Genomic DNA, 72,089 nt, shown 5'->3' on the forward strand with positions numbered 1-72,089 from the left:
TTCTTTGTATAATTGTTTTTGTTTCTACTTGGTTGATTTCAGCTTTGAGTTTATTTCCTGCCATTTACTCCTCTCAGGTGAATTTACTTCCTCTTGTTCTAGAGTTTTTAGGTGTTCTGCCAAGCTGCTAGTGTGTGTTCTCTCTAGTTTGTTTTTGGTGGCACTCAGAGCTATGAGTTTTCCTCTTAGGACTGCTTTCATTGTGTCCCATAAGATTGGATGTGTTTTGTCTTCATTTTCTTTCAACTCTAAAAAGTCTTTAATTTCTTTATTTCTTCCTTGACCAAGTTATCATTGAGTAGAGTGTTGATCAGCTTCCACATCAATGCTGGCTTTCTATTATTTATGTTGTTATTGAAAATTAGCCTTAGTCTGTGGTGTTCTGATAGGAGGCATGGGATAATTTCAATATTTTTGTATCTGTTGAGGCCTGTTTTTTTTTATTATTATATGGTCAATTTTGGAGAAGGTACCATGAGGTGCTTAGAAGAAGGTATAGCCTTTTGTTTCAAGGTAAAATGTTCTGTAGATATCTGTTAAAACCATTTGTCTCATAACTTCTGTTAGTTTCACTGTGTCTCTGTTTAGGTTCTGTTTCCAGCATCTGTCCATTGATGAGAGTAGGGTATCGAAGTCTCCTACTATTATTGTGTGCAGTGCAATGTGTGCTTTGAGCTTTACTAAAGTTTCTTTAATGAATGTGGATGCCCTTGCATTTGGAGCATAGATATTCAGAATTGAGAGTTCCTCTTGGAAGATGTTTACCTTTGATGAGTATGAAGTGCCACTCCTTGTCTTTTTTGATAACTTTGGGTTGGAAGTCGATTTTATTCGATATTACAATGGCTACTCCAGCTTCTTTCTTGGGACCATTTGCTTGGAGAATTGTTTTCCAGTGTTTTACTCTGAGGTAGTGTCTGTCTTTGTCCCTGACATAGGTTTCCTGTATGCAGCAAAATGTTGGGTCCTGTTTATGTAGCCAGTCTGTTAGTCTATGTCTTTTTATTGGGGAATTGAGTCCTTCGGACATGGTAGAACATCTTTTGGGTATTTTCCTAGGATCAGTATAGCTGGATCTTCAGGTAGCACTATTTCTGAGTTTTTGGTCCTGTCTAAAGAAATGATGGGTGAAAGATAGAGCAGAGACTAAAGGAATGAGTAAGCAGTGACCAGTCCATTTTGAGACCCATCCCATGTGCAGTCACCAATCCCTCACACTATTTCTGATGCTATGTTGTGCTTGCAGAGAGGACTTTAGCAAAACAGCCCTCTGATAGCATCTACCTAGCAGTTGCAGTTTACTGAGACAGACGTAGATAACCAAAGACAAACATTTGAATAAAGTTGTCAACCCCTATGGAAGAGTTAAGAGAAGGATCAAAGACCCTCAAAGAGATGGGAATGACACAGAAAGACCAACAGTGTTAACTCTTACCCTGGACCTTTGGAAGTTCCCAGAGAATGAGCCAATAATCAAAGAGCATGAACAGGCTTGTTCAACGCTCCCAGCACATATGTAGGGCTGCAATGCCTTCTCTCAGTGTGAGAGGATGCACCTAATCCTGCAGAGTCTTGATGCACAAGGGTAGGGCCATAAAAAGGGGGTGGAAGTGTGAGGGACTAGGAAGAGGCATTTGGCATATAAATAAATAAATCTTGTAAAAGAGTCTAAACAAGACATCAAACAATCCAATTAATAAATGGATTAATGAAATACACAAGAACTCATATAAATACATAAATAACTCAATTTGAAAATAGGATCTGGCCGGGCGTGGTGGCACACGCCTTTAATCCCAGCACTGGGGAGGCAGAGGCAGGCGGATTTCTGAGTTCGAGGCCAGCCTGGTCTACAAAGTGAGTGCCAGGACAGCCAGGGCTATACAGAGAAACCCTGTCTCGAAAAACCAAAAAAAAAAAAAAAAAAAAAAAATAGGATCTGAATAAGGTTTTTTTTTTCCAGTAATACAAATTGCCAAACAAAGTGTGAAAACATGAATAGTATTACTCAATATCATGTAAGGGTATGTGTAACAATATGTAATATCACCTCTCATATATTAAAATGACTTTTATCAACATCTCAGCATATAGCAAAGGACAGATGGGAAGCAAAATGAATACTTGTTCAGTTTTGGTGAAAGGTTAGATTGGTGCAGGGACTGTGTGAAATACTATTGTGGTTACTCACAAAGATTCTAAGTAAAATCATAAAATTCAAACCATGATTCCAGTTTTGTAAATTTAATATAGGACATTAAAGTGATGTCCCAAAGGTATAATTGCATTCTATATTTAATTCAGTACTATTCAGAAGAGCCAAGATATGAAAAAATGTCAATTGTTATATTATGCATGGTAAATTAAAATTATATCTATATTATGTATAAATTGTTTCTAACATAAATTATTACATATAACTCCAATTATCTTTGGTAGAATTATAGGTAAATGTTGCGGCCTGCCCACAGTCCACAACACGAACGGTTCAACTGAGAATGGCAGTTCGAGCTGAAAAGAGAGGAATCTAGACGGGGCAGAAGAAAGAATGGGGCTAAGACGATTTCATGTTCAAAGCCCGCCTTTTTAATTCCAACATTCAGTTATAAAGGAAGGGGGAGGGAACCCAATTTCCCGCCAAGTAACTCGGGATCCAGTAGCAGGACGAACACGTGTGTGCCTCCAAGCAGCTAAGCCAACAGGGTCCAGCAGTGGGCGTGGCAGAACGAATGAGCGGGAAACTCCACCCTTGAGCAAGCAGGTTCAAGCAGGTGGGGGAAGGGAGGCCACATCTCCTCCCATTAGTTAACAAAAAAGAAAGGGCTGGCCTGAGGCAGAAAAATTATCTATGCTAAATAGTTCTGCCTGAGTTCTTAGGGCTAAAGAAAAACCTGTTTTCGTGGGATTCCCTATCTTTTCTAATGGTAAACTGTATCTGGCTAAGACTGTCTTTAAAGCACTAATGGAATAGCAGCGCTGAGCTGTAGGCTCTGACTTTATAATGCTAATTAGTGCTGAATAGGTAACTACCTGGTTGCATTTTAAGTAGGGTGTTGGAACCCTGGCTAAGTTTGACCGAACAAATTTAGAATAACACTGAGTTGATATTCCTCAGCAATTTTGGATGACAGGCGGGGAAACAAGGAGAAGGGGCAAGACTGGCTGGCTCCTAGTACAAGGTTATTTTATTTGGGTGGGAGACAGTGAAGGGCTTGCCCTTACGACAGTAAGGTCTCCAACCTCTCTCCCCCCTATTAATTAAGTTTAAATAGGCAATGCTTAACAGAGGTGATCAAATGATTTTCTCATCCGTAGATGAGTGGGCCTTTAACCTTGGCTTGGGTGGACATTGACCCGATTCCTCCCGTGGGTGTTATAACAACCCACATCTGTGGCTCTTGGTATCTTTTGGGGAGGGGAGGCAGAGCCTTAGGTATTTTTGGTTTTTAGCTGGAATCAGATACCAACCTCTTTCAAATCAGGTGTGCCACACAGGGAACTCAGAAACAGTCAAGCTGGACCTTCCCTCCGCAGTAATCTCCTGCGCCAAGCGGTACCCATACTGTATTCGTCTGATCACGAATCAGTAGCGCAGGTCTGAGTCCTGCGTGGTCTCTAGTGGAGACTTGTCAACCTCAGATTTAGCAAGGCCTAGACAAGAATTATGTCAGTATTAACACCATGAATTGTGGTTAAAATAGGAGCTGGAAGTCTTTTCTCCTCATCCCTGTTATTCCCTAGCCTGAGGAACTAAGGACACCTTGCAGTAACAGCAAGGGCGAAAAGCCAGAGGCCAGCTAAGGGACTAAGCCCATCTCTATTAAAATAAGAACTAATGTCTGTAAATATATGAAATTTCTACTTCCCTAGCTCTCTTGGTAAATCTAAATCCTATCTCAGACTGAAAGCCACGTGCTGGAATGTCCTTGGAAGGGAGATTAGCAGTACCACCTGTTTGCTCTTAGGGGAGGAGAAGGCACGCCTGCAGGTCCGGTGGGAGAATGTAGATTGACCTACTTGAAAAAAGAAAGAAATCTAGACAATGAAAGAGTAGCAATGCAAATTTTCTTTTTGGAGAAATCCAGGTACTTATTCAGATGCAAATTGTAAAACTAAGGCTAGTCTACGGCCTCCTGTAGGGGATTTGGCTCAGAGGAAAACAGCGTTTCTGGGAGCTTCCATTCCCAGCTGAATTCTAAGCACAAGAGGAATTTTAGTATTTAGAATGATTCTTACGAGAAGAGACAGAATCTGTGTTTACCTGACAAATTAATCTCTCTGGTAGCCACCGTGCTCCATCTTCATCTCGTGAAAAAACACAAACCGAGCCTCTTCCCCAGATTAGAACCGGATCCGGACCCTTCCATTCATTAGTCAGGGTGTCCTTCCATTTTACCAATGCATAAGAATTAGAAGTAACTGGATGCCAATGGCGGTCTGCTGCAGACTGACCTTTAATGTCAGTTTGCAAAAAGTTTAGGATAAATAAGGTGAAGGCAAGATGAGCCTTTGGTGACCTTGGGGAATATAGATGCCCCTCTTTTGTATTAAAAAGCCAATTCTTTAAGGTGCTATGAGCACGTTCAACTATTCCTTGTCCCATGGGGTTGTAAGGAATTCCAGTTTTATGTTTGATACCGAATTCTTTACAGAATGCAATAAAGTTTTTACTAGAATAAGATGGCCCATTATCTGTCTTAATAAGCTTAGGCAACCCCATGGTATTAAAGGCTTGTAGGCAAAGATCAATTACGTTTTTTGAAGCCTCCCCTGTATGCAGAGAAGCAAAGAGAAATCCTGAACAGGTATCAATGCAAACATGTATATATTTTAGTTTTCCAAATTCTGCATAATGGGTTATATCCATTTGCCAAATATGATTAGGCATAAGGCCTCTAGGATTGACTCCTAGATGTGGCACTGGAGATAATGTAATACATTTAGGACATTGTTTTACAATCATTCTTGCTTGCTCCTTAGTGATCTTATGTCGGAGCCTTAGGGTATGGCTAGAGAGGTGAAACCTTTCATGATCACGTTGGGCCAGAGCAACAGGATCCGAAACTAAAGATTCTCCTATTAGAGCTCTGTCAATGCGATCATTACCCTCGGCCAGAGGCCCAGGAAGACCAGAGTGAGACCGTATATGGCCAATATAAAACGGATTTTTCCGGGCAAGAATGATGTTTTGCAATTCTGAAAATAAGGATCCTGATGGCATATTGAAGTTAAACGTACCACAGGTTTCTAATAAGGGTACTGACTGAGCAACATATAAACTGTTAGTAAAGATATTAAAAGCCTCATGTACAGACTGAAAGACCTTTAGTACTGCTGTTAATTCGGCTAGCTGAGCCGAGAGACCAGGAGTCTCTACGATAACCTGTTGATCATTAATAAGATATCCAGCTCGCCCTTTAGAGGAGCTATCAGTAAAAATCAATAGAGCATTATTTAAAGGCTGTAAAGAAGTCATCTTAGGAAATATCATATCATGTACATTTAAAAATTTTATTAACCTATCTTGAGGGTAGTGGTTGTCTATAGTTCCATTAAACCCTATTTGTGCAAGCAACCAATCTGTACTATGCTGTTTCAGCCAAGTGTCTTGACTTACGCTGTAAGGCTGAACAATGATATCTGGCTCTTTTCCGAAATAAGTCAATGCCTGCCTTCTTCCAGTGATAATCATCTGAGCCACTGCTTCGTGATATGGCAAGATATTACGTTTGGGAGAAATCCTCGAATGTATCCACATTATAGGAAATTTTTGCCATAGCAGTCCCGTAGGCACATGAGTCGTATTAAAAATTAACAGGTGCAGCGGCAAGGAGTAATCTATATAGGTAACGAATTGCTCTTCAATAGACTTTTCCACTAGCTGTAAGGCCAGCAATCCTTCTAAGGTTAGGGATCTAGGGGAAGTGGGATCGGAACTCCCTTTAAGAATATCAAATAAAGGTTTCAACTCCCCTGTAGTAAGCTTTAAATAGGGGCGAAGCCAGTTAATATCACCTAACAATTTTTGAAAATCATTTAAGGTCCTTAAGTTATCTCTACGAATAACGATCTTCTGGGGAAAAACAGCTTGATCAGTGAGTCTAAAACCCAAATAATTATAAGGATCCTGAGTTTGTACCTTTTCAGAAGCAATTTGCAATCCCCTATCAGCTAGGGCTTTTTGTAAACCTTTATAACACAAAAGCAATTCTTGGGGGTCCTTTTCCACCATCAAGACATCATCTGTGAAATGAACGATGTAAATATTTGGCCATTGTTGTCTAACAGGCTGAATTGCTTTCACCACAAACCTTTGACATAATGTGGGACTATTAGCCATCCCCTGCGGGAGGACTGTCCATTGATATCTTTTCATGGGTTCCTTGAAATTTACAGAAGGAACACTAAAAGCAAATCTCTCACAATCCTTTGGATGCAAAGGGATGGTAAAGAAACAATCTTTCAAATCTATAACAATCTTATAATATCCCTTAGGAATGGCTACTGGGGAGGGGAGCCCCGGTTGTAAGGTTCCCATAAGTACCATGGTTTCATTAACCTTTCTTAAATCTTGTAACAGTCTCCATTTTCCAGATTTCTTCCTGATAATGAAAATGGGTGTATTCCAGGGAGAATGAGACTCCACCAAATGTCCTGCTTCTAACTGCTCCTGCACTAGCAAAGAAGCGGCCTCTATTTTCTCTTTAGGTAAAGACCACTGATCCACGCACACCGGAATATCATTACGCCATTGAATTTTTTCCGCGTGGGATGCAGGCAAGATAGTGGTCGCTATTGAAAATACTTTAAACCTCTCATGTTAGAGTGGGGTTTAAGATCCTCAAAGGTCTTAATTCCCTGTCCTTTCTTTACTAGTTCACGACCAGGCAAGGGTTCCTGCCTGAATGTCTGCTCAGTCACCATCTCCTTAGAACTGCCCAGAATAACACCCATCTGTGACAACAGATCTCTTCCCCACAGGGTCACAGGCAAATTTGACATAACATACGGCTGAATCTTTCCTGATTTCCCTTTCTCATCTCTCCAGGTTAGCAATTTGGAACTACGTTTTGGGTTACTGGCGTACCCAATTCCTTGAAGGTGAGTCAAGGAAACAGTCAAGGGCCAGTTTGAGGGCCAGTCCTGCCCTCTTATAATTGTTACATCGGCCCCGGTATCTATTAATCCTTCAAAGCCTTTTCCATCAAGAGTCAATTTAAGGTTAGGTCTCTGATTTGTGATAGATTTCACCCAATTTACGCCCAAGGAGTCAAAATTATTCTGTCCTTCCTCATTTTCAAAGAATCTATACAGTGACTGGCATAAAGGGATCAAAGTAAGTTGAGCAATTTTCTGATTAGCAGGTATAGTTATAACACCACGAGGGCAAGCGGCTATGATTTTAAGTTCTCCCTCATAATCATTATTTATAACACCTGGATAAATATGCAGGCCTTCTACAATAGAACTGCTTCGTCCCAAGAGAAAGCCACAGGTTTCTACGGGCAGTGGTCCAAAGACTGGTAGGCAGAGTTTGGACTCCCACTTCTGGGGTTAATACTGAGTGGACAGTGGAGCAGAGGTCCAGTCTTGCATTTCCTGGGTTTGACCTGACAAGCTCAAGAACTGATCTTGTTGGCTGGGCAGCAGATTTATAGCCCCATAAGCTGTCTTCTTTGAGTAACTCGGGGCCTGGGGCTGACCCCTTTCCTCGTTTCCCGGCACCGGGCGGCTCAAAACCCTTGGTTTATGCTTACAATCTTTTGCCCAGTGGCGGCTCTTCCCACACTGGGGACATATTCCTGGGGTACGGCCTGTTTGTCTACTCTTGGCGCCCTTGTTCTTAGGACAATTACTTCTAAAATGATCCAAACTTCCACAATTAAAGCATGCATTATTCCCTCATTTCCTCGAGAACATTGCTTGCGCGTGGGTTCCCTGCGAGAACTCGCAGGAAGGCCCGATGTCTGCGCAAAGACGGACATATCCCGCCAAATCTGTCTGTCCCTTATGCGGTTGAATTGCAGCTCGGCAAGTTGCGTTAGCATTCTCATAAGCCAGTTGCATAACGAAGGGACAACCCGTGTCTGGACTTCCAAGGATTCTACTAGCTGAAATCAACAGCCTGTCCACAAAGTCCTGATATGGTTCATCAGAACCCTGCTGAATGTTAGCTAAACTTCCACTAGTATCTCCTTTAACTGGCAACCTTCCCCAAGCGCGGCGTGCGGCTGTTGCAATTTGCGCGTACACTGCAACGGGAAAATCAATCTGATTTGTCTGTCCCTCATATGGACCCTCTCCTAAAAGCATGTTGCTATCCCAGTCTGAGTTACCAGCCTGAGCATTAAAAGCAGCAGTTTTCTTACTGGCGTCTCGCCATTCAGAATCCCAAAGCAAAAAATCTCCTCCTGACAGGGTAGCCTTGGAAAGAGTCTTCCAATCTGAGGGGGTTAAGTGCGACTCCACAACTGTGTCCAGTAATGCTTGAGTGAATGGGGCTGAAGGACCATATTGCACAACAGCCGCCTTTAACTCTTTTATCAACTTGAAATCCAAGGTCTGGTAATGTTTGGCCCTAGTATCTTGCTGATCAACTACCTCGACCACAGGAAAGGCCAGCGTATTAGACGAATTCTGTCCTTCCCCACGAGCCTGACTCACAACTCTTTCTAGTGGCACCTGGTGAACCACAGAAGAGTTACTCTTCTCCGCTTCTGAGATCTTTTTTAGTTCCCGAAGCTCATTAGTCAGCCTCTGAAGCTTAATCTCAAACTCTAACTCGCTTAGCCGTGTGTCCCTATGAGTAGCACCTCCCGAAGTGGTGACTATAGGTGAAGCAGGAGATTCGCAAGAGGACCAATTCTCATTAAGGTAATGGGCAATTCCTCTATCTGAGTGATTTTTGTTAAAATTCAGTCCATCATCAGAGTTTCCACATTTATCAATTTTTGAGTTAAGAAGATCTTTTTCTGAGGAGGCCTTCTCTGATAGGCACTCCTCCTGAGATACCACAAGCTCCGCCTGAGGGCAATTTAGCCCTGGAGAAGTTGCATCTTTTATAGCATCATTTACAAGCGCCCAGAGGCCTAGGGTAAAATTATCTGTCTGAGCGATATTCAAGGCCTCACCAACTTTCTCCCAGGTTCCACAATCTATCATTTCTTCTTCCTTGAACCATGGACAACAGCTATCTATCTTATCTAAAAAATTTCTTACTAATTGCACTTCAAGCCTTACTCCTCTGGCCTGAAACAACTCCTGAAAACTAAAAACAACCGCCTGATCCATGACTTTAAACCCTTCCTTCTTCCACCTAAGCAGCTTTCTAAAAAGCTGCGGCACACCACCTGTTTCTGTATCTAGTTCCGATTAACGAGCTGCTGACCCAAGCAGAAACAGTGTTGGGTTAGCACTGATTCAAACTTGATTCGTATCCTACCGCATCCTCAGCAACACTTTACAAAACTGAAATTTTAAGCTAGCGCTAGCACGTGTACCTGTCCGTTGCTCCGATGCTCCAATACGAAGATCCTTTCCTTTCTTGTGGAGCTCCACACAGCAGCCGTTTCTCTTAGCATCCCTCTGCCATTCTTCAGGTCCCTGTTCGGGCGCCAACTGTTGCGGCCTGCCCGCAGTCCACAACACGAACGGTTCAACTGAGAATGGCAGTTCGAGCTGAAAAGAGAGGACTCTAGACGGGGCGGAAGAAAGAATGGGGCTAAGACGATTTCATGTTCAAAGCCCGCCTTTTTAATTCCAACATTCAGTTATAAAGGAAGGGGGAGGGAACCCAATTTCCCGCCAAGTAACTCGGGATCCAGTAGCAGGACGAACACGTGTGTGCCTCCAAGCAGCTAAGCCAACAGGGTCCAGCAGTGGGCGTGGCAGAACGAATGAGCGGGAAACTCCACCCTTGAGCAAGCAGGTTCAAGCAGGTGGGGGAAGGGAGGCCACAGGTAAATCTTGATATTATCTGAAATAAAGACTCTAGATACAGAAAGACAAGTTCTGTATATTGGCTTTTAAGGTTAAACATGTGTGCCAAGAGATATAATGGCTATTAAGAGATTAAGGCAGGAGAGACAAAAGGAAGAAAATATATTGGTAAGTATTTAAATTGTTCCCTACAATGTAATTAATTATGGGAGTTCAGCATATATACTATTGTTGAGATAAACATTAAAAATTGAATATTGTTTAGAATTTAGTCATGTGACTTTACCACATAAAGAATTAACTGAGGGAGAAGGGAAGGATGTGATCAATATGCATCATTTTTCATAAAAAGTATGCAAAACACAACATAAATTCTGGAACTAACTGTTGTAATGAACCAAATGAATATAACATATATTTACACACAATTTTATCCAACAACCAAAGAATATAACTTCTCAATCACTGGAACACCTTTCTTGAAAATTCACTGCATGCATATGCACAAAGTATGTTTCAACAGAAATATGAAAATTGAAATAACAATATGAGTACTATCTGAATACCACAGATTAAGCTACACATCAACAGCAGAAAGCTTTCAAACTCATTGAAACTGAAAAACTCACTGCAGAGTGAAAAATGGATCAAGATGGAAATTATTACAGAAATTAAAAGCATTCTAGAATTGAATGATAATAAAAACACAATACACAATATCCCTAAATCAAGGAAACACAATGTAAAGGGTTCATAGCAGCTTTATTCATAATAGTTATAAGCTGGAGGAAATGTAGATTTCCCTCAACTGAGGAATGGATAAAGAAAATGTGAAACATCTATACAGTGTAATACTACACACTATTAAAATCAAAGACTTGATAAAATTTGCAGGCAAATGGATAGAACTCAAGAATATCATCCTGAGAGATAACCCAGACTCAAAGAGACATGCATGGTATGTATTCACGAATAAATGGATACTAGTCATAAAATACAAGACACCCACACTCCACTCCACAGACCCAAAGAAGCTAAATGAGAAAAAAGGCCCAAGCAAGGCTGTTTAAATCTTACTCAGGACAGGTAATAAAATAGTCACAGGAGTAAGATGAAGGCAGAGAACTGGGTAGAAGAGGGAGGTAAATGGAGGTGGGGGTTGAAGATCATGTATGGGGAGAGATAGAAAAGGGGGCCAGATAGCCTTAAGAATGAATGAAATCTGCAGCTGGCAGGGGAATGTAAGTTTAGGGGGCATCTTGAGGATGGACCAGAGATGAGGGACAGGGGAGGCTCTCAAAATCAATGTGGATGACCTAAAGTAAGATTCACAACAATGGGAATATGAAACCTGAAGGGGTCACTGCCTGTAGTCCATCAGGAACCCCAGAAGAGCAATGGGGGCACCAAACCATCCATAAAACTTTTGACTGAAAAATTATCCTTTCTACAAGAAATGCAAGGCTGGAGCAGAGACTGGGGGAATGGCAAAGAAACAACCAGCCTATATAGAGATCCATCCCATGGGCAAGCATCAGTCCCTGACACTATTAATTGTACTTTGTTATGGTCAAGGACAGGAGCATGTTGTCCTCTGAGAGGTCCCACCAAACAGCTGACTCAGACAGATACAGACACCCACAGCCAAACATTGAATGGAGATTGGGGACTCTTATGGAAGAGTTGGGGGAAGGATTGTGGCCGCTGAAGAAGATAAGAACTCCACAGGAAGATGAACAAAGGTCAATAACATGGACCTTTGTAGGTTCTTAGAGATTGAACCAACAACCAAGGAACATACATGGGCTGGACCTAGACTTCCTGCACCTATGTAGTAGATTTGCAGCTGGTCTTCATATGGGGTCTAAACAACTGAAGCAGGAGTATTCCTAAAGCTGTTGCCTGTCTGTGGAATACATTCTTTTAGCTATGATGCCTTGTCTGGCCTCAGTGATAAAGGGTGCTCCTATCCTGCAGAGTCTTGATGTACCAAGGTGGGGAAATATCCAGGAGAGGAAGCATCCACCCACTCAAAGGAGAAAAGAAGGGGAAATGAGGAGAATGACTATTGTAGAGGAAACTGGGAGGGGACAGTGATTGGGATGTAAAGTGAATAAAGAAAAATAAACAAAATTAAAATAATCAACAAATAATAAATAAATAAATAATTTAAAATGAAGCTAAATATTAACAACAGAAAGCATTTAAATTCATGAAAACTGAACAACTCCTTACAGAATGAAAAATGGGTCAATAGAGAAATTATTACAGAAATTAAAGACTGTCTAGAATTGAATGAAAATAATATCAAATCATACCCAATCCTAGGAGACACAATGAAAAGGGTTCTAAGAGGCAAGTACAAAGCATTAAGTACCTACAACAAATATTGAAGAGATTTCACTTTAGTTACCTAGCAACATTCCTGGAAGCTCTAATATAAAACAGTGAAATCTCACCTAAAGGAGTAGATGGTAATATGTAATTAAACTCTAATTTAAATTAATTAGATTGGAAAAAACTACAAAAAAAAAAAACCCAAACAAACAATGAAACAGAAAGTTGGCTCCTTGGGAAAATCAATAATATTGATAAACACTTAGCCAGAGAGAGAGAGAGAGAGAGAGAGAGAGAGAGAGAGAGAGAGAGAGAGAGAGAGAGAGAGAGAGAGAGAGAGAGAGAGAGAAGAGTTAAGCAGTGTGTGTGCAATAGAAGTGGACACTTGATCTCTGTGTTAGGTGTTAGAGAAGGTTGCCATGGATGAAGCAACAAGTTGTTACCCAGTACAGTTGGAAGTATGCTGTGTAGCAGCCTAGAACTTGAGTGGACTCAACCAAGATCAAGCTACCCAGCCATACAGACTCCCTGGGCCTGAACATCAATAGTGTTTCTGAGATGAAGAATGGTCCATTTATTGGACTGAACCTCAGCAGAAGACCTCTGTGGTCCATAATTTTCCCAGAGGCCATGATGGCTTGTAGCTCAGATTTTGGCAGACAGCAATACTGATTCTCCCTGACCATATTATCACCAGAGACCAAGCAGAGGTCCTTAGCCCTTGCTGATGCTGGAAACTATGTGGATGTTCATGTACTTGCTGTTGGCAGAAAACTTGTAGACGCCGAGGACACATGCTCATGCTGACTGTAAAGGAGAAGTGAGCTAGACTTGCACAGTTATTGATGACTCTTGATGCACAGTTGAGAAAGAGTAACATACTATGCTTTTGCAACAACACCTACATCCACAAAAAACCCTCCAAAATTAACAGCCTAAAAAAGAAGACATCAAAGAGATTTCTTTAAAATTTTGATAATAGCACTGAAATGTAGCTCTACACAATTTATGGTGTCTGGCAGGGATGCAGGTGGAGAAGGACTCAACTTTCTTTAGTTGGCTGTTCAATAGTAGTTTGACCATGCTCAAGTGATTATATGGACAATAAAACTGAACTTGAACATTTTTCCTATCGTATTCATTTTATCTTTCTGAGAATGCAGGGGAGGCTACAACCATGGGGTAGCAGACGTGAGAGGACTGAGAAGTGAGTGTGATCATGGGGAATAATGTAAAATTCCTAAAAAATATATATAATAAAATATTAAGTTGAAGAAGTTTTTAAAAGAAAGAATTCAAGAAATAGATGCAATTTGCAAAAAATTATCTGCAAATTTATAAGATCCAAGAACATATTAAAAAGCTCATCTGCCATGACCAAGTAGACTTCATTCCAGAGTTTCAGGGGAGTTCAACATAAATAAACTGATAATATGATACACCCTACAAATGGACTGAAAAAGAAAAAAAATGATTACCTCATCAAGTGCAGAAAAGGTGTTTGTCAAATACAAAACCTCTGTATAAAAAATGTTCTGAGTAGAATAGGGGATACATGGAAAATACCTAAACACAATATAGGCAATTTATAGCAAGCCAATTTCCAACATCAAGTTAAATAGAGAGAAACTTAGAGCAAGTCAGCTAACATCAGATAGAACAGAGGGATGTACATTCTTGCCATACCTATTCAATATAAGCAGTTTTTAAGTCTTAATGGATCCATAAGACAACAGAAGGAGATAAAGAGGTAACAAATAAGGAAGGAGTCAAATAATCTATATTTTCAGGTGAATGGCTATTCCTGGTTTTCACCTTGATTACATCTACTAATAAGTAAAACTCAGGTAACTGGACACACATGTGCATGACATTTTCTTAAATGATTCATTTCAAATAGGAAGACCCATGTCTAATCTGGGTCTTTAAAATGGGAAGGTCTACCTTTGTTCTGAACCACACCTTATACTGGCAGATTCTTTAAAGAATATGGTGAGACAAAGGAAGCTTTCATTCTCTTACCTGCTTGTTCTTATTCATGCTAGCAAGTACATTACTTACTGGCACTAGAGCCCACTTCTTCAGGAATCTGGCATATACAGAAGAGCATATATGACATCCAACCTCATGAGGTAAAAAATTACTGGATTAATTTGAAATGAAAGGGTTAGGGACCCATAAGTAAGAGTTTTTGCTATCCTAGGTTTGTTGTTATTCCAGATGAATTTGCAGATTGCTCTTTCTAATTCCTTGAAGAATTGAGTTGGAATTTTGATGGGGATTGTGTTGAATCTATGATTGCTTTTGGCAAGATAGCCAGTTTTACAATGTTGATCCTGCCAATCCATGAGCATGGGAGATCTTTCCATCTTCTGAGATCTTCTATAATTTCTTTCTTCAGAGACTTGAAGTTTTTATTATACAGATCTTTCACTTCCTTAGTTAGAGTCACAACAAGATATTTTATATTATTTGTGACTATTGAGAAGGGTGTTGTTTCCCTAATTTCTTTCTCAGCCTGTTTATTCTTTGTATAGAGAAAGGCCATTTTCTTGTTTGAGTTAATTTTATATCCAGCTACTTCACCAAAGCTGTTTATCAGGTTTAGGAGTTCTCTGGTGGAATTTTTAGGGTCACTTATATATACTATCATATCATCTGCAAAAAGTGATATTTTGACTTCATCTTTTCCAATTTGTATCACCTTGATCTCCTTTTGTTGTCAAATTGCTCTGGCTAGGATTTCAATGTTGAATAGGTAGGGAGAAAGTGGTCAGCCTTGCCTAGTCCCTGATTTTAGTGGGATTGCTTCAAGCTTCTCACCGTTTACTTTGATGTTGGCTACTGGTTTGCTGTAGATTGCTTTTATCATGTTTAGATATGGGCCTTGAATTCCTGATCTTTCCAAGACTTTTATCATGAATGGGTGTTGGATCCTGTTGAATGCTTTTTCTGCATCTAACAAGATGATCATGTGGTTTTTGTCTTTGCGTTTGTTTATATAGTGGATTATGTTGATGGATTTCCGTATATTAAACCATCCCTGCATCCCTAGAATGAAACCTACTTGGTCAGGATGGATGATTGCTTTAATGTGTTCTTGGATTCAGTTAGCGAGAATTTTATTGAGTATTTTTGCATCGATATTCATAAGGGAATTTGGTCTGAAGTTCTCTCTTTGTTGGATCTTTCTGTGGTTTAGATATCAGAGTAATTGTGGCTTCATAGAATGGGTTGGGAAGAGTTTCTTCTACTTCTATTTTGTGGAATAGATTGTGTAGAACTGGAATTAGATCTTCTTTGAAGGTATGATAGAACTCTGCACTAAGCCCATCCGGTCCTGGGCTTCTTTTGGCTGGGAGACTATTAATGACTGCTTCGATTTCTTTAGGGGATATGGGACTGTTTAGATCTTTAACTTGATCCTGATTTAACTTTGGTACCTGGTATCTGTCTAGAAATTTGTCCATTTCGTCCAGGTTTTCCAGTTTTGTTGAGTATAGCCTTTTGTAGAAGGATCTGATGGTGTTTTGGATTTCTTCAGGATATGTTGTTATGTCTCCCATTTCATTTTTGATTTTGTTAATTAGGATGGTTTCCCTGTGCCCTCTAGTGAGTCTGGCTAAGGGTTTATCTATCTTGTTGATTTTCTCAAAGAACCAACTCCGAGTTTGGTTAATTCTTTGAATAGTTCTTCTTGTTTCCATTTGGTTGAGTTCACCCCTGAGTTTGATTATTTCCTGCCATCTACTCCTCTTGGGTGAATTTTATTGCGTTTTTTTTTCTAGCGCTTTTGGATGTGTTGTCAAGCTGCTAGTGTGTGCTCTCTCCAGTTTCTTTTTGGAGGCACTCAGAGCTATGAGTTTCCCTCTTACAAATGCTTTCATTGTGTCCTGTATGTTTGGGTATGATGTGGCTTCATTTTCATTAAATCTAAAAAGTCTTTAATTTCTTTCTTTATTCCTTCCTTGACCAAGGTATCATTGAGAAGATTGTTGTTCAGTTTGCATGTGAATGTTGGCTTTCCATTATTTATGTTGTTATTGAAGGTCAGCCTTAGTCCATGGTGGTCTGATATGATGCAGGGGACGATTTCAATATTTTTGTATCTGTTGAGGCCTGTTTTGTGACCAATTATATGGTCAATTTTGGAGAAGGTCCCGTGAGGTGCTGAGAAGAAGGTATATGCTTTTGTTTTATGATAAAATGTTCTGTAGATATCTGTTAAGTCCATTTGTTTCATCACTTCTGTTAGTTTCACTGTGTCCCTGTTTAGTTTCTGTTTCCACGATCTGTCCATTGATGATAGTGGTGTGTTGAAGTCTCCCACTATTATTGTATGAGGTGCAATGCGTGCTTTGAGCTTTACTAAAGTGTCTTTAATGAATGTGGCTGCCCTTGCATTTGGAGCATAGATATTCAGAATTGAGAGTTCCTCTTGGAGGATTTTACCTTTGATGAGTATGAAGTGTCCCTCCTTGTCTTTTTTGATTACTTTGGGTTGGAAGTCGATTTTATTCGATATTAGAATGGCTACTCCAGCTTATTTCTTCAGACCATTTGCTTGGAAAATTGTTTTCCAACCTTTCACTCTGAGGTAGTGTCTGTCTTTTTCCCTGAGATGGGTTTCCTGTAAGCAGCACAATGTTGGGTCCTGTTTGTGTAGCCAGTCTGTTAGTCTATGTCTTTTTATTGGAGAATTGAGTCCATTGATATTAAGAGATATTAAAGAAAAGTAATTGTTGCTTCCTTTTATTTTTGTTGTTAGAGTTGGCATTCTGTTTTGTGGCTGTCTTCTTTTTGGTTTGTTGAGGGATTAATTTCTTGCTTTTTCTAGGGCCTGATTTCTGTCCTTGTATTGGTTTTTTTTCTGTTATTATCCTTTGAAGGGCTGGATTCGTGGAAAGATAATGTGTGAATTTGGTTTTGTCGTGAAATACTTTGGTTTCTCCATCTATGGTAATTGAGAATTTGTTCAGGTATAGTAGCCTGGGCTGGCACTTGTGTTCTCTTAGTGTCTGTATAATATCTGTCCAGGCTCTTCTGGCTTTCATAGTCTCTGGTGAAAAGTCTGTTGTAATTCTGATAGGCCTGCCTTTATATATTACTTGATCTTTCTCCCTTACTGTTTTTAATATTCTCTCTTTATTTAGTGCATTTGTTGTTCTGGTTATTATGTGTCGGGAGGAATTTCTTTTCTGGTCTAGTCTATTTGGATTTCTGTAGGCTTCTTGTATTTTCATGGGCATGTCATTCTTTAGGTTTGGGAAGTTTTCTTCTATAATATTGTTGAAGATATTTGCTGTCCATTTAAGTTGAAAATCTTCGTTCTCATCAACTCCTATTATTTGTAGGTTTGGTTGTCTCATTGTGTCCTGTATTTCCTGGATGTTTTGAGTTAGGATTCTTTTGCGTTTTGTATTTTCTTTGATTGTTGTGCAGATATTCTCTATGGAATCTTCTGCACCTGAGATTCTCTCTTCCATCTCTTGTATTCTGTTGCTAATGCTCGCATCTATGGTTCCAGATTTCTTTCCTAGGGTTTCTATCTCCAGCTCCTGCGTTGCCTCACTTTGGGTTTTCTTTATTGTGTGTACTTCCCTTTTTAGGTTTTGATTGGTTTTATTCAATTCCAACACCTGTTTGGTCGTGTTTTCCTGCAATTCTTTCAGGGATTTTTGTGTTTCTTCTTTAAGGTCTTCTACCTGTTTAGCTGTGTTCTCCTGCATTTCTTTAAGTGAGTTATTAAAGTCCTTCTTGATGTCCTCTACCATCATCATGAGATATGCTTTTAAATCCAGGTTTAGTTTTCCAGTGTGTTGGGGTGCCCAGGAATAGGTGGGGTGGGAGTGCTGCGTTCTGATGATGGTGAGTGGTCTTGATTTCTGTTAGTAGGATTCTTATGTTTGCCTTTTGCCATCTGGTAATCTCTTGTGCTAGTTGTTATAGTTGTCTCTGGTTAGAGCTTGTTCCTCAGGTGATTATGTTAGCTTCTATCAGCAGACCTGGGAGACTAGCTCTCTCCTTAGTTTCAGTGGTCAGAGTACTCTCTGTAGGCAAGCTCTCTTCTTGGATGGAAGGTGCCCAGATATCTGGTGTTCGAACCTGCCTCCCGGCAGAAGTTGTGTTCCACTCATCAGAGGTCTTAAGATTCTGTGGAGGGTCCTGTGAGGATCTTGGGGGTGTCCAGAAACTCCTCGTGCAAGGAACCCCGGTGCTGGAGTAGACAGGAAGGGACTTGTGCCCCTGATCAGGCTGGGTTATCTGCTTCCCTGGTTAATGCAGTCTCAGGTCCTGCATGATTGGATTGGAGCAGACGCTGTTTTCCACTCACCAGAAATCTTAGGATCCCGTGGAGGATCCTGTGTGGGTCCTTGCGGGTGTCCAGAGACTCAGCAGGCAAGATAACCCGGTGCTGCAGTGGACCGGAAGGGACTTGTGCCCCTGATCCATATACCCTTTTGTTTTAGGATAAACTGTTTTGTAGATATCTGTTAAGTACATTTGTTTCATAACTTCTGTTAGTTTCAGCAAGCCTATTCTTTTTATAATTCCAGTTTATTCAGGATACCTCAGAGTCCAGCTTTCTCTGTGATCCTTTGATTGTGGGCTCCTTTCCCTGATATTCTTGTTGTGTCAGAGTTCTTGGTAGTCAAGTTTCCTCTGAGACCCTGAAATACTGGTGTGACCCAGCTCCTGTTATTCTGGGATCCTGCTATCCTAAGATCCTGGGCATGTTACAATGCCTGGAAGTGGTGTCTCCTTTGAGGACCATAGAGCTGTCTGGTCTGTTTGAAACCAAGGTAAAGTATTACTGATCAAAAGGAACCTGAGCCTCTGGTCAGGAAGGGCTCTGGTGTCCTTATTCCTGCTGTCACAGGCCCGTAACAATTGGATTGGAACTGATATTATGTTCCACTAACCAGTGATCCTAACCAGTCTTCTGAGGACTGTCGGGGTGTCCGCTGATTCTGCGCCCAAGGTGACCCTGACCTGGTACTGATGCTGACCGGAAGGGACTTGTGCCCCTTGTCAGGCTGGGTTTTCTGCTTCCCACTGCTGTCTCAGGTCCCGCGCAATAGGATTGGAACAGATGTTGTGTTCTGCTCAACAGTGATCCTAAGATCATGTGGAGAGTCCTCTAGGGACCATGGCGGTGTCCGCTGACTCTTCGCCCTAGGTGACCCGGTACTGGTGAGGACCAGAAGGCTATTAGTCTCTTTCTAACAGAAACCAGGAAAAAGAAAGAAAGAAAGAAAGAAAGAAAGAAAGAAAGAAAGAAAGAAAGAAAGAAAGAAAGAAAGAAAGAAGCCAAGGGATGGCACCACCCACCTTATGCTGGGCCCTTCCTAATTAAGAGGTAATTGAGAAAATGCCTGACTCACTAGTTTGGATCTCAGAGAGGCAATTTTTCAACTAAGGATCCTTTTTCTTTGACGAATCTAGTGTCTGTAAATTTGACAGAAAATCAACCAGTACAGGGATAATATCTAAAATTTATAAAGAACTCCAAAACTTTGACATTAAGAACACTAACCCAATTTAAAAGTGGTGTAAGCACAAAACCAGAGAATTTTTCAGAAGAGGAAACTCAAAGAACTATTAAATATTCCTTTTTTAAAAATATTTTATTAGGTATTTTCCTCATTTACATTTCCAATGCTATCCCAAAAGTCCCCCATACCCTCCCCCCCCCACATTCCTATTCACCCCTGTAATGCAAATTAAAGCCAGCTGGGCTTGGAGGTGCACACCTTTAATCCCAGCACTAGGGAGGCAGAGGCAGGCAGATTTCTAAGTTTGCGGCCAGCCTGGTCTACATCTACAGAGTGAGTTCCAGGACAGCCAGAGCTATACAGAGAAACCCTGTCTGGGAAAACAAAACAAATAAACAAACAAAAAAATTAAAGCTACTTTGAGACATAGCCTTATACCAGACAGAATGGCCAAGATGAATAACACTAATTATACTTCATTACATTCATGCTGGTAAGGATGTAGAGTAAGGAGAACACTTATGCATTGCTGTTGAGAGCACACATTTCTATATCCACTATGGAAATCACTGTGGTGGTTCCTCAGGAAGTTGGGAACAGATCTACTTCAAGTATAGCTATACAACTTTTAAATACATACCCAAAGGACACATCCATACTACAGAATCCTAAACAGTGTCCTACTAAAGAGACACTGTTTATTCATAATATACAGAATTTGAAAACATTCTCAATCTATCTATTAATAAATGAATAACAAAAATGTGGTTCATTTACACAATAAGACAATACTCAGCTGTTAAAAATAATGGAATTTGCAGATCAAAGAGTAAATCTAGAAAAAGTAATTCTGAATGACATAAAAGAACCAAGAACGAGTGTTTGTTTAGATGTGGATTTTAGTTATTAAGTCTCTGATTAGCAAGCTATAACCCATATAGCCACAGGACTTAGTCATAGCATTCGGGAATAAGGGGAATGTTGGTTCTCCCTAAGAAAAGAAAACACACTAGACAGGTATGGATGGATGAGGGGAACTGAAATGAGAGTGTGAACCAGAACGGGGAAGATGGTACAGAAAGTGAAAGTGGGAAGGGGCAGCTAATAATAAGGAACATTCTGAATGGTGTGAGGTGACCCACAAAGTATACATGAACATACTTCCTTTGTCTGTGCACATACATATAAGCATACACATATTCACAAAAACACATTCTACATAGGTGTCTTAGTCAGAGTTTCTATTCCTGCACAACATCATGACCAAGAAGCAAGTTGGGGAGGAAAGGGTTTATTCGGCTTACACTTCCATGCTGCTGTTCATCACCAAAGGAAGTCAGGACTGGAACTCGGACAGGTCAGGGAGCAGGAGCTGATACAGAGGCCATGGAGGGATGTTCTTTACTGGCTTGCCTCCCCTGGCTTGCTCAGCCTACTCTCTTATAGAACCCAAGACTACCAGCCCAGGGAATGGTCCCACCCACAAGGGGCCTTTCCCCCTTGATCACTAATTGAGAAAATGCCTTACAGTTGGATCTCATGGAGGCATTTCCTCAACTGAAGCTCCTTTCTCTGTGATAACTCCAGCTGTGTCAAGTTGACACAAAAATAGCCAGTACAATAGGTTTCTGTATATAAATAATTTTTATTTACCAATATTATTTCAATAAATATGGATAAAATGAAGTGCAAATAAGTAAGCAGATATAAGAAAGTTTCATATGATATTAACTACATAACTGTGTTAACAAATGGAAAACATAAATTCACATTAACTTTTTGAACCAGAGAAAGTTGAATAAATAAACAGAATTAAAGCTACAATTATAAATAAATGTTACCAATGAGTGTATATTAAAATGGTTTCAAAGAAAAGGCTTGCAAATAACTAACAGAGAGGAAATTCTTTTGAATAACCTCAGTATCAAGGACACTTTTATGATAAAGTGAAAGTAAGAAAAAAGAGAATTCATGTGGAAAGAGAAATGTATGCTGTACAACGAACTTAAGTTTATAGGACTTGGCATCAGTAATGTCAAAAGAATATATGTATGTAATACCACACACTTTATTTGAATCATATGAAGAATGTCACTTTGTTACTTGAACAATTGAAGTTAAAGAAGAATTTGTAATTTAGAAAAAGCATAATTATTTGGACTATACCAGCACAGCACCTACATTCATTTGAAACTGCAGTTCTAAGAGAAAAAATGATCTCTTCAGACCTTTGAACTTCAGGAATGCACACATGCATACATACTAGTACGACACTAGTACATATAAATAAAAATACGTGAATAATATTTAGAGGAAGAGAAGAAATCATTTTTTAGAAAATCTACTGGCACTTGGAGTGAATTTTTTTAGTATATGGATTATTCTCTTATCAGAACTGATCTGTACCAAAGGAGTAATTGTGGGATAGGCATACATCACAAATTTCTGAACAGTCAGGACGACTGGGTCATACATCCATAACAGGGTTGAAGTGAATGAGATGATGAAGTCCAACCAGTACATAACCACAAAGAAAACCACCAGTAGTAAGATGGTCTGGGTGGCCCTTTTCTCAGGGGATGCTCTCAGATGACTGTTGCTATGAAGATGCTTGCATTGCCTCTGATGTCTGAACAAGATAATCACCATGTATGTACTTGTGATCAGCATGACTCCTACAAGACATATATCTCTGGACATTGTCACTGTTAAAACTAATCCCCTGATGATGTAGTTCATGGGAAAGAGTGAGCAGGATTTAGTGACCTTCATCTGGTGGTTTTCACTCACATTGGTAAAACCAGCAACATAGAAGATCCACCTACTACTGAATGACAAATTGAAAGACCAGAGATAGAAAAAAGCATAGATGATGTGTTTTTTTACTTTACTCTTAAATTTTGCCAACAAGGAGGTACTGGGACTGATTGTGATAGCCTGGGATACACTCAAGAGGCAGGTGATGCAGATAGAGAGGCCTCTCATCACTCTGTTTATGTAAAAAGTTGTCTTACATTTAATGCCATTCCCAAATTTTAGTGACTCTAATATGTTTGCAAGCAAGTTATCCCCTTCACTGAGGATCATCATTATGTGAATGAAGGTCAGTTGACAGGAGATCAAGTCCATGGGTTTAGATCTGTTACCTAGGATTATGAAATTATAGAAAAAAAGGAGAAACATATTTGGTAGGAGTCCAAGTCCAGCTTGGATATAAAGGACATTCTCAAATGAGGACATAAGTGGAGAGTGTATTCACCCTAAGACCATAGTAGAACTGTAGTTCATATATCTGAAAAAAAATGTATACAAGAAATGTGTGATTCATTGGACAGTGTGTCTATGTAATTATTCTATTTTTTCTACTAATTCTTCATTAACCTGTTGCTTCAAGTTTTGATATTCCACAATGTAAATCACAGCCTACATCTCTATATACCACCCATGTATTTGCTGGGTATAAATATTGTAGATAACAAATGCCTTCACAGGCATATTTGTACAGAATGAACACTGTCTCATACACCTTAGTCTGATGCCTTAGAAATCCAGTTGTATTGATTTCAGTTGTCTCATTGTATAGGAAATGCCTAAAACAGTAGTGATTAGTAGAGAATATTAATCACATTCATGAAACTGAACATAATGTACAGTGGTTTGAAAAAAATATCACAAAAGTAATCCAAAATACCAGGAAAGTCTGTCTCATAATCCATAATTTTACTATGTTCTATTCATATTTTGACTCATAATTTTGATTAAATCACAGAAAGAATTTATGATTATTTTAATATTTTAATCACCAAAAGGTCTATCTCAGTCTTTTTTTAAATGTATTTTTCCTCCATGAAAGTTCACATCCTCAGAATCTAGAATTGAAGGCACAGACAGGTACATTGGAAGACCAGTAGAGTACTTTCCACATCCTGTTAATTATGTAAGTGTTACAGTTATAAATGGTCCTAGATGGATTCCAGTTCACTTCTCATCACATTAAAACCTTTTGTGAACTCCAATTAATTAAAGAACTACTCCCAGCTGTCAAGACAAGTAAATCATGAACAATATGTTTCCTCGTGGCTTTTTCTAGCCATCCGTGTTGTTATTTTACCTAACTATTCTCTTCTTTGTGTTTATCTCTCACATCTTTACCTTAGAACCCATCCATTTTCCCATTTTTGTATTTGGCAAATTGTGTCCTGTTATTCCTCCTTACCTTCTTCTCCACTTTTTCTGTATGTATCTGCCTCCTCCCTACTAAGTAGCAGTGTCTTTCCCATTTCCTTGATCAGATACTTGTATCCTGGAATTCTGCTTTCTATTGCTCAAAACTCACCCCTATCTGACAATGGTTCAGTTTTGCTTTCCTTGTTTACATCGTTTCTAAAGATGACATAATCATACCTGATGATGGGGAGCCAGGAGCCTCCAAGAAGAGAGAACATGTGACATTATGAAAACACTATTTCCCACACATTATGACGGACATGTATTGCTGAAGATGACCACATGATGATTCTGTTTAGGAATTCCTGTATGAGATTCCTTCCCATCCAGTCAAAAACAAGGTTGCAAGTATTATCATATATCATCAGGACCCAGAAATTTTTACAGTTTCACTCAACAGTCTTAACTTTGATACTTATGTAAATTGTTTGCTCTAGTTACCAGGATCAATTTACTATCTAATGGATTTAATTCAGTATTTTAGTATCAGATTTGTAAAAAAGAAATAGAAAATTCTACACTGGTCAGAATCTTGTGAGAAAAAGAGGGCCTATTTGTCAAGTGCACTTTATATTCCACATATAGATATACATGCATGCATGTATAGAAATAGTACAGATGTTAGTGGAAGAGGCCTTCCTATAATGTCCTCATAAAGATGACAGACATGATAAAATCGCACATTTTATATTTGTATGATTTTCTTGTCCTAAAATGCTTAATCTAGTAAAGGAATGGATTCATCTCAATTTCCAGAGCCAATCATGTAATTCTCTCACCAACATACATTTACAGTAGCTGCACACTGATAGTCTATGTCAGAAAGCTTTGTCATTAAGGCTGCAGAGATGGAATAGTGGTTAAGAGCACTTTTAACTGGCCTTGACTTGAAGAAGGGAGGGGGGGTGACTCAGCTGACAGATGGACTTGGGTGCACCCTGTCTTTGGTTTGCATAAAACTCATCCACAAACTGTAAAAAAAAAAAAAAAAAAAAAAAAGAGCACTTTTAACTCTTGCAAAAAATAAGGGTTAGATTCTCAGCTTTGACATGATGGCTCATAACCATCTGTGACTCTAGCTTTGGGGAATCCATTGCCTGTAACATGGAATGTTGGTGGTACACATAAATGCATAAATAGTAAAATATTCACATATGAAAACAACAATAAATGATTCTTTAAAAAATCATATAAAAACACAAGAATAATATTTAACTCTAGCGCTGCTCTCCAAATTTAAAGAGCAGTAGCTATATACGAATTTAAAAATTGCAAATATATATATGTGTGTGTGTGAGTGTGTGTGTGTATAATTTTGTATTACTTTTGTGTATACAATTTATTAATATAGCACATGTCATAGGAATAATCTAAAAAGATAGTGTAAATTAAAAGATAGTAAACTGAAGGTTTTTTTCCCCTTTCATAAAGATATGTTCTTCAAAGACTCTCTTCACTTCCATTGCTTTGTAAACGTTTATCTGATAAAGAAAATGACACATCTTCTAGCTGATCAAGTGGCATCTTTCTTTGGGGTCCACTGAAGCTGAGAAAGGACCAGAAAGACCATAGCTGCCATGACTACAGAATTGTTAACATATGCAACCACTGAGAAAATTCACTTGTTTCATTTGAAAAACAGTTGCAGTCCTGGGGGCCTTCACGATAATTTAAATTGTAATATTTAGGTGTAAGTACTAAATTCCAAAGTGTGTCCATAAACATTCATAAGAGTAGAAAAGCCATCACTACTGAATTGACACAGAACGAAAAACAAAGCAGTGTGCACAGAACTATCTGAAGAGATATTCAATAAAAGACCAAGAGCTGCTTTCTACTTAGCTCTACATTTTAAAAGAAAGATCACCTTACCTCCTCTTTCTCACAGTATTTTATTTTGAAACAGTTTTGTTTTATGAATTTATGATGGTAATTGCCTTCTGCTTTGTGCAGATTTATTAATCTAAGGGGCATACAAACATAATAGATGACAAATATCAATTTTATTTTATGCTTCACCACAATTAGTGAGTAATGGCCTAAAATCTGTGTAGCTGCTCAGAGAGCACCTAAAGTGAGTACATGACTTTCTGGTGACAAGTGAAATTGTTGGCTGATGTACTGTCCACTGTCACCAACAAGAATCAGTCTTCAGGAATCTCAGGAAATGAAGAGCTTAAATACCCAAGCTAGTTCTTGGGTATTTTGAAATAGATAATGACAGCAAAAATAAACACTGGTCACTTATTATGACAGTATTAATTCATAGTAATTACCTGATATTCTTAAATATCAAAAATGGGTGAATTGTTCATTGGAAATTGAGTTTACTGCAGTTAAGCTTACACACACTGACTAGAATATTACAACATCACACTTATGATCTAGTATCCCCGAGATGAAGCAACAAAAGCAGAGGTGTCACTGTAGAGACTTTGTGGAAGCAGTCATACTCAGAACTTCATCACAAGTTGCTTGGCATAATTTTGGAAAAGATATGAAAATATTCACAGGGAATTTGTGTGTGTATGTGCGCGCGCACGTGTGTGCATATGTCGTTTGTGTGTGTGTATGCGCGTGTGCATATGTGAAATTATTGAACTACTGAAACAAAGAATAGAGCAATGATACAGTGTGGGCCAGGGCTTCTAACATGAATGCCTTTATATCAACTGTTTGAAAAACTGAGACATATAAAATATGTTTGTGAAATAAAATAAACTGTAAGGGAAATGGACTATGTATTCTCTGTTTCCAATTGACTGGACCAAATGCATCAGCCCTGTCTACTGTACATCTGTAGATATTTAATATGAATTACTGAAAATAAACAAAAAACTGTAACAATTGTAAACATATTCTCAAGAAATATCACTTGGTTATTTTAGTATTGGTATTATGTGTCCAGTGACATAATGACATTAACTGGCAATATTTTGTTCTATACAAGTGTACAATAGCAACTGTATTTTATAATTATTAGAGGAAACATTGGGAGATTTGACATTAAATAATGTTATAATGTCTGAGAATTGCAAATATGTTCCCAGTGCTATTGAAGACATTATTCAAAAACATATCAGTAGCAATGTTAAAAAAATTTAATTTACTAAACTTAAAATATTAAAACTGAATTCATTTTCATTGAAACACTCAATTATCTACTGAAGCTTATACAGTTCACCTGTTTGTAAGGTTAACTTTTCATGGATTTAATAGATAAGTGACATGAGATTTTCAGATACTTTTGAAATACATAGAAAAGATTTCCTTTATTAGAAATATTTGCAACAGAATAAACAAATCTCTCAAAAATTTTAAAGAAATTATTATATAAAGTGAAAATGTCTTCTAATTTCTTAGGCCTTGAATTGAAACTTGCCTAATTATTCCCAAGTATATGAAACTTATCAAACTAGAAATTATTGATTAACACTAAAGTAGTTAATATTTCTTGTCTATCCCTAGCTTTAGTTTCATTGTAGTAAATGCATGCAGTCAGATATATGGATAAAGAAGTAAAATGAAAAAATTACAAAGTACAATTTAAATGTAACTGAAAACTATGAATGTACTCCTGCACACCAATAAATGAGTGTTCTTTGTTTTTACCCTCTAAGGTATTTCAGTGTTTTGTTAAAGGAATTAAAAACTAACAGAGTTGGCAATTGGAATTCATAGAGTACACACTCAGGAGAATACTGTGCCAGATTTGATCTCTAAAATATTGCATCTGGAATAACTTTTTATAGGCATATTCATTGTAAAAATAATTTGTTTCATGGTATGTTCATTCAAAATATAATAACAATTGATGAACTTCACCCTTCATCCTTTAACCTTCTCTCTCTCTCTCAATCATTCTGCTACACCCATGTACTCTCTTTCCAAAAGCCCCATTCTAGTGCCAAATATATAAATAGAGATCACATTGAGTGAAACCTATGTTGTTTGATAGCTGATACCTTCATGTCTACAAGCATCTGTTGAAGGCTTACTATACAGTATGGCGCAAAAGTAATATTCTAAATAGAGACTTCTCTAATCCTTTAGACAGAATGTCCTGCTTCCTTCTCCCACCTACTTACAGCTATTACGATAATGAAGAGGAAAAAGAAACACTCACCAGGCTTGGCCTTTGACAAACATCCTTGTAGAATGTGGCCCTTGGAAGTAGTTATATGGAAGAAATGTCATCAGTTAATCTCCCTGTAGTCTCATAATTATCATGTCACCTGGAGAAGGAAGTTCTGACCTTGAGGTTGTTATAAAGTGGTACCACCAAATAGAAAAGTGAACTTCCCTAATAATAATTTTTTAAAAAAATGGTATGGGAACAGGTGAGCTCTAGGTTTCCCATGTGTGAGCTACTCTCTACAGGCCATATGTGTCTGTGTGAAATAACTGATCCCAGTACTTGGGAACACAACAAAGTAACAACATTATTTTATGTAAAAGAAGTAGAAAACATTTTGATTCCCCAAGGTATCCTTCCTGTTTTTTTCTTCCACTTGACAGTGCCTTCATTGGCTCCATAGAAATGAGCAGTTCTTGTGATAAAGTAAATGTCACCTCCTTCAAACACACTTAAGAAAAGTAATCTTTCTTACACAGCACACAGAAGTGAGGTAGTATAACTGTATCATCAGGAGAAACTGTGCTGTGTGTGTAGCTCAGTGAGAGAGCTTGCCTAAAAAGTTTTGTTTATGTGGGAGACCATGACATAAGTCAAACCTTCAAGTTATAGGCACAAGCGAGGGAAAATAATCCCAAGTCAATGGCAAACACAAAAGCTTCAATAAAATCATAAAGATTTCTACCAGTGTAAGATATGACCATGTAATGTTTTGTTTAAGAGTAAATTTGATACACTATCTCTATTTTTCTATTTCTCTAATTTCTATGACATTTCCCATATCTCTCCTTTTCTCTTCCACCCCTTCTATTTTTACCTAAGAAGGAAAGATAGAGAAGAGGAAAGGAAAGGAAGAAATCCCTGAGTTTAAGCTCTCTAGTTCCCACCCTGTCCACAGCTTGAACATTTGTAAAGTATCCCTTAAAATGACAACATATCTTTAATTCATAAAAGCAGAACCATCCACACCAACATCCGGGACTGGGAAGACGGTTTTTTGTTTGTTTGCTTGTTTTGTTTTTTTCTGCTTACAGTTGAATTGGGGCAAAAAAAAAAAAATCCCTTCTGGGTATCCAAAGGGAAATAGGAAAATTGGCTTTGTCATAGGGGCAGTAGCTGACACCATTTGCCTTACAGTCACTATGTGCTGAGAAAGTTCATTGCTTAGCTGACATCTTGACTTTGACATTCTGAAAGGCTGGTTCGGTGAGCTAGCTGTTCTGGAAATGTTCTGGAAGCAAGTCTTTAAATTAAGCAGCTTTGATGTAGTTGAGGTAGAATGAAACAAGGAGCTGGAATGGAAGGTTTCAGAGTCTCAGCATCCCAGAGTGTAAATCTTGTCAGAGTTGTCTTTCTCTTTTTCATCCTACAGTATACAAACAACATATAGCTCTGTAAAGACAATATGGAGTATGTAGAGTGGACAGATAGGTTAATGAAGATCAATAAAGGAAGACAAATGCCTTTCTTCAGGGTTATTAATAACCAATTATAATAAGTCTTCATTCATACCATGTGAATGATGGCACAAATGAATATTTACCTTTCCTATTTGACTTTCTCAAAGTTTTATAGTTCTTCAGGGTGTCTCCCCCTGTTATATATGATCCATATAACACTGGAAGGGGTCCAGAGCCTCTTCTTCCCTGTCAACAAAAATCTAGAGCCTTTCTCCCCCCAAAAATATCATGTCCCTGATGCAGTAGCTGGAAATCATTAAAGATAGCTTAACCTCTCTCCCAGAGGAATTATAACCAGTAAACACAAAAGCTCACTCTTTTGATAATTAAAAGAACTCAAAGCAATTAAAACAATCTAAACAAATATCATCTGTTGAGACAGTGCTTCTACTGTCTCCTACCTCAACCTTCATGAGATCATAAATTATTATTTAATATCTCTATCTACTTACTATATAAACCTATTTCCAGTCTCTATTTGTCATACCAGGCAAACAAATTCCAGAAATCCTGTGAGTAGACCATGCTTAAAGAATCTGAAAATTTTTCCTGAAAATACCTTTTCTTTTCTTTTTTTTATTAGATGATTTCTTAATTTACATTTTTATTATATATTTTCTTGACTTACACAGGACCAATGGAGGAGAGGCCCTTGGTCCAGTGAAGGCTCTATGCCCCAGTGTAGGGGAATGCCAGGGCCAAGAAGCAGAAGTGGATGTGGATTGATAAGCGGGGGTGGGGGAGGGGATAGGGAGGTTTTGGATGGGAAACCAGGAAAGGGGATAACATTTGAAATCTAAATAAAGAAAATATCTAATAAAAAATTATATAAGGAGAAGATTTTCTCTTCTGGTCCCATTTATTTGGTGTTCTATCAGCTTCTTGTACCTTTATAGCCTTCTCTTTCTTTAGGTTGGGGAAGCTTTCTTCTATGATTTTGTTGAAGACATTTTCAAGTCCTTTGAGCTGGGAATCTTCGTTCTCTTCTATTCTGATTTTTCTTAGACTTGGTCTTTTCATTGTGTCCTGAATTTCTTGAATGTTTTGGATTTGGACTTTTGTATGTTTTGAATTTTCTTTGATGGTTGTGTCAATCTCTTCTACCATATCTTCTACACCTGAAATTCTCTTTTATCTTGTATTCTGTTGATAATACTTACATTTGTAATTCCTGACCTCTTTCCTAGGTTTTACATTTCCAGGTTTACCTCCATTTGTGTTTTCTTTATTGTTTCTACTTCCATATTTAGGTCTTGAAACACTTTATTCAATCCCTTCACCTGTTTACCTATGTTTTACTGTATTTCTTCCAGTGAGTTATTGATGTCCTCCCGAAAAGACTCTACTATCTTCATGAGGCAGGATTTTAGGACAGATTCATGATTTTCAGGTGTGTTGGTTTATTCAGATCTTGCTGTAGTGGACAAACTGTGTTCTGATGATTCCCATGTATTTTGGCTCTGTTGCTTATGGTCTTGTGCTTGCCTTTTGCCATCTGGATATCCCTGGTGTTTGTTGGTCTGGGTGACTGTATGGAGTCTGCCTCTTTTGTCCTTAGGTTGCTTCAGGTCTCCAGGTAAGCCTGCGGCCCTGGTTGTATCAGACCACCTGTGAGGCATTCCAACTGGGGTCTTCTTACAGGGGCTGAGAAGCTGCTGATCTGTTACCCTGGGTACAGTAGATTTCCTAGGAGTCTTTCAGACTGTTGGGTCTTCAATGGAGCAGTCAAGCCATTGTCTAACTGTTCTGAGTGCAGCTGATCCTCAACTGCTCTGAGTGCAGAGGGTGCTTAACAGTTCTGAGTGCAGCAGGTCCAACTGCTCTAAGTGTAGTGGGTCCTCTAGAATGGATCAGGATATAAAGTCCTCACAGGAGCAGACCAACTAGGAGTCTGGGTGGTAGGGGTGGAAGGGACAGAAGGGGAGTGGTATTCGGAAGGGTATGGGTTTTGTTGGGTGATGGTCCCAAGTCCACCAGGCTCCCAGCAGCAGCTCCGGAACTCAGGGTGTGGGGAGGGGGTTCATACCAACTGCTCTGAGTGCAGCGGGTCCTCTAGGATGGGTCGGGATATTATGTCTTCACAAGAGCAAACCAACTAGGAGTCTGTCCCAGCAGGAAGGAGAAGGCTGAACTCCACAATATTTTGTTACACTTATTTCTCCTTTAATCCAAAAATAATGCTTCCCATGTTACCTTTCAATTAGTTTGTTGAGTATAAAATTTCTTTTTGCTGTCTATGTTCTGGAAAATTGTTCTTCCTTCATGAGGGCAGTAGTTTTGCTCAATATATTGTTTTAGTTTGGCTGCTATTTAACACTTGGGATATATTGCTGTAGGCTCTTCTGACTCTGAAAATTTACCTGGAGAAATCAGCAGTTCTAACTCAGAGACTTTGCTGTAATTAGTGAAGTTCACTTTTCCATTTTATGAGTTTTATTTGTTTGTTTGTTTGTTTTGTATTTTCATTATGAAGGAGTATTTATGTGCATGTGAACTTTTAAAAAATGTATTAGATATTTTCTTCATTTACATTTCAAATGCTCTCCCAAAAGTCCCCTATACCCTCTCCCTGCTCTGCTCCCCTACCCACTTACTACCACTTCTTGGCCCTGGTGTTCCCCTGTACTGAGGGATATAAAGTTTGCTAGACCAAGGGGCCTCTCTTCCCGTTTGTAACTGGCAGGTTTTCTCTTAGATTTTTTTTTATTGTTCCATGTTTCCTTTTTATGTATACTTAGCATTTTAACTATAACATGCTTGGAAATTTTTGTTTACATTCTTGTCTTTTCTGTGTTTTCTCTGTGCTCCTTGTGGTATATGGGTGTCTTTGGGATGGTTTCATTTTTTATAATTAATTTTTTATAGTTACATTTAAATGTTATCCCCTTCCCATGTTTCCCCTCTGGAACCACACTATCCCATCCTCCCCCACCCTGCTTCTATGAGTGTACGCCTACTCCCACCCACCCATTCCCACCTCATTGCCCTGGCATTCCCCTACACTGGGGAATCAAGCCTTCATAGAACCAAGGGCCTCTCCTCCTATTGATGTCAAACAATGCCATCCTCTGCTACATATGCAGCTGGAGTCATGGGTCCCTCCATGTATACTCTTTGGTTGGTGGTTTAGTTCCTGGGAGCTCTGGGTGGTCTGGTTGGTTAATATTATTGTTCTTCCTATGAGGTTGCAAACATCTTTAGCTCCTTTAGTCATTTCTCTAACTCATCCATTAGGGTCCTAGTGCTCAGTTCAATGGTTGGCTGCAAGCATCTGCCACTGTATTTGTCAGACTCTAGGGGAGCCTCTCAGGAGACAGCTATAACAGGGCTGGTCTCTTTTATGATTTTATGGAAGTTCTTGTGGTTGCCATTGACTCGGGTTCATTTCCTTCACCTGTGCCCATAATTTGAAGGTTGGACTTATATCATGGTGTCTCACATACATAAAACTTTCTAGGCTTATACTCTGTCATTGAGCTACATCCCAGCCACATGTCACTTTCTCCTGATAGTATAGGTAGAGTACCGTATCACTGTGTGCTATGTAAGAAAGATTACTTTCCTGAGTGTGTTTGGAAGAGGTGGCATTTTCCTAATTTTAACACAAGAGCTATTAATTTCCAAGTGAGACACTAAAGTCACTGTCAAGTAATTATGGAGGGGGATCATAAATGTTTTGGAAGCAGGAAGGATGCCTTGGGAAATCTAAAATGTTTTCTACTTCTTTTAAGTGAAATATTATTGTTGCTTTGTTGTATTCACAAGGACTGGGATTAGTTAATCCTCACAGACAGGTGCAGCCTGGAGAAAACAGCTCACACAGGAGAAACCTAGATCTCAGCTGTACCTACCCTACAGTTTTCCTGGAGTTAGGTAAGTTCACTTTTCCATTTGAGGGCACCACATTGTAACAACCTCAAGGTCAAAACTGAGTTCTCCAGAGGACATAATTATTATTGGACTACAGGGAGATGAGCTGATGCCATTTCTTCCTTATAACTGCTTCATAGAGACTCATTCTACAAGGATGTTTGTCAAAGGCCAAGCCTGGTAAGTGTTTCTTTTATATTCTTCACTATGGTGAAAGCTGTAAGTAGGTGATGGAAGGAAGCAGGACATTCTGTATAAAGGATTAGATAAGTCTTTGCCTAGAAAATCACTTTTGAGACAAACTGTATAATAAGCATTCAATAGATGGTTGTAGACATGAAGGTATCTGCTGTAACCATTTATAAAAGAGCATAGATATCATTTAATGTTATAAACTGATTATATATGTGACAGTATAAGGAGCTATTGGAAAGAGGACAAGAGTCTAGCAGAATGATGGAGAGAGAGAGGAATAGCTAAAGGGTGAAGTTCTTTAATACATGTTATATATTGAATGAATATGTCATGAAAACCATCATTTTTCAATGAATGTGCATGTAAAAAGTTATTCCAGAAGCAATAATTTAGAGAGTACATCTGACAGAGAATTCTGCCAAGTGTGTGCTCTAAAATTCCAATTGCTAATGGTGTTAGTTTTCAATTTCTGAAGCAAAGCACTGAAATTCCTTATATGGTGAAAAGAAAGAACACATTTTTTTTTTTTTTTGGTGTGCAGGAGTACATTTATAGTATTAAGCTTTATTTCAATTTTACTTTGTATTTTCTCATGTTAATTTTTTCTCTAGACTGTATGCATTTAATACAATGAAACTTAAGCTAGGAATATTCAAGGAATTAACTAATTTAGTGTTTTCAGTAATTTTCTAGTGTGTTATGTTTGCATTCATTTGGAAATTCTTAGGAAAGTTTCAACTCAAGATCTAGGAGTTTATAAGACATTGTTAACCTTATATAATAAGTTTTTTTAATTTGAGATATTTGTTTAAAGCCATGTAAACTTATTGTTCAAACATGTAAACTGTATAATTTTAGTAGAAAATTGAGTGTTTCTTTGAAAATGAATTCAGTTTTAATATTTTAAGATTTCTAAATGAAAACTTTTAACATTGCTACTGGTATATTTTTCAGTAAACTCTTCATTAGCAGTGAGAAAATTAGTTGTTTTCCTCAAAGAGTATAAAATTATTTAAAGTCAAATTCAATGTTTTCTCCAATAATTACAAAACAAAATTTCTGTTATACGGTTGTACAGGTTGCTATCTCTGTCCCTAGTTTTCCTCAACACACACACACACACACCAACAATAGTGAACTGTAGAACATTGATAATTTTTAAAAAGTGGAACAAAATATTGCCAGTTAATGTCATTATGTGACCAGCCACATAGTATCAATACTAAAATAACCAACTGATAATTCTTGAGTTTATATTTGCAATCTTTTTAGTTTCTTTTTGGTAATTCACATTAAGTGTCTGCACTGGTACAGTAGGCAGGGCCAATGGATTTGATCAAGTAAATCAGAAACAAGGGGCACCATCTCCATTTTCCTTAAAGTTCATTTTACTTATGTTACTTCATGCACATATTTTATTTAATTCCAGTTTTCACTCATTGATTTAGTGGTATTCATGTGATATGCCCTGGTCCACCCTATGACATTGTTCAATTCTTAGTCTCAGTAGTCCAATAATTTCACACACACACACACACACACACTCATTCCCAGTGATCATTTTCATATCCTTTCCAAAATTATGCTATCCAACTTATAATTAAGATCTGAGCATGACTAGCTCCACAAAGCAGTGACACTTCTGCTGCTGCTGCTTCATCTCAGGTAAATTGGCTCATAAGTGTGAGATTGTAATATTCTCGACAGTATCTGTGAGCTCACTGTTATGCTGCCATAAACTTAATTTCCAAAGAAAAATGGACCCATTTTAGTTATTTAAGTGGATCAAGTAATAGCTATGAATTAATACCTTAGTAATAAGTGATCAGTGTTTATTTCTTCTGTCATTATCTATTCCATAAAGATTCCATGTAATAGCTTGAATGGCTAAGGTCTTCATCTCCTGAGATTTTTGAAGACTTATTCTTGTTGTTGACAGTGGACAGTACATCTGCCAACACCATGTGCCTTGTCACCTGAAAGTCACATACTCACATTACTTTCTCTCTGAGCACTGTTACTGCTTTAAGGCAATATAAGGTAATTGTGGTAAAGCTATAATAAATTTCATACTGTCATCTATTGTGTTTGTATGTTCCTTAGATCACTAAATCTCTACAAAGCAGAAGGCAAAAATCACCGCAAATTCGTAAACAAAAACTGTTCCACAATCAAATACTGTGAGAATGAGGAGGTAAGATAATCTTTCTTTAAAAATGTAGAGCGAGATATAAAGCAGCTCTTGGTTTTTTTATTGCACATCTCTTGAGACAGTTGTCTGAACACTGCTTGTTTTTCAGTCTAGATCAACTTAATAGTGATGGCTTCTCAATTCTTATGATTTTTTTTAAATCGGCACACTTAGGGTATTAGTACTTACATCTAAATATTACAATTTAAACTACTGTGAAAGGCCCCATAACTGAAATAGTTTTTCAAGTAAAACAAGTGACTATTCTCAGTGGATGCATATGTTAACAACTCTGTAGCCATGGTAGCTATAGTCTTTTCTGGTCCACTCTCAGCTTCAGTGAACTCCAGAGAAAGATGCCATTTGATTATTTAGAAGATGTGTAATTTTCTGTATGTGACAAATATTTACAAAGCAATGGATGTGAAGAGAGTCATTAAAGAACATATCTTTGAGAAAAGAAAAAAATACTTCAGATTGCTATTTGTTAACTTATATTATTATTTTTACATATTACTTATATTAAATGTGCTACAGTAATATATTTTAGATTTAAAAGTAATACAGTTATTATCCATAGAATTTTGTGCACTTGCAGTTTTAAAATTGGTATATGACTACTCTTCTTTCAATTTGGAGAGCAGGGCTTAAGTTAAGTACTATTCTGGACTTTTTAATATATTATTTAAGATTCATTCACTTTATTTTACATATGCGACTCTTTTGCTTGCTTGCATTTATTTGTACCACCAACATTCCATGTCACAGGCAATGGATTGCCCCAAACTAGAGTCACAGTTGGTTATGAGCCATCATGTCATTGCTGGGAATCTAACCCTACTCTAGGCAAGAGTTAAAATTGCTCTTAATCACTATTCAAGCTCTGCAGCCTCAATCCCAATGCTTTTCTGCACAGAGAATATCAGTGTGCAGCTACTGTAAATACATGTTAAGAGAATTACATGTTTGCTCTGGCAATTGAGATGAATCCATTCATTTACTAGTTTAAGATATATCACCAAAATCTTATGAATATAAAATGTGTAATTTATCATGTTATCTTCATAGAGACATTATAGGAAGGTCTCTTCCACTAACTTCTGCATTATTTCTATACATGCATGCATACATGTGTCTCTATATATGGAATATAAAAGTGAAATTGAAAGTAACATTAGGCACTCTTTTTCTTACAAAACTCTTGGTCAGTGTAGTCATTTTCAATTTCTTTATCACAAAGCTGATTTTAAAGTACTGAATAAAATCAATTCAATAATAAAATGAACCAGACCAAGTAACTTATATAAGCACCAAGCGTAAAATTGTTGAGTGGAACTATAAAAATATCTGGGATATGGTGATATATGATATCACTTGGGGCCTTGTTTTTAACAGTATGGAATCTCAATCAGGAATTTCCAAACAGAATATCAGTGTGGTAATCTTCAGAATTACATGTTTGTCATAATATATGAAAAATAGTACTTATCTTAATGTCACATGTTCTCTCTTCCTTGAGGTTCCTAGTTCCACATCATCAGGTGTGATTATGTAAATTTTAGAAACTATAAAAACATAGAAAGCAAAACCAGACCATTTCCAGGACAGAGGTGAGTGTGAGAACAATAGACACCAGAATAGCAGCATACAAGTATCTGATCAAGAAAATGGGAAAAACAGTGCTACTTAGTAGGAAAGAGGTAGGTACATACAGAAGAAGTGGGGAAGAAGGTAAGGAGGAGCAGCAGGACACAATGTATCAAAGAAGAAAATGGGTGGGTTCTTATGTAATGGTGTGGGATATAAATAAAGAGAAGAGGGTAGATAGGTAGAATAACATGGATGGCTGGAAATAAGGAATCGTGTTGTTAGTGATACAATTTTCTTTCACACAAAAGGAAGGCAAAATAGTAGTTCTCTGATCCTTAATTGAAGTTCACAAAGACTTTTAATGTGAACTAGAATCCATCTAAGACCATTTATAACTATAATAGTTATATTATTAAATAGGGTATAGAAAGCACAACTATGTACCTGCATCTTCAATTATAAATTTTCAGGATGTAAAATTTCATGTAGAAAAAAATATTAAAAAACAATTAGCTGAGATAGATAATTTTGGTGATTAAAATTGGGAGATAATCATGAATTATTACTGTGATCACATGAGAATTATGAGTCAAAAACATGAACAAAGCAAAAGAGGATGGTAAAATTACAGAATGTGAGGCAGAATTTTGAATTGCTTTTGTGATTTTTTTTGACAGAACAACATGCATTTTGTTCAGTTACATAGATATGATTAATATTCCGTACTCATCGCTACTGTTTTGTGAGTTAACTATACAGTGAGAAAATTTAAATCAATAGGATTGAATTTCAAAGGCATTCTATTAAGAAGCATGAGAAAAACTGTTATGGCTGTGAAGGCATTTATTAACTATAATTTTTATATCTAGGAGATACATGGGTGGTTTATAGAAATGTGGTCTATGATATACAGTCTGGAATATCAGAAGTTGAAGGGACATATTAATGAAGAATTTGTAGACAAAATAGAATGATGATAGAAGCAAACTGTCCAATGAATCCCAAGTTTCACATATACACTCTTTGTTTTTTTTTCCAGATATATGAAATACACTTCTTTTATGCTCTTAAGATGATTATATTCTCCACTTATGTTCTCTTTAGAGAATGTCTTTTATATACAAGCTGGACTTGGAGTCCTAGCCAATATGTTTCTTCTTTTTTTCTATACTTCCAAAATACTAGGTGACAGATCTAAGCCCATGGACCTGATCTCCTGTCAACTGACCTTCATTCACATAATGATGATCCTCAGTGAAGGAGATAACTTGCTTGCAAACATATTAGAGTCACTAAAATTTGGGAATGACGTCAAATGTAAGACAACTTTTTACATAAACAGAGTGATGAGAGGCCTCTCTGTCTGCATCACCTGCCTCCTGAGTGTGTTCCAGACTGTCACAATCAGTCCCAGTACCTCATTGTTAGCACAATTTAAGAATAAAGTAAAAACACACATCATCTATGCTTTTTTCTATTTTTGGTCTTTTAATTTGTCATTCAGTAGTAGGTTGATCGTCTATGTTGCTGGTTTTACCAATGTGAGTGAGACCTACCAGATGAAGGTCACTAAATCCTGCTCACTCTTCCCCATGAACTATATCATCAGGGGATTGGTTTTAACAGTGGCAGTATCCAGAGATGTATTTCTTGTAGGACTCATGTTGACCACAAGCACATACATGGTGATTATCTTGTGCAGACATCAGAAGCAATGCAAGCATCTTCATAGCAACAGCCACTTAAGAGCATCCCCTGAGAAAAGGGCCACCCAAACCATCTTGCTGTTGGTTGTGTTCTTTGTGGTAATGTACTGGTTGGACTTCATCATCTCATTCACCTCATCCCTATCATGGATGTATGTACCCGTTGTACTGACTGTTCAGAAACTGGTGATGTATGCCTATCCCACAATAACTCCTTTAGTTCAAATCACTTCAGATAAGAGAATAATCAGTACACTGAAAAACGTGCAATCCAAGTTCCACTAGATTTTCTAAAAATGATCATTTTTCTTCCTTTAAAATTATTCACTTATGTTGATTTATATGTGCAAGTTTCATACCTTTTCTAAATTGCATATCCTTCTTTATCTTCACTTGTTCATGTAGTACAGTGACATTCATCATATGATTCAAGTAGTTTATGGTATTACATACATATATTCTTTTCACATTACAGATGCCATATACTATAAACTTCTCAAGTTCATTGTGCAGCATAATTGCTCTTTCTGCATCAATTTTCTTCTTCATATTTTTTGCTTTATCTTAGAAGTGTCCTTGATGCTAAGGTTATTCAAAAGTAGTCCTCACTGATAATTGCTTTGACAGTTTTTTCTTGAAACCACTTTAATCTATATTTATTCATAAATTTTAGTCAAAATTGTTGCTTTAATAATGTTTACCAAGTCAATGTTTTAAAGTTAATAATGAGTTTAAGGTGAATTTATGTTGTCCATTTTTTAACCACAGTTACGCAATTAGTCTCATATGAAACTTTATTAAGTGTATTTACTTGCTCTTCATTTCATCCACATTTATTGAAGCATTATTGATAAATAAAATTACTTACTTACAGATAGATATGTACAATATGGGATTTGTGAATATGTGTATTCTTGCATACATGTGCACAAAGGAGGTGTGTTCATGTACACATTGTGGCCAGGAGACAACCTTGGCAGCTGTTTTTCAGATACCATTCACCTTATGCTCTAATCGTGTGTCTCTTCTGTGCTTGGAGACTACCAATAGGCTCTTACCTAATATGAGCCTACCAGATAGGGATTTTCCTATCTTTTCCTCTTCTTTTCTGCTACCACTAGTGTTCATCCATACCCCACAATTTAACATTTATTTACTTCTTATTGGAAAAAGTTTTTTCATATATTATATTCTGATTAGATTTTCCCCTTCCTCTAGTTCTCCCAGTTCTCCCTCATCCTCTCTTCTATCTAGATCATCTATCATCTCTTTTTTTTTATTACATATTTTCCTCAATTACATTTCCAATGCTATCCCAAAAGTCCCCCATACCGCCCCCCACTTCCCTACCCTCCCATTCCCATTCTTTTGGCCCTGGCATTCCCCTATATTGGGGCATATAAAGTTTGCAAGTCCAATGGGCCCCTCTTTCCAGTGATGGCCGACTAGGCCATCTTTCATTACATATGCAGCTAGAGACAAGAGCTCCGGGGTACTGGTTAGTTCATCATGTTGTTCCAACTATAGGGTTGCAGATCCCTTTAGCTCCTTGGGTACTTTCTCTAGCTTCTCCATTGGGAGCCCTGTGATACATCCAATAGCTGACTGTGAGCATCCACTCCTGTGTTTGCTAGGCCCCTGCACAGTCTCACAAGAGACAGCTATCTTTGGGTCCTTTCAGCAAAATCTTGCTAGTGTATGCAATGGTGTCAGCGTTTAGAAGCTGATTATGGGATGGATCCCTGGATACGGCAGTCTCTAAATGGTCCATCCTTTCATCTATCATCTCTTTAAGTTTCTCCTTAATAAACAAAACATCTAATCAATTATAATAAACTAAATGACAATGATTTAAAACAAACATAAAAACAAACAAAAATAGAGAAAAACATGGTAGAAAAGAGACAAAGAGAAGAACAATAAATAATCTGTAGTAGGTGACATGAAGACATAGATACACACAAGATTAACAGAGCTACCCTTTAAGAATACAAAACCTGAATGTGTGTGTGTGTGTGATGGATATGGTCTCTACAGGTTCATTGTTTCCCTTTGTTGGATATTTTAACAAATATCATCCCTGTTAGGTCTTGGAAGCCTCTTGCTTTTCTGTCATATGCGACTTTTTTATGGCTACCCCTATTTCCCCATCCCCCTACTACATATCTCCATTCAATTTCCTGATCCTCTGTACTTGTCCACCATCTCTTCCCATACCTGATACTGTCCCCCTTTCCCCTTCACTCCCTTTCCCTCCTAGGTTCTTCCATCCCTCTACCTCTTGTGATTATTCTGGAGAGAAAGTAGAAGCAATTCCACTAAAATTCAGGACAAGACAAAGATGTCCACTCTCTCCTTATATATTCAATATAGTAGTTGAAGTTCTGGATAGAGCAATTAGACAGCAAACAGATATCAAGGGGATACCAATTAGAAGGCAGTCAAAGTATCACTATTTGCTGATGATATGATATTATACATAAGCAACCCCCAAAATTACACCCAGTAGTACTAAAACTGATAAACAGATTCAGCAAAATTGGAGGATAAAAAATTAATTCAATCAAATCAGTAGCCTTCCTTTATACAAATGATAAATGGTGCTGAGAAAGAAAATAGGGAAACAACACACCTCACAATGGACACACAGTATAAAATGTCTTCATGTAAATCGTACCAAGCAAGTGGAAGAATTGTATGACAAGACATTCAAATCCCTGTAAAAAGAAATAGAAGAAGACCTCTGAAGATGGAAAGAGCTCCCATGCTCTTGGATAGGTAAGATTAACACAGTGAAAATGGCCATCTTCCTAAAAACAATCTGCAGAATCAATGCAATCTCCATCAAAATTCCAACACAATTCTTCACAGATATAAAAAGAGTAAATGTCAACTTCATATGGAAAAACAAGAAACCCAGGATATTGAAAACAATTCTCAAAAATAAAAGAACTTTTGGGGGAACCACCACACCTGATCTCAAGCTGTACTACAAAGCAATACTGATTAAAACCATGGGGTATTGATACAGAGACTGACAGGTCAAACAACGGAATATGAATCAAAACCCCGGAAGTAAAGCCATACACATATGAACACTAGATCATTGGCAAGAAGCCAAAAACATACAGTCAAAAAACCTATCTTCAATAGATTATGCTGGTTTAACTAGTAATCTGTATGTAGGAGAATTAAAATAGATTCATATTTACAACCTTGCACGAAGCTCACATCCAAGTGGATTAAGGACCTCTACATAAAACCAAATACACTGAATCTCATGAAAGAGAAAGTAGAAAAGAGCCTCAAACTCATTGGCACAGAGGAAATTTTCATGAACTGAATACCAATGCCTCAGGCTCAAAGGTCAACAGTTGACAAATGGGGCCTCATGAAACTGAACTGCTTCTGTTAGGCACAAGATACAGTGAATAGGATAACTGGCCACCTACAGGATGAGGAAAAAACTTCTGTAATCCTTCATCCGACAGAGGACCAATATCCAAAATGTATAAAGAACTCAAGAAGGTAACTTCCAAAAACTCAAATAACACCATTAAAAATGGGGTACAGAGATAAACAGAATTCACAGCAGAAGAATCCTAAATGGCTGAGAAGCACTAAAAGAAATATTCAAAGTCCTCGGTTGTCAGAGAATTGCAAATCTAAACAGCCCTGAAATTCTAGTTCACACCAATCAATATGGCTAAAATAAAAAATCTCAAGTGACAGCACATGCTGACAAGGATATGGAAAAAAAAGGAACATTCCTCCATCATTGGTGGGATTACAAACTGAGATAAACACTCTAGAAATCAATCTGGTGTTTTTTTGGAAAATTGGAAATAGTTCTACCTCAAGATCCAGCTATACCACTTTTGGGCATAAATTCAAAAGATGCCCCACTATACCACAAGGACACATGCTCTACCATGTTCATAGAAGGCTTATTTGTAATAGCCAGAAACTGGAAGTAATTCAGATGCCCCTCAACAGAAGAATGGATACAGAAAATGTGGTTAATTAACATAATGGTATACTATTCAGCTATTAAAAATGAGGACATCATGGATTTGGCAGGCAAATGGATGGAACTAGAAAATATCATCCTGAGTGAGGTAACTCATAACCCAAAGTACATTCATGATATGTCCTCACTGATAAGTGGGTATTAGCCAAGAACACAGAATACCTAGGATACAACCTACAGATCATAAGAAATGTAAGAAGCAGAAATGCCCAAGTGAGGAGGCTTCAGTGACAACTAGACTGGGAAGAAACTAATCACAAGAGGCAGAAGGATGGAGGGACCTAAGTGGAAGAGCAGAGGGGGACAGTAAAAGTAAAACAGGATCAGATATGTGGGTGAGAGACAGGAGAGACTCCTACAGGGCAATGGGAATAAATGGAAATAGCATCCCCTAGGAGTGTTAGGTAGAGGTAACCTCTAGAGAGTACCAGAGAACAGAGAAGTAAGACACTCTCAGGACTCATTTAGGATGGCCTTAGACAAAACTACCAACACTGGTAGAAGAGTACTCAAAAAGTCTACCTCTAGTAGACAAACAAGGCCTCAAGGGGAAGGACAGGGTTACTAACCCACAGTCAAAATTCCTGACCCAGAATTATTCCTGTCAAAAAGAACTGGAGGGACAAAAATAGAGAAGAGACTGAAGGAAAGGAGGTCCAATGGCTGGCCCAACTTTGGATCCCTCTCATGGCAGGGAGTGGGAGGGGGGTGGGCAAGGCCTGACACTATTATGCTGTTCTGCTATCAGAGAGGAGCCTGGCATGGCTGTCCTCAGAGAGGCCCCACCAGCAACTGAATGAGACAGAAGCATATACTTATAACCATTCATTGGACTGAAGTTGTTGACCCCTTTGGTTGAATTATGGGAAGGACTGAAAAAGCTGAAAAGGGGAGTATGAGCCTGTAGGAAAACCAGCAGTCTCAATGAAGCACCCAGAGACTGAGCAACCAACCAGGAGCATACACCATACACTGGCTCATCCAAGGCCCTGGGCAGAGGACTACATTTTCTGTACTCAGAGGGAGATGATGTGCTGAATCCTTGAGACCCTTGAGGTCCTAGGAAAGGGATAGACCTGGTGGGGTGGAAAGCACCCTCTTGGAGGCAAGAAGGAGGAGGAATTGGAGAAGGAACTGTGGGAAGGGGTGGTGAGGTACAACAACTGGAATGGAAATTAAAATTAAACATAGAACTTGAGAATTATTTTATTTACATATCAGTGATGACTAGGCACTTTGAACTTTTCTTTTTTTTTTAATATTTTTATTACATATTTTCCTCAATTACATTTCCAATGCTATCCCAAAAGTCCCCCATAGCGCCCCCCACTTCCCTACCCACCCATTCCCATTCTTTTGGCCCTGGCATTCCCCTATATTGGGGCATATAAAGTTTGCAAGTCCAATGGGCCTCTCTTTCCATTGATGGCCGACTAGGTCATCTTTCGATACATATGCAGCTAGAGACAAGAGCTCTGGGGTTCTGGTTAGTACATCATGTTGTTCCAACAATAGGGTTGCAGATCCCTTTAGCTCCTTGGGTACTTTCTCTAGCTTCTCCATTGGGAGCCCTGTGATACATCCAATAGCTGACTGTGAACATCCACTCCTGTGTTTGCTAGGCCCCGGCATCGTCTCACAAGAGACAGCTATATTTGGGTCCTTTCAGCAAAATCTTGCTAGTGTATGCAATGGTGTCAGCGTTTAGAAGCTGATTATGGGATGGATCCCTGGATACGGCAGTCTCTAAATGGTCCATCCTTTCATCACAGCTACGAACTTTGTCTCTGTAACTCCTTCCCTGGGTGTTTTGTTCCAATTCTAAGAAGGTGCACAGTGTCCACACTTTGGTGTTCATTCTTCTTGAGTTTCATGCGTTTAGCAAATTGTATCTTATATCTTGGGTATCCTAAGTTTTGGGCTAATATCCACTTATCAGTTTTCTTTAAGTGCTTCTCAGCCATTCAAGATTCCTTTGTTGAGAATTCTATATAGCTATATGCCCCATTTTTTAATTGGGTTATTTGGGTTGTTGGTGTCTAATTTCTTGAGTTCCTTATACATTTTGCAGATTAGTCCTCTGTCATATATAGATCTTTCCAAATCTGTAGACTGCCTTTTCATCCTATTTACAGTGTCCTTTGCCTTACAGAAGCTTTGCAGTTTCATGAGGTCCCATTAATCAGTTGTTGATCTTAGAGCTTGAGCCATTGTTGTTCTGTTCAGGAAATTGTCTCATGAACCAATGTGTTCAAAGCTATTTTCCAATTTCCCTTCCGTTATATTTAGTGTATTTGGTTTTATCTTGAGGACCTTGATACACTTGGGCTTGAGTTTTGTGCAGGGTGAAAAATATGGTTCTATTTCATTCATTTACATGAAGACATCTAGTTAAACCAGAACCATATATTGAAGATATTTTCTTTTATCAATTTTATGATTTTTGCATCTTTATAAAAAGTCAAGTCTCCAAAGGTATGTGGCTTTTTGGCGAGGGGGGGGTATCAATACCATGCTGTTACTGTCACTATTGCTCTGTAGTAGAACCTGAGGTCAGGGATCATGACTACTCCAGAAGTTATTTTATTGATGACCAAGTATTTATTTTATTTTTTTATTACGTATTTTCCTCAATTACATTTCCAATGCTATCCCAAAAGTCCCCCATACCCTCCCCCCCCCACTTCCCTACCCACCCATTCCCACTTTTTGGCCCTGGCGTTCACCTGTACTGGGGCATATAATGTTTGCGTGTCCATGGGCCTCTCTTTCCAGTGATGGTCTACTAGGCCATCTTTTGATACATATGGAGCTAGAGTCAAGAGCTCTGGGGTACTGGTTAGTTCAGAATGTTGTTGCACCTACAGGGTTGCAGATCTCTTTAGCTCCTTGGATACTTTTTCTAGCTCCTCCATTGGGGGCCCGGTGATCCATCCAATAGCTGACTGTGAGCATCCACTTATGTGTTTGCTAGGCCCCGGCCTAGTCTTACAAGAGACAGCTATTATCAGGGTCCTTTCAGCAAACACTTGCTAGTGTATGCAATGGTGTCATCATTTGGAGGCTAATTATGGGATGGATCCCTGGATATGGCAGTCTCTAGATGGTCCATCCTTTTGTCTCAGCTCCAAACTTTGTCTCTGTAACTCCTTCCATGGGTGGTTGTTTCCAATTCTAAGAAGGGGCAAAGTGTCCACACTTTGGTCTTCGTTCTTCTTCAGTTTCATGTGTTTTGCAAATTGTATCTTATATCTCAGGTATACTAAGTTTCTGGACTAATATCCACTTATCAGTGAGTACATATCATTTGAGTTCTTTTGTGATTGTGACCAAGTATTTTTAAAAAGCATCTTTGAGGTCACTATCTGCTTACAGATCAGATATGGTATAACAAGTACAATTGGAGTCATACTCTTGGTGGTTGTTCTAGCTCTGATGTGTGTGTGTGTGTGTGTGTGTGTGTGTGTGTGTGTGTGTGTGTGTTCAATTCTGCACTACAAGATCTAATTTCCCATGAGGAAGGGATTCTCAAGTTCAGTGGCCTTGTATTTGTTATGTAAACCTTACTTCCAAATTTAAAATGTTTGGTAAAATAAAAGTGGCTTGAGCTAATTATTTTAGAGAATAGAAAGGTTGTCAAGATTTTAGTTACCAAGTTGGAGATTGGAGGTATGGACCAGAAGGAGAAAAGAGGTGAATCAGAACAAGAAGGAGAATAGAGAAGAAGGGAGGAGAAAGAAGACAAAAAGTACAGAAGATCTCCATTAGACATGATGGTCCAGGAACACATGGAACAGTGAAACTGCTTTCATTACTTCAGATTATTGGATACATTTGGGGCAGTGGGCTGCACACAGACAGGCTCATCTCCAGTCGAGCAAAGATCTAGAACCCCAGAGGACCCAATGGATGGTAAACCTGTAGGAGACGGAATATGAGTAAAATATGAATATTTTCTACTTCTGAAAGCCTGTTGAATTTGTATAAATTACAAATTTAATTCTGAGCAATCAGAAAAAAATTCAGCAATTTCTATATTCAAAACAAATTTCTGCATATAAAGACTCAGTAATTATAATAACTTATTCAGGATAAAATAATAATACCATAAGAGTATATACAATTCTGATTTATGAATTGAGGAATATGGACTTTTGATCACCTTTCTTATTATGTCTGACTTCCATCCTACCATACCCATCTTGTTTGCATCTATATAGAATGTTGGTGCCTCTGAAAATGGTGTTATCTTTATTATATATGGAAGAACCCATTTACTTCATAAATAAACTGTATACTTGTTTTGCAGATATTTGTTATGAATTTCTCCCAAATAGTTACTAGAAGCTCTTTGCCAATCTTCATTGATAAATCATAATGGCATAGTCTCAGCATTAGTAAAAAATATTACAATTTTGGCTGGATCTTTTCCTGACAATTGGCATAGACTTATTCTACATTTTATAATTAATTCAGAAATCTTTTATATATGTCTTCAATTTTAACATTGTGTATGAATTAAGAATATCCATTCCATAATAATATCTTCCCTTTGCATACTTAGCTCAAAAGGATAATGAGTTGAAGGCAAAATGACCAAGATACAGTCAAATTTAGGATCAACTAACTACATATGCATCTTTCTGTCTTTGATGTACAGGAGATTTCACTTTTATTGCTTCAGCTGTTAGACACAGTAGATTGGATAAATTTGAATGTCCTTGTATTGATTGAAACAAATTACTAAATTCATATGGACCTAATCCAATTTTAGACCTCAGCCATTTAATATCTCCCATTAATTTTTGAAAATCATTAAGAGTTAACAATTGGTTCCTACTGATATGTACATTCCGTGGTCAAATTTTTGTGAAATTATTTAAAAACCCAGTCAATTCAGTGAATCTCCTCTTTGTATCTATTCATGACTCCCAACATGGCAGACTTTTTTGTATTTCCTTAAGCATATTCTTTAAAACATTTTTTCAGAATCAGCTGACAAAATGTCATCTATATAATGATAAATGATAAATTAAGGAAATTGCTTAGCAATTATTTCTAATAGTGGTTGCATAAAATATTGATATAAAGTTCAACAATTTAATGTTCTCTGAGGAAGTATCTTCTAGTGGTATGTTTTCATTGAGCAACTGTTGGTTGTAGTAGGTACTGAGAAAGCAAACCTTTCCCTATCCTGATCATGCAAAGGTATTATTAAAAATGCAGTCTTTCAAGTCAGTTATTATTATAGGCCAAGATCATAGTAACAAAGTTAGTAAAGAAAGTCCAGGATGTAAAGAAACCATTCGTTGAATTACTCTATTAACTATTCTTAAATTCAAGATCATATTCCATTTTCCTCTTTTTTTTTTTCAGCAAACACAGTGGAATTCAATGGACTGGTGGACTCTTGGATATGTTGAGCCTCCCACTGCTCTTTAACCAGTTATTCAAGTGCCTGCCATTTTTTATTTGTTATGGGCCACTGCTGTTACCATGTATGATTAACAACAATTTTAGGGGCAAGCTGTTAGTATGTCAGCAGTGGCACCTTTTATAAATTTGGAAACTCAATCTCTATGGTGTCCTGTCTTTGTACAATGAGGACAGCATGTGATTGTTGTAAATTACTCATATCAATAACTTCCCAAGGAACATTTATCATATCAACCCTAATTTTCACATTTACTGTCCTTGGAATCTCAGGATTATTTTGAGTACCCCATTGTAAAAGATCCCTTCCCCAGAAATGTATGTCTATGTCTGCCACACAAGGTCTCAACTTTCCTGTTTGTCCTTCTGGTATAATACAGTTAATCTATCAGTTACTTTATCTTATTCATGATAATTTACTAGTTCCAATAAACTGTATGTAAAAGTTGTGAAGTGGCCAAGCTATATTCTGAAAACGTTTGGGAAAGTATTGATTTTCTTGCCCACCTGGTACCTTCTGGCTTACCAAAGGAGGATGGCACATACTGTTTGCTGCAGGACCTTGAGCTGATAGGCCACTCTGTTCATTTCCCAACGGCAAGATTCTTACCTTGTATGTCTCTCTTGGACCTGTAATCCTTTGACCAATGTTTGCTCTTTCCACAGTTTCTGCAATACCCTGAATGCCTTTGTGCTTTATTGCAGCAACAACCTGCTTGCTTTCTTCTGAGAATACCATATTCTCCATAGTCAATATGCCTTCTATTTTGTCCTCTAAATCTATTAGCCTTACAATTTCTATGGAAATGAACAAATTCACCACAATTAAAGCATCTGTCATTTTGATTCCTAAATCTTCTAGCTGAGTAGCCCCCATGATGTTGGCATTATGCTTCTGAGAAGAAATACCAGTTGTCTTTGATCCATTCATCTATCAGGGCTCGTCTTGCTTTTGATAGTCTGGTTTCTCTCTTACATTCTGTATTTACATTTTCAAGTGCCAAGGTTTCTATCAATGACTATCTAGTTTCAGATTCTGATATGGTTCTATTAACATATGAGTGCAATCTCTGTAAGAAGTTGGTAAAGGCTTCTGCAAGGTCCTGTATTACATTAGTAAATGAGATGGATCCCTCAGCCCCACCCAGCTCTTCCCTCATAACCACATCATACACTGACCATATGACATTGTTCAATTATGACATTATTAGGTCTGATTTGTTCTTGTAAGTCAAAATAATGCCCTTCACAGAGGAGTTAGTATTTAGTAACATTGATTCCCCCTTGCTAAATTATGTTGTTTTATTTTTCTGGTTTAATTCCTTAACAAATATTGTCTACCTTCTAGTGCAGCTAACATTAATCCAGTCCATTCTTGGGAAACTCTATGCTGTGTAGCCCAGTTACTTAACATTTTTTTAACAAATGGAGAATGCAAGCCATACAATATAATGGCCTCTTTAAAATGCTATAAGTCTGTAATTTCTACTGAATGCTATTTCAGCTCATTATAAGCATGACCCCCATCATTTGCAGTCATATGCTGTACAAAAACTGGAAAGACTGAAGGTGCGTGTATACACCCAAGCAAATATTCAGATGGAGCACTTGCCTAAACATTCACACATTGTCCTTTTACCTCCTCTTGCTCTTCCCAGACCCTTGTCTCACTGAGGTGCTCTGGGAACCTTACCTGACAGTGAAAATACATGGAGCAGGATGGGGCAGAAGTTTACCTTCCAGTCTACTTTGCTGTTTGCTTCCCTCTTCCTTTTGAGTGGTAAATTTTCAGTCTCAAACACCAAGTCTTTTTTTTTTTTTTTTTTTTTTTGGTTTTTTCGGTTTTTTCGAGACAGGGTTTCTCTGTGTAGCCCTGGCTGTCCTGGCACTCACTTTGTAGACCAGGCTGGCCTCGAACTCAGAAATTCGCCTGCCTCTGCCTCCCGAGTGCTGGGATTAAAGGCGTGCGCCACCACGCCCGGCCAAACACCAAGTCTTAACCCTGTTGTTTACCCCCAACAGGCTCTTTATACTTTCTGACCTCTACCTGTATGCAAACTCTCTAAGAGCATAACCATATAATCTTTCTAACACAAGATAATTGAGAATCCTTCTGAATTTTCCCCTTTCGCATGAATTTTTTTTTCAAAATGGTAATCATGAGGACTATAAAACAAAACCAACCAACCAAACAAACAAACAAAACAAAGCAAAACAAAACAAAAAACCAACCAACCAAACAAACAAACAAAAAAACCCTCCAGGGATCACACTGTGACAGTACCTGTTATTTTGCCAATGTCCTTATATACCTTTTGCTAACCCATCAAAAACCTGCTTTTTCCTCTAATACATTAGAAGTAGGGTTACCCATTATGCCTAAACAATGTTGACAGCCTCCTGCATGCTTAGAGTTTTCAAAAGCTACTGTAATTGTGGTTCTTCAATGCTTCAACTTCCCTTCTAGCACACCACCGACCAGAGGAGGCAGGAGAAAAGAAGAGTTACTAAGAAAGTAGAATTATGGATCTGTTTAGAGATAGTTGTTTAGGATGAAACAAATTTTTGTTATCTGCAGTTCAGTCCACTTGGCATCACCAAAAATGAATCAGTAGCAGTAGTTCCATGCAGAAGAAAACACCAGGCTCCACTAACCCTCCTGAGTCTGCAGAAGCAGAAAGAAGGTGCTGTATTATCACCAGAAGTTCTTTGGTGTTTTTCTCTATGTGAAGTCACAACAAGCAAAGATCTGTGAAGTAAGCAAGGCAAATGAATGCAAGAGCAAAATCCATTGTCCACTGGGTTATACATATACTCTTTTAAAACATCACATTTCCTCTCAAGCATCCACTCAAGTGAACCATTAGATGCCCTTTTACCAGAAAGCTTCAAGAAAAACATCATGTGTCTGTTCTCAGCAAAACAACCTTACATAAGCCTGTTTCCAGAAAAATACTACATGACACAACTGAGTCTCCAACAAAAACAGAAATTTCCACTTCATATGCCACATTTTACTCATTCATCTGTTTACTCATTCATCTTTACTCATTCATCTGTTTAGGGATATCTAGTTTTTTTTTTGTTTTTTTTTGTTTTTTTAGTATCCGAATATTTATAAATAAGCAATGTCTCTGTAGTAGATTGGGACCAGTAGTGGTATAGCTGTGTCTTGAACTAGATCTATTCCCAGCTTCCTGAGGAACCACCACACTGATTCCATAGTGAATGGACAAGTTTGTACTACCAAGAGCATCACATGAGTGTTCTTATTCCACATCTTTGCCTGTCTGTGGTGCCATTGCTATTACTCATGTTGGCCATTCTTTCAGGAATCAGGTTAAATCTTAAAGTAGTTTTAATTTGCATTACACTGATGACTATTGAAGTTGAATTTTTTTAATGTTTCCAAGCCATTTGAGTTTCCTCTTTTGAAAATTTTCTGCTTAAGTTTCTACTCCAATTTTAAATTTAATTATTTGTTTTTTTTATGTCAATTTTTTTAGTTCTTTATATAAGCTGTGTATTAGCCCTGTGCTGGCTTATTTTCTGTCAACTTGACAGAAGCTACAGTCATCAAAAAGCAAGGAGCTTCAGTTGAGGAAATGTCTCTAGGAGAACAATCATATTGAGTAAAGCATTTTCACAATTTTCACAATCAATGGCAGAAGGCCCAGCCAATTTAGGGTGGTGCCATCCCTGGGCTGGTGATACTAGGTCCTATACAAAAAAGGTGAAGAAAGTCAGAGGAAGCAAGCCAGTAAGTATCACCCCTCCATGATGTTTTGCACCAGCTCCTGCCTCTAAGATCCTGTCCTGTGGAAATTACTGTCCTGACTTCTTTGGTGATGAAAAGAAATGTGGAAGTATACGTTGAATAATCTCCACAATTCAGTTTTTGTTTATCATGTTTTATCACTTCATAAAACATAGACAAGCCATATACCAGATGTTCAGTTGGTAAAATTATCTTATTTCATTCTCTCTTGTCTGAATGAATATGTGTTTTTCCATGTTGAAGATTTTTAGTTCAAGATCCCATTGATTAAATGCTGTTCTTGTGCCTGAATAAGCAGTGTTCTATTAAGAAAGTGCTTTTCCAGGCACAGTGAGTTTATGGTTATTACAAACATTTTTTTCTATCATGTTCTGTGTGTCTGGCCTTACATTGAGTGCTTTCATTCATTTTTAGTTGACTTTTGTGTATTGTGATAAGACGGACATATTTGCACTTTTTTAAAAATTAATTTATTTTTTACACTCCATATTCCATTCCCAACCCCTACCCCCATCTACCCTCTGACTGTTCTACATCCTAGTGGCAAAGAAGTCTTTGCCATTGACTTCTCTTTGCCTTCTGGCCTGTGACTATAGTTTATTTTTTTTAAAGATTTATTTATTTATTTATTTATTTATTTATTTATTTATTTATTTATTATATGTAAGTACACTGTAGCTGTCTTCAGACACTCCAGCAAAGGGAATCAGATCTAGTTACGGATGGTTGTGAGCCACCATGTGATTTGAACTCTGGACCTTCGGAAGAGCAGTCGGGTGCTCTTACCCACTGAGCCATCTCATCAGTCCTAATTTCAAGTTTTGATGTATTTCATGGTATCCTACATACACAATACTTCTATGCACTCTTCCAAGTGAAACACATTTCTAGTCCAACAGCCTGATTTCTGCTGATAATAGGATTATATTACCTCCTATATTTTTCCTTTGTAAGAAAAATGGCTTTCCCCAAGCATTTTTGCTGGAGGTAACATTTTTATTATTTTAGCAAAAGAGATGTTAATTTTTAGGTGAATCCATGAAGCCACTGTCAAGCACATATGGAGGATGCCATGAATGTTTTGGTCGCTGGTAGATACCTTGGGGAATGTAAAATATTTTTCTATTTATTTTAAATAGAATATTATTGTTGTTAGTTTTGCTGTTCACAAGGAGTTGTATCAATTAATCCACACACACAGTTAATGCCTAGAGAGAACAGCTCACAGCTGGGAAACCCCGAGCTCAGCTGTTTCTACTCCAGTGTTCTCCTGGAATTAGGGAAGTTCACTTTTCCATTTGATGGTACCACTTTCTAACAACCATAAAGTCAAAACTGCCCTCTCCAGATGACATGATAAATATGGGTGTAGAGGGAGATGAGCTAATGACATTTCTTCCATATAACTACTTCGGATCTCATTCTGCCTAGATTTCTTTCAAAGACCCAGGTGGGTGAGTGTTTCTTTTTCTATTCATTATAGTAAGAGCTGTAAGTAGGTGTTAGAATGATTCTGAAATAAATGATTAGAAACGTCTCTGCTTAGAATTTTACTTTTGAGTTATACCATCAGCAAATAAAAGAGATGCTTTCAGACACAAAATTATCAGTGTAATGGTTAATAATCACATGGATTTTACTTAATTTGATTTCTTACTTTATATGTGACAGTAGAAGTGCGTATTGGAAAAAGAGCAGAGCCCAGCAGAAGGGTGAATAGAGACAGGAAAGGCTCATATCATGAAGATGATAAATGGGTATTATATATTAAATGAAAATATCATCAAGCCCAAAACTTTTTACAATGACTATACACTGATAGATATTTAAAATATAGCTCCAGTTTCAACTTTTCAATAAGCATATCTGACAGAGGAATTTCTTGTAAACATGCTCTGATGATTTTAAGATCATGGTGAGACCTAGGTATGGTCAACTGTGTTACTTTTTCATCCCTGTATCAAAATACCTGGGATATATTATAGGGTTAAAAACAGAGCACAGACATTTATTGGTGTGCAGGTGTACATATTAAGATACATTTAAATTGTAATTTGTATTTTCTCTGACTACTTTCTTAATGTAACAGACTTTATTTATATGAAATTTAAACAAGGGTATAAAACAAATATTAACTAATTTAATGTTTATCAGTATTTTTTCAGTCTGGCAAGTTTAAATATACTTAGGAATGGTCTCAGGCACTATCTTCTACATTTTTCTCTACATATATGCATGCATTCATATATATAGGGACTATACTAATGAAGTTTAAAATATAATTAGGCTTCTCACAAGAATCTGAGCCAGTGAAGTTTTTTTTCTATTTCTCTATCACAAGCTGACTTTAAGGTACTAAGTCATTTAATTCCATAATAAATTGATCCTGGTAACCAACCCAAATAAAAAGCATGAGCACTAAAGATAAGACTGTTGAGTAAAACTATTGAACATATGTGGGTGCTGATGACATATTAATAACACTGGGGACTTTGTTTTCCATTACATGGGAAGGAATCTGTTTTAAACTAGAAATTCCCAGATGCATCACAATCTGGTCATCTTCAGCAAGTGCATGTTTGTCATAATGTTTGGAAAATAGTGTTTCTCTGAATGTCACATGCCTTGTTGAAGGCTCCAAATGCTACATGTTCAGGTGTGATTATGTGGTAACTACAGAAACCAGGAAAGGAAAACAAAACCATTGTCAGGATAGGGTTGGCAGAGTGAGAGCAATAGAAAGCAGAACTGCAGCTAGAGTCAAGAGCTCCAGGGTACTGGTTAGTTCATAATGTTGTTCCACCCATAGGACTGCAGATCCCTTCAGCTCCTTCGGTACTTTCTCCAGCTCCTCCATTTGGGGCCCTGTGATCCATTCACTAGCTGACTGTGAGCATCCAGTACAGGGGAACGCCAGGGCCAAAAAAATGGGAAAGGGTGGGTAGGGAAGTAGGAGGGAGGGTATGGGGTACTTTTGGGATAATATTGGAAATGTAATTGAGGAAAAGATGTAATAAAAAATAGTTTTATATGTAAAAATAATTTTAATGGCATGCATTCATTGTACCTACCACTGTCTTAATAAGAATATGTTTATATAAATGTATATGGTAAAAAAAAAAAGAAAGCAGAACCGCACAGTATAAGTATCTTAACAGGAAAATAGGCTCCATAGAGAGTGGAGGGAGATAAATACAGAAGAAAGAGGTCGTTAGGTAAAATATCAGCATGAATTGCTGAAATGCCATAATTTCTCATTCTGTTAATTTACAATTCTCTTCAAAAAGAAAATAAAAACAGTTTTTTGCCATGGAAACTTGAAGTTAGTTTTTTTAAACCTGAAGTTCAGTGTCATAAAAGATGATGGGATAGGAACTAAATTGGGTGCCACCTATGAATATTTATAATGATAATTAATGATTATAAGTTGTGGAAAGTACACTGCTGGTCTTCAACTGTATCTAATCTTAAATTCATATTATAGATTTCTTTGGAAATAGAACATAAAATAGATGAATTGAGGAATAAATTTGCTAATTAAAATGATGGGGTTATCATGAATTAGCACCATGCTTTCATTAGAATTATAAGTCATAACATAGATGGTTATAAAATAGAGCTCAGTAAAATTATGAGCTCTCCTCAATATTTTTTATACCTTTTGTAACTATTTTCTAAATCAACATAAGTTTATTCAGGTGTACAAATGAGATTAATGTTCTGTGCTCACCATGATTGTTTTAGATGTTAAGTATGAAATGAGGCAATATATATCAACAGGATTGGATTTCTAAGGTGTGAGAATCAAGGTTAATAAAAGCTCACAAATTATGAATTCTGAATGTGTGAATGTATTTATTGTCTATAATATTGTATGTGTACAGGAGATACATGGAAAGCATATAAAAATGCAGGCTATGATGTAAGATCTGGAACATAAAATGTTGAAGAGACAAGCCAAACTTCAACTAGTAAGGAAAATAAAATGAGGATAGAGTCTTATTATCAAGTGTATCACAAGCTTGATTTTACTCTATTTTTTTTTCAGATAATTGAAATAAACATCCTCTATGCTCTTAAGATGAATAGAAGTTTCACTTATGTTTGCATTCAAGAATGTCCTTTATTTCCAAGCTGGACTTGGAGTCTTAGCCAATATGTTTCTTCTTTGTTTCTATATTTTCATACTCATAGGTCACAGACCTAAACCCATGGACTTGATCTCCTGTCAACTCAGCTTTATTCACATGATGATGTTCCTCACTGGAGGGGACCTGTTGCTTACAGACATATTTGCATCACTGAATATTGATAATGACTTCAAATGTAAGGCAACATTTTACATAAGCAGGGTGACGAGAGGCCTCTCTATCTGTACTACTTGCCTCCTGAGTGTGTTCCAGGCTGTCACTATCAGTCCCAATACCTCAGTGTTGGCAAATTTTAAACAAAAACTAAAAAAATATATGATCTATGTTTTCTTGTGTATTTGGTCTTTCAATTTGTCCTACAGTAGTAACCGGATCTTCTATGTTCGTGGTTTTACTAATGTGAGTGAGACTAACCAGATGCAGGTCACTGAATCCTGCTCACTCTTCCGCATGAACTATATCATCAGGGTATTCATTTTTACAGTGACAACCTCCAGAGATGTATTTCTTGTAGGAGTCATGCTGATCACAAGTACATACATGGTGATTATCTTGTGTAGACATCAGAAGCAATGTAAGCACCTACATAGCATCAGCCACCTGAGAGCATCTCCTGAGAAAAGAGCCACTCAGGCTATCTTGCTGCTGGTGATTTTCTTTGTGGTCATGTACTGGGTGGACTTCGTCATCTCAACCATATCAGTTCTGTTGTGGATGTATGACCCAGTCATCCTGAGGGTTCAGAAGTTTGTGATGTATGCCTTTCCCACAATTTCTCCTTTGGTACAAATCAGTTCTGATAACAGAATAATAATTATGCTGAAAAACATGCACTCAAAGCACCACCAGAGGTTTTTTTGAAATGATTTTTTTTTATTTCTGGGAGTGGGTGGGCAGGGGAGTGGGTGGAGGAGGAGGGTATGGGGGACTTTTGGGATAGCATTTGAAATGTAAAATAAGAAAATACCTAGTTAAAAATATTTTAAAAACCTACTAATTTATTATTTTTTTATACCTATGAGTGTTGAGCCAGCATGTATCTATGCGTGCATTCCTGCTACCCACAGAGGTGAGAAGATGTCATGACATCCCCTGAAATTGGACTTATAGATGGCTATAAGGAGTCATTCTGTAAAGCACCAATTATTTTTTTTCTAAAATACAGTTTCTTTTAAACTTTAATGTCCCTAGCACATATGTAGCAGATGTATAGCCCAGTCTCCATGTGGGTTACCCCAACAAGTTGTGCCTGTTCCTAAAGCTGCTGTCTGTCATGGAATCCATTCCCAACAGAACTGCCTTTCTAGCCTCAGCTGGAGAGGATGCACCGAACCCTGCAGAGACTTTATGTGCCTGAGTCCGGTAATACAATGGTGTGCGGCACCATCTCAGATGAGAAAATGATGAGGGAAGTGAGATGGAACCCTGTGAGAGGGTCCCTGGTTGATATTTAAATGAATGAATGAATAATGAATTTCCTTAAAAATTAAACTTTAATGTTTCAGGTAGCAAAGCAGGATTGTTCATATGATTTATTTAAAATTTGCATTATTATACATAGACATTCATATACATTCTTTTGACATTCCTGTTGCTAAGTACTAGAGAGTTTTTAAGTTAATTGTAAACAATAACTTGATATTCTACATGAAATTTCTCTTTCTCCTTTGTATTTTGTAAAATGAATATTCCCTTGCTGCCGAGTTTACTCAAAAGGAGATCCTTGCTGATAGTGGCTTTCTAAGCTTTCTCTTGAAAAGATTTCAATCTACTCTCTCACCAAGAGTAGCTTAAATATTTTATTGTAGCTTTAATTCTATTCCCTAATTATAATTTCTCTGGATCCATAAAAATACTGTGAATTTAAAGTTTCAAATGTTTTTTACTACAGTTACTTAATGAATTTTATATGAAAATATCATGTGCCTGTTTATTTGTACTTCATTTCATTTACATGTATTAAAATATTATTAAAATATTATTAAAATAAATATTATTAGTAAATAAAAATTGTTTAGATACACATACATGTTGTAAATGTGTTCATTTTGTACCTGTATGCATGTATGTATGTGTGTGCACAGATGAAGTATATATGTATATATATGCATGGAGGACAGGAGACACCTGCTGTTTCTGTTTGTTTTGCCATTGCCATTCACCTGCTGTCTTAATAGAGCATCTTTCTCTCTGTGACCTGTGTCAAGATGGTGGTCCAAAGGCTTCTCCTGTGTCTGCTTCTCCAGCTCTGGGATTAGAAATGTTTACCACCATACCTCCCCACATTTAAAAATGATGCTTTTTTTCATTGAGGAAATACTTCATACTATATAGTCTGATTAGGGTTTCCCTTCCCCTAAATCTTTCCAGTTCTTTCTCACCTCCTACCCCACTCAAATTGACACCATTTCTTTCTCTCTTTAGAAAAGATTCATGCCTCTTAGTAACAACAACAAAATAAACAAGATAAATGAAATATAAATGAATCACAATAAGACAAAACACACAGAAGAAAAGTTGCCAAAGCAAAAGCACCAAAAAGAGAAACGCACAAGTTCTCACACAGGGATCTCATAAAATACAAAAATAGAAGTCCTAATATATATGTAAAGGATCAGTAAGACTCAGTTAAGGTTGTTTTGTGTTGGGCTTGACTGTGACGGCATGGCATTGATACAACCCTTAGAGGTGGTTAGTTTCTCCAGAAAGACTCCCTTCAAGAAAACTAATTTTTTTTTAATTTTTAATATTTTTATTACATATTTTCCTCAATTACATTTCCAATGCTATCCCAAAAGTCCCCCATAGCGCCCCCCACTTCCCTACCCACCCATTCCCATTCTTTTGGCCCTGGCATTCCCCTATATTGGGGCATATAAAGTTTGCAAGTCCAATGGGCCTCTCTTTCCATTGATGGCCGACTAGGTCATCTTTCGATACATATGCAGCTAGAGACAAGAGCTCTGGGGTTCTGGTTAGTACATCATGTTGTTCCAACAATAGGGTTGCAGATCCCTTTAGCTCCTTGGGTACTTTCTCTAGCTTCTCCATTGGGAGCCCTGTGATACATCCAATAGCTGACTGTGAACATCCACTCCTGTGTTTGCTAGGCCCCGGCATCGTCTCACAAGAGACAGCTATATTTGGGTCCTTTCAGCAAAATCTTGCTAGTGTATGCAATGGTGTCAGCGTTTAGAAGCTGATTATGGGATGGATCCCTGGATACGGCAGTCTCTAAATGGTCCATCCTTTCATCACAGCTACGAACTTTGTCTCTGTAACTCCTTCCCTGGGTGTTTTGTTCCCAATTCTAAGAAGGTGAAAACTAAATTTTTATTACAGGTGGCTATCAAAAGGAGATAGCTTCTCAGTTATGGAAGGGATGGATGTGTATGCACTACGTCTGCTCTAGAACCCCGTTGGATACAAGCCTCTGCAGTCCCTCTACATGCTGTCACTGACTCTGAGTTTATATGTGAGTCCATGGGTTGTGTTTAGAAAGCTTTTTGCCTTGGTGTTCTCCATCGATTCTGGCTCCTCTAGTCTTTCTACAACATCTTCCACAAAGTTCCCTGTGCACTGAGAGAAAGAATTTGATGGAAACTTCCCATGTATGGTTAGTTTTCTTAATGTTCTCCACTCTCTTCATGTTTTCTAGCTGTGAATCTGTGTATTTATTTACATCTTCTGCTGGAGGGAGCTCTTGTGATGGCTGACTGAGACTTAGATGTATAAGTATGTCATTAGTAGTCATTTTATTGCTACATTCTTTGACTAGGACATTAGTATTTGGTTTTCTCCTTGGTCACAGGCCTATATAAAAGTTTCATGTTCTTGACAACCCAAGCATTGCTGGGTATGGATTCAAGCCCATGGACTCCATGCTTTAACTCAATTCAGATATCGGTTGGTTATTCTCACAAGCTTCTAACACTATTGCACCAGCATATCTTTTTTTTATTTAACAAACCCCCAAAATACTGTATTCCTAGTAATTTCACTAAGGAAGAAACTGCTTGAATTTTGCCTGGAATTATTTTCCCATCTTCTAATGTGCAGGCATTTTTATCAGCAAGTCCCCAAAGGCTGCTAAGTTCTGCTTACCCAATCCAAGAATGTATTGTCATCAGTATAGTGGACCAGGCATGATATCTTGAAAAAGAGGCATGGGATTAAGATAACTTTGAACTAATTTATGAAATAGGGATGTAGAATTAATATAGTTTGAGGTAGAAATGTAAGAATAACTCCCTGAATTGCCAAATAAAAACAAAATGCCTTTAGTGAGACTTATGAGCAAGTATTTTTATAAAGCATTTGTGAGGTCACTGTCTGCTTACAAGTATCAGAAGGTAATTTGTAATCTGTACTCAGTCCAAGAAAAGAAATCACATCTGCTTTATCAATTGGAGTTGGAGTCACTTCCTCACTGAGTTAATAACAGTCAAGAGTCATTTTCCATGAATGAATATTCCACCATGCAATTTTCCAGATGTGTTCCATACAGGCCAAATAATATATACTAAGAGTGGGATAGCCATTACCTCTGCACCTTTTTAATCCTTGATGCTGGTATTGATTTCTCTAATCTTTCTGTGAATGTGATATTGGTTTGGGTTCAACATTTTCCACAGTAGAAGCAACTCCAATGGCCTCCATTTGTTCTCTCTAGCCATAATAGCCTTTATAAGGCAGGTGAGGGAACAAATGTGCTATTTCTGCGGTGAATAAGAATTGCTGAAAAGAGCATGTGTCTGGCTGTGAACCAAAATCTCCTGGAAGGAGTCTGTGTTGGCAGAGGCATGTTGACAGACTGCAGTTTCAGATCTGTAGAGAAGCTGGACACTTTTAGGAACAGATACTCGTGACATTATTTTAGCCTCTGGAACATCCATTCCTTGTCCTACTCTATATTCAAACTATCGCTTCATGATGCAAGGTAGAAATACATTTTAGAAACTGTTAATTTTATATCTCATGATAATACATAAATTCCATTAGGCACTATTAATTTATCTCCCACCTATCCAAAGGCTAACAATGTCATCAGAAAACATCTTTGCTCTATAAACAGGTTGCCCTGTCTCAGTGTAACCACCTCTCTTGAATGCCCACCAATGCATTTTAAATTTATCTTTGTTTGTATTTTCTTTGTTCTATAAATGTATAAAACAACTATGTTTACAACTTTAGAACACAGAATTTTGCGATAATCTTAACGTGTTCCTGGGCTATAGAAACTTCTGAGGTGAGAACTATTTCTTACATAAACCCTATTATCTTCGAAGACAAATATCTTACATACTTTTAAAATTATATATCCTGGGATTCTGGAAATAATCACAGCTTGAGTTTTGGACCCCATTGTGAATCAGATGGTGTTGTGCTGGGACATGTTTCTTAAGCCCAAAAGACCACCAAAGAGTCGATTCAGATGCAATCACATTAGGTCTCTTTAATCAGGCTTGGACTTGGTCTCCCCATCAAACCTAGCATAGCAGGACAGGAAGGTGGAGAGCCCCAAGCCTAGTTTCAGGAAAGAATTTATAGAGGCAAGCAAACAAGTAAGGGTGTTTCTAGCCTGGGACACATTTGACTGCAGGGCCATTACAGTCTTTATCATAAGTGGCTGGTGCTGGGAGACAAACCATAAACTTAACTTCTGTTTTCCTCCTGACTACTGGTTGTTCAGAAGTGAAGTGCCAGGGGCAGACTTGAAACCTCAAGGTGCACAGTTTTGGGGGGAGTAACTTGGAACTGGTGCTACGTATCAGTTTGCTAGTTAACTCGAGTTTAACCTAGGTCAGGTTCTCTAAGATGGAATCTGAACCCAAAAGATCTGGTCTCTCACCAAGTAGATGCAACATCTTTTGGGATAAGACCCACTCCAGCAGTCCAGAACCCACATGAAGCATCACATATATTACATATGGGAGTGGAGGCCCAGGACCAGCCTGTGTATGTTCTTTGGTTGGTGTTTCAGACTGTAAGATCCCCAAAGGTTCAGGATAATTGACTCTCTTGGCCTTACTGTGGAGTTTCTATCCCCTTCAACAAATAAAATTCTTTCACCTATTCTTCCATAAGAATCCCCAACCCACTGTTTGGTCGTGAATCTCTTTATCTGAGTCATCTGCTGGGTAGAGCCTCTCAGAGGACACCATGCTCCTGTCTAATAGAGTAATAGAGTAATAGCATAATAGAGTATCATTAATAGTGTTAGGCACTGGTGCTTGCCCATGGGATAGGTCTCTAGAGGGTATGGTTATTGATTGGCCAATCCCTCAGTCACTGCTCCCTCCCACATGCCTGCATTACTTGTAGACAGGAAAATTTGGGATTGAACTTTTGTGGGTGAGTTGGTGTATCTATGGCCCCATTGGTGTTCCTGTCTGTATACAGTAGGTGTACTCTTCATCTTCCACATTCCCAATGTAGTGAGTCACAGTTAAGGTCACCTCCATTGTTTCTTGGGCACCTCTCTTGTCCCATGTCATGTCATGTCATGTCATGTCCTGGAGGTGCACCCCTGCTTCCAAACCCCATCAGTTGCAGATTTCCATCATTTTCATGGCCAAATAGCCATGTGTCATGTCATTCCTGATCCTTAGTTTCCCAATTCCCCTTCCCATCCCATCTGCCTCTTATTACTATTTTATTCTCCCTTCTAAGTGAGGTTCCATCTTCCTGGCTTGGGCCTTCCTTCTTCTTTAGTTTCTTTGTGTCACTGTTGTGTATCATGGTACCTGTGTTTTATGGCTAATATGCACTTATGAGTATGTACCATGCATTTCCTATTGGGTCTGGGTTACCTTACTATGGATGATAATCTCAAGTTCCATCCATTTGCCTGCAAAATTCATGATGTCTTGGCCATTAATCGCTGAATAGTATTGCATTGTGTAGGTTTGCCACATTTTCTTTATCCATTCTTCAGGTGAGGGACGTCTAGGTTTTTTTTTTTTTTCCAACTTCTGGCTATTATGAATGAGGCTGATATGAACATAATTGAGCAAGTGCCCTTGTGGGATGGTGGAACATCTTTTGGGTGTATGCCCAGGAGTGGTATGTATGGCTGGATCTTGAGGTAGAACTATTCCCAGTTTTCTGAAAAACTGCCAAATTGATTTTCAAAGTGGTTGCACAAGTTTACATTTCGACCAGAAAAGGGAGAGTGTTCCCCTTGCTCCATATCCTCACCACCATGTGCTATCTCTTGACAATTTGATCTTAGCCATTTGGATGGGTGTTTGAGATGGAACCTAAAAGTTTTTTTTTAATTTGCATTTTGATGATGACTAAGGACATTGAACATTTCTTTTAGTGCTTCTCAGCCATTTGAGATTCCACTGTTGAGAATTCTGTTAGTTCTGAACCGCCATTTTTAATTTGGTTATTTGGGTTGCTGGTGTCTAACTTCTTGAGTTCTTTGTAAATTTTGGATATTAGCCCTCTGTCATATGTAGGGTTGATAAAGATATCCCTCTCTGTGGACTGCCAATAAAAACTACATGGTATTGGTACAGCAACAGACACATTGATCAATGGAATGAAATTGAAGACCCAGAAATAAATACATACACCTATAGACTTGTTTTTTTATATAAAAGCCAAAACCATACAATGGAAAAATGGAAGCATCTTCAGCAAATGGTGCTTGACTAGCTGGATGTCAACATGTGGGAGAACAAAAATTGATCCAGACTTATCAACCTGCACAAACTTCAAGTCCAAGTGGATAAAAGACCTAAAAATAAAAACAGATACACTGAATCTCATAGAAGAGAAAGGGGGAAATACCCTTGAATGCATTGGTACAGGAGAGAGGTTATGAACAGAATAACAATGTCTCTAGCTGTAAGAACAATTGATAAACTCATGAAACTGCAAAGCATTTCTAAGGGTTTTTCTTTTTTTATTGAATATTTTTGTTATTTACATTTCAAATGTTATCCCCTTTTCTGATCCCCCCCCACAAAACCCCTATCTCATACCTCCTCCCCCTGCTTCTGTGAGGGTAATCCCCCACAGACCCAACCACTCCTGCCTCCTCACACTTACATTCCCCTACTTTGGGGCATCAAGCATTCTTTTTTCTTTTTCTTTTTTTTTTTTTAAGAGCTTTAAGGTATACTGTCAAGCTGCAAGTGTGTGCTCTCTCCATTTTCTTTTTGGAGGCACTTAGAGCTATGAGTTTTCCTATTAGTACTGCTTTCATTGTGTTCCATAGTTTTTGGAGTATTGTGGCTTTATTTTCATTATGGTACTCTCTTGCTATTTCTAGGGTGTAGTTTCCCTCTTGGTGTTGGAGTTTTCCATTTCTTATCCTTTGTAGGGCTGGATTTGTGGAAAGATATTGTGTAAATTTGTCTTTGTCATGGAATATCTTGATTTCTCCATCTATGTTAATTGAGAGTTTTCCTGGGTATAGTACCCTGGGCTGGCATTTTTGCGTTCTCTTAGACTCTGTTGTGACATGTGCCCAGGATCTTATAATTTTTATAATCTCTGGCAAAAAGTCTGGTATAATTCTGATAGGTCTGCCTTTATATGTTACTTGACCTTTCCCCCTTACTGCTTTTAATATTCTTTCTTTGTTTTGTGTATTTGGTGTTTTGATTATTATGTGACTTGAGGAATTTCTTTTCTGGTTCAATCTATTTGGAGTTCTGTAGGTTTCTTGTATGTTCATGGACATCTCTTTCTTTTTGTTGGGCAAGTTTTCGTCTCTAATTTTTTGAAGATATTTATTGGCCCTTTAAGTTGGATATCTTTGCTCACTTCTATACCTATTATCCGTAGGTTTGGTTTTCTCATTGTGTCCTGGATTTTCTGAATGTATTGGGATTTTTTCATTTTGCATTTTCTTTGACAGTTGTGTCAGTAATTTTTATGGTATCTTCTGCACCTGATATTGTCTCTTCTATTCTCTTGGTGATGCTTGCATCTTTGACTCCTGATCTCTTTCCTAAGTTTCCTATCTCCAGAGTTGTCTCCCTTTGTGATTTTTTAATGGATCTATTTCAAATTATAGATCCTGGATGGTTTTGCTCAATTCCTTCACCTGTTTGTTTATGTTTTTCTGTAATTCTTTAAGGGATATTTTGTGTTTCCTCTTTAAGGTCTTCTACCTGTTTACCTGTGTTCTCCTTTATTTCTCTAATGGAGTTATTTATGTCCTTCTTAAAGTTCTCTATCAATCATCATGAGAAGTGATTTTAGATCCAAGTCTTGCTTTTCCATTGTGATGGGGTATCTGGGACTTACTATGGTAGGAGAACTGGGTTCTGATGATGCAAAGTAACCTTGATTTCTGTTGCTTATGTTCTTGCACTTGCCTGTTGCTATCTGGTTATCTCTAGGGCTACCTTCCCTAGCTATCTCTGACTGGAGCTCTCCTGTGATCCTGGTTATGTCAGAAATCCTCAAAGTTCAGCTGTCTGTGTGATCCTGTGATTCTGGAGTCCTGTGATCCTGAGATTGTGGGTGTTTCAGAACTCCTGTGAGTCAGTTGCTTCTGGGATCCTGAAATCCTGGTGTGACCCAGCTCCTGAGATACTGTGATCCTGATCATGTTAGAGCAACTGGATCCTGGGTGTGTTAGAACACCTGGGAGTCAAGCTTGCTCTGGTGTTGTGGTACTGTGTGCAGAGCCAGTGACCAAGGTCTCCTCAGGGTACTGGCTCAGACTGGATGGAACCTGTGCCACTGGCCAGGTGGGTGTTCCTGTGTCCCTGGATCCCATGGGTCTCAGTTACTCCTGGAATAGGGTAAAATGTTGTGGCATCCTCACCTATGATTCTGGGTGTGTTAGAGCACTGGAGAGTGGAGCTTCCTCTGGGTGTTTTGTGACTTGATGTGGAGCTAGTGCCCAAGATCTGCTCAAGGCATTGGCTCAGACCAGAAGTCGGTTTGGTTTCCTGATCAAGTCATTCCCTTTTGATCTTTTGAGTGGAGAGTTAGTTCGGGTCATCATGTTGATGATTTTTGGTTTTGTGTGTTCAGTGGTACTTTGTGTTTTGAAATTATGGCTTCATATTTTTACTGTACAATCTCTCTACTGTGGTCATTCCTCTTTTTAGACCAAAATAATGCTTCTTATATTTCCATATTGTTGGTTTGTGAAACATAAATGTTTTAGTCTGTTTATGTTATGGGAACTTGTTCCTCTTTCAATCATAGAAGTTCTACTGCTAGTTATATTATTTTAGATGTGCTGTCTTTAACATTTGAGATGTATTGCTATGGGCTCTTTCCAGACTTGAAAGTTTACCTTGAGTAATTGAAAGACTCTAAGACTCCCAAAGGGAGACACTCACTCAAGCCTCGGGGCAGCCGCGCACCCAAGAAGACACTGAGACCGAACTTAAGATGTATAGAGAGTAAGATTTAATACAGCAACGACAAGAAAGCACATAAAAAGCACATATACCAGATATCTGGGGTCGAAACTCATGCAGCCAGCAAGGTGCAGAGGAGATTCGATGATTAGCCCAAATTTTCACAGGCTTTTATAGGAAATAGCCAGGGAAAAAGTACAAGTTTTACGTCACCAAGGGGCTTTGTCAAGGGGCTTTACATAACCAAGGGGTCGTGTCCTATATTTTGGCAATGTACTCGATCTATTGGAACATTCTGGGGTAGTACCAGGAGGCCCCTATCTCAAAAATGTTCTTGGAACAGTCCTCAGTTAGGAGGGGTAGGACTAGGTTTGTTCCAGGAGACCCCTTATCTAAAAAATGTTCCCGGAGCAGTTTCCAATTGGGAGGGGGTACCTTGGGGTAAAAAGTTCAGGTGTGTTCCGGGAACAATCTCCAGATGGGAGGGGTAAGAGGACCCTGAGCTGAAGAGTTCATGGAGAGTTCAGCTTTTCTTCTTTCACAATCACTTCTTTCTGGAACTGGGAAAATTCAGTTTTTTATTTGATGGGTTTTCTTTATTTGTATCTTGCATGTTTTCTCTTAGATCTTTCAATTCATTTTCTTGTTGTTATTGTGGTTTGTATACATAGTGTTTTAAGTATAAAATCATGAGAAATTTTTTACTCTGGTCTTGCCTTCTTTGGGTGTCTGTGTTCTTGTGTTTAATAGTATGTTAGAGGGAGTTTTCATCTATGGAATGTCTTGTGTTTGCCTTTGACCTGGAATTCTTCTGTCTCACCTATGCATATAACTTGAAAGTTCAATTTCTTCATGGTTTCCCACAAACACAATACTTTCTAGATATGCACTCAACCAGCTGGCTGAGTTATATTTCCTGCCCAACAGCCCAGTTATCTTTCCATCTGTGTGCTCTATAAAAAATTAATTTTCCCAAGTATGTTTGGTAGAAGTGGTATTTTCTTATTTTCAGCCAAACAGTTATTAAATTCTCAGTGAGATCCTGAAGTCACTGTCAAGTAAGGATGAAGTACACCATGACTGTTTTGGAAGCAGGATGGATACCTTGCGGTCGAAAACTTTTCTTACTCCTTTTATGTTTTTTATTATTTTTTATATATAATTTATTTTTTAATTAGATATTTTCTTCATTTACATTTCAAATGCTATCCCAAAAGTCCCCCCAAACCCTCCCCCCCACTCCCCTACCCACCCACTCCCACTTCTTGGCCCTGGCATTCCCCTGTACTGGGGCATATAAAGTTGCAAGACCAAGGGGCCTCTCTTCCCAATGATGGATGACTAGGCCATCTTCTGATACATATGCAGATAGAGACACGAGCTCCGGGGGTACTGGTTAGTTCATATTGTTGTTCCACCTATAGGGTTGCAGACCCCTTTATCTCCTTGGGTGCTTTCTCTAGCTCCTCCATTGGGGGCCCTGTGTTCCATCCAATAGCTGACTGTGAGCATCCACTTCTGTGTTTGCCAGGCCCCGGCATAACCTCACAAGAGACAGCTATATCAGGGTCCTTTCAGCAAAATCTTGCTGGTGTATGCAATGGAGGCTGCATTTGGAGGCTGATTATGGGATGGATCCCATGGAGGCATGGCAGTCTCTAGATGGTCCATCCTTTCGTCTCAGCTCCAAACTGTGTCTCTGTAACTCCTTCCATGGGTGTTTTGTTCCCAATTCTAAGAAGGGGCAAAGTGTCCACACTTTGGTCTTCATTCTTCTTGAGTTTCATGTGTTTTGAAAATTGTATCTTTTATCTTGGGTATTCTAAGTTTCTGGGCTAATATCCACTTATCAGTGAGTACATATCATGTGAGTTCTTTTGTGATTGGGTTACCTCACTCAGGATGATGCCCTCCAGGTCCATCCATTTCCCTAGGAATTTCATAAATTCATTCTTTTTAATAGCTGAGTAGTACTCCATTGTGTAAATGTACCACATTTTCTGTATCCATTCCTCTGTTGAGGGACATCTGGGTTCTTTCCAGCTTCTGGCTATTATAAATAAGGCTGCTATGAACATAGTGGAGCATGTGTCCTTCTTACCAGTTGGAACATCTTCTGGATATATGCCCAGGAGAGGTATTGCGGGATCCTCCAGTAGTACTATTTCCAATTTTCTTAGGAACCATCAGACTGATTTCCAGAGTGGTTGTACAAGTTTGCAATCCCACCAACAATGGAGAAGTGGTCCTCTTTCTCCACATCCTCTCCAGCACCTGCTGTCACCTGAAATTTTGATGTTAGCCATTCTGACTGGTGTAAAGTGGAATCTCAGGGTTGTTTTGATTTGCATTTCCTTGATGATTAAGGATGCTGAACATTTTTTCAGGTGCTTCTCAGCCATTCGGTATTCCTTAGGTGAGAATTCTTTGTTTAGCTCTGTTCTTACTCCTTTTAAATGAGAAAGTATTATTCTTCCTATTGTTTTGTCCACAAAACTGGGATCAATCAATCTACACAGACAGATATAGCCTGGAGAGATATGGCTCACACATGAGAAACCAAGAGCTCAGCTGTTCCTACTTTGTAATCACCTCAAGGTCACAATTGCCTACCTGACATGCCTACATGACATGATAACTGTGGGTCTAGAGGGAGATGAAGTGATGATATTTCTTCCTTATTTCTACTTTTAGGAGCCTCATTCTTCAAGAATGTTTATCAAAGGATAAGCTTGGTGAGTGTTTCTTTTTCTCTTCATTTTAGTAAAAGCTGTAAGTAGGTGGTAGAAGGAAACAGGATTTTCTCTAAAATGAGGTTTGAGAACTTCTGATTAGAGTATTGCTTTTCAGCGGTACTGTTTAGTAAGTATACATCAGAAGCTTGTAGACATAAAAGATATAAGTGTAATGATCTAGGAAAGAACATAGATTTCCCTTAATGTGATCTCTGATTATATGTAACAGTAGAAAGAGCTATTGCAAAGAGGACAAGTGCCTAGCAGAAGTATGGGTAGAGAGAAAGAAAAGCTAATAGAGTGAAGACTATCAATGCATATTATATATCGAATGAGCACATCATGAAATGAGTGCACATTTTTATATGTGTAAAAAGTAGTTGCAGATGTCATATTTTTAGGAGCACATCTGACAGCATTTTTCTGAGTGTATGCTGTAATAATAGTAAGATCAAGTTCCACCTAGGTATTGGAAATTGTGTTACTGTTCCATTCTTGTGACAAGATACCTGAGATATCTTAGAGTGTGAAAAACGAAGACTTGACATTTATTGGTGTGTAGGAGGACATTTATAATATTAATACATTTGTATCATACTGAATTGCATTTTCTCATTAACTAACTGTATTCAGTTATTTATATTAACCAAAAGCTAAAAATATCAAACAAATATAAATTTAGGGTATATATGTAATATTCTAGTCTGGTAAGTTTGCGTATACCTGGGAATTTTTAGGAAAGTTTCAAATCATGGCCTAGTAAGGCATAAAACATTCTTAACATCATATAAGTTTCAAATTTTTATATAGATTCATTTAATCTATTGCAATGATTTCTAATAAATCAGATCTTTTATATGTACTTCAAACATCTGAAAATATCAAATCATTTGTTAAATTTTTTGTGTTAACTTTATATAAATGTAAATTCCATAGGAATTTTAGTCTTTTTATTAAAATGAATTCATTTTTCTTATTTCAAGTTTTCTAGACTGAACCATGTTACACTGATACTATGAAATATTGAACAAGCTTTTCCTTGCCAGTGAGAAAAAAACCATCATTTCTTAAATGATATAAAATTTCTAAAGTCAAAATCCCTAAGGTTTCCTCTAATAGATACAAAATGCAAAACACAAGCACACACAAACACACTCATACACAAACATGGACACACACACACACACTTTCAGTGAACGTATTCTTATCTTTCCCAAACTCACACAACACAATTTATGATGAAGCTGTGGGTATGAATGCTTCCCCACAGTCTCTGCAGTGACATTGCAGCTGCTGCTGCTTCACCTCTGAGAACTGGCTCATAGTGTGAAAGTGTAATATTCTAGTCAGTGTCTGCGTGCTTACAGACTTACACTAAACTCAACTTCCAAAGAACAATTCATATATTTAAGTTATTTAAGATTATCAGGTAAATATTATGAATTAGTACTTATTTAAAAAGTAATAATTCCTGCTGGCATTATATATTTCATAAAAATATCACGGAACGAATTTGAGTGATTAAGCCCTTCATTTTTATGAGATTTCTAAAGATTTTTTTTTTACAAGTTTAACTTTTAATTTATTAGAACCCAGAAAGTGATGATTTTTTTAAAAGCAGAGTTCCCATCAAATTAACACTTAATTCAGGGCAAAAATATATTAAAATATAACAAAATGAAAAAAAAATCCCTAAATCTTAAGGCAGAAGTAAAACACTGTAAACAGAACAAAATAGCATGTCTAATACAGACTGTAGAATGTCACAATTTAAAGAGATCCACATAGTATTTTATAGCACTAAAATGTTAATACAGTCAGAAATATTATCAATTGGTCCAAGATTCCTCAGTTTATAAAATGTCTAGGCTGCTAATTGAAATTTTTCCATATAAAGATAGATAGGTACCATAAAATCAAGTGACCACTTTTATGACAGAGGAACCAGCAGGCATCTTTATGATTTTGTCTGTACAGTTCTACAGTATCAAGTATGGAGTATCACTAGGCAGCTGTAGGTTCAGCTCCCCGTCCTAATGCCCGTGGTTGTATGTCACTCCCCTTTGACTGCATTTTAATGTGAACCATACTTATTACTACAGAGGCCTAGCTTTACTGATAACAAAATCATGAACTGTTTGGTTTCTTGGTGTGTGGGTATGTGTGCGTGCAGTTACATGTGTGCACATGTAGGTACAGGTGTTTATGAGTATATGTGGAAGCCAGAGGGTCAACTTGTTTATGTGTGTGTGTGTGTGTGTGTGTGTGTGTTCCTCAGGAACAATTGTCCCTTACAGGGACCTGGAACTTGCTAATTAGGCCAGGATGGTTATTCAGTGAGCCTCAGGGACACACCTGTTTCCGTTTCCTCAACACTAGGATTGCAGTTGTGATATATGCCCAGTGGTATATAATCTGAGATAGTAGAAAAACAAATTTTAATAAATTATTCCATCTTTTCCTGGCCATTAAATAA

At 37.9% G+C, this 72,089-nt stretch overlaps 3 protein-coding genes across 4 annotated transcripts; 2 read left to right on the forward strand and 1 right to left on the reverse strand.

The window, feature by feature from the left end:
• Positions 1–21,440: 21,440 nt before the first annotated feature.
• LOC110287604 (vomeronasal type-1 receptor 100-like) lies at positions 21,441–28,220 on the reverse strand. Of its 2 annotated transcripts, XM_085839686.1 has the most exons (3): positions 28,126–28,220; positions 24,177–24,317; positions 21,444–23,064 (listed from the first exon to the last, which is right to left on the reverse strand). In XM_085839686.1, exon 3 carries the CDS (start codon positions 23,010–23,012, stop codon positions 22,098–22,100), a length of 915 nt encoding a protein of 304 aa, XP_085695812.1. In that variant the 5' UTR covers positions 23,013–23,064; positions 24,177–24,317; positions 28,126–28,220; the 3' UTR covers positions 21,444–22,097. The 2 variants fall into 2 exon arrangements, with proteins under 2 accessions (XP_021009836.1, XP_085695812.1); XM_021154177.2 differs by lacking the exon at positions 24,177–24,317 and having other exon boundaries at positions 21,441–23,064; positions 28,126–28,140.
• A 5,220-nt stretch (positions 28,221–33,440) lies between these two features.
• Positions 33,441–40,062, forward strand: LOC110287605 (vomeronasal type-1 receptor 100-like). The gene is made up of 3 exons (XM_021154179.2): positions 33,441–33,644; positions 35,763–35,853; positions 38,480–40,062. The coding sequence occupies exon 3, from the start codon at positions 38,532–38,534 to the stop codon at positions 39,429–39,431; it is 900 nt and encodes a 299-aa protein (XP_021009838.2). The 5' UTR covers positions 33,441–33,644; positions 35,763–35,853; positions 38,480–38,531; the 3' UTR covers positions 39,432–40,062.
• Positions 40,063–53,796: 13,734 nt separating this feature from the next.
• On the forward strand, positions 53,797–57,415 carry LOC110287602 (vomeronasal type-1 receptor 90-like). The gene is made up of 2 exons (XM_021154175.2): positions 53,797–53,837; positions 56,436–57,415. Exon 2 carries the CDS (start codon positions 56,488–56,490, stop codon positions 57,397–57,399), a length of 912 nt encoding a protein of 303 aa, XP_021009834.1. The 5' UTR covers positions 53,797–53,837; positions 56,436–56,487; the 3' UTR covers positions 57,400–57,415.
• The last annotated feature ends 14,674 nt before the right edge of the window (positions 57,416–72,089 follow it).

The sequence above is a fragment of the Mus caroli genome, unplaced genomic scaffold (assembly GCF_978045245.1).
Source record: "Mus caroli unplaced genomic scaffold, Mus_caroli_1 scaffold_7, whole genome shotgun sequence".
In the NCBI taxonomy this organism is placed as follows: domain Eukaryota; kingdom Metazoa; phylum Chordata; class Mammalia; order Rodentia; family Muridae; genus Mus; species Mus caroli.

Bases quoted from the DNA above. Each gene is read 5' to 3' on its own strand.
- LOC110287604 (XM_021154177.2), bottom strand. From the start codon at position 23,012: ATGTCCTCATTTGAGAATGTCCTTTATATCCAAGCTGGACTTGGACTC.
- LOC110287605 (XM_021154179.2), top strand. From the start codon at position 38,532: ATGTTCTCTTTAGAGAATGTCTTTTATATACAAGCTGGACTTGGAGTC.
- LOC110287602 (XM_021154175.2), top strand. From the start codon at position 56,488: ATGTTTGCATTCAAGAATGTCCTTTATTTCCAAGCTGGACTTGGAGTC.